At 57.1% G+C, this 68,509-nt stretch overlaps 8 protein-coding genes across 8 annotated transcripts; 4 read left to right on the top strand and 4 right to left on the bottom strand.

Moving 5' to 3' along the window:
• Positions 1-24,872: 24,872 nt before the first annotated feature.
• Positions 24,873-29,504, top strand: VOLCADRAFT_97053 (uncharacterized protein; the record flags this gene model as incomplete). Its single annotated transcript, XM_002956088.1, has 6 exons — positions 24,873-24,875; positions 25,320-25,463; positions 25,749-26,054; positions 26,399-28,126; positions 28,595-29,399; positions 29,488-29,504. 6 exons carry the CDS (start codon positions 24,873-24,875, stop codon positions 29,502-29,504), a joined length of 3,003 nt encoding a protein of 1,000 aa, XP_002956134.1.
• A 994-nt stretch (positions 29,505-30,498) lies between these two features.
• On the bottom strand, positions 30,499-38,614 carry VOLCADRAFT_107065 (uncharacterized protein; the record flags this gene model as incomplete). Its single annotated transcript, XM_002956032.1, has 14 exons — positions 30,499-31,032; positions 31,240-31,419; positions 31,773-31,934; positions 32,190-32,307; positions 32,715-32,893; positions 33,055-33,159; positions 33,621-34,316; positions 34,862-35,056; positions 35,592-35,645; positions 36,218-36,392; positions 37,097-37,266; positions 37,764-37,932; positions 38,397-38,500; positions 38,582-38,614. The coding sequence occupies 14 exons, from the start codon at positions 38,612-38,614 to the stop codon at positions 30,874-30,876; spliced, it is 2,499 nt and encodes an 832-aa protein (XP_002956078.1). The 3' UTR covers positions 30,499-30,873.
• A 573-nt stretch (positions 38,615-39,187) lies between these two features.
• On the top strand, positions 39,188-46,627 carry VOLCADRAFT_107064 (uncharacterized protein; the record flags this gene model as incomplete). Its single annotated transcript, XM_002956087.1, has 12 exons — positions 39,188-39,306; positions 39,463-39,733; positions 40,246-40,410; positions 40,968-41,123; positions 41,433-41,768; positions 42,075-42,381; positions 42,661-42,835; positions 43,370-43,569; positions 43,619-43,645; positions 43,758-43,879; positions 44,984-45,097; positions 45,357-46,627. The coding sequence occupies 12 exons, from the start codon at positions 39,188-39,190 to the stop codon at positions 46,167-46,169; spliced, it is 2,805 nt and encodes a 934-aa protein (XP_002956133.1). The 3' UTR covers positions 46,170-46,627.
• A 1,346-nt stretch (positions 46,628-47,973) lies between these two features.
• Positions 47,974-50,533, bottom strand: VOLCADRAFT_109338 (uncharacterized protein; the record flags this gene model as incomplete). The annotated part of the gene is made up of 6 exons (XM_002956031.1): positions 47,974-49,110; positions 49,454-49,512; positions 49,992-50,084; positions 50,163-50,235; positions 50,295-50,344; positions 50,435-50,533. The coding sequence occupies 6 exons, from the start codon at positions 50,531-50,533 to the stop codon at positions 49,053-49,055; spliced, it is 432 nt and encodes a 143-aa protein (XP_002956077.1). The 3' UTR covers positions 47,974-49,052.
• Positions 50,534-51,842: 1,309 nt separating this feature from the next.
• Positions 51,843-52,366, top strand: myb7 (transcription factor Myb7; the record flags this gene model as incomplete). The annotated part of the gene is made up of 3 exons (XM_002956086.1): positions 51,843-51,886; positions 52,012-52,156; positions 52,247-52,366. Coding segments are annotated over 3 exons (309 nt in total), but the record flags the coding sequence as incomplete, so codon positions are not given.
• Positions 52,367-57,647: 5,281 nt separating this feature from the next.
• On the bottom strand, positions 57,648-60,947 carry VOLCADRAFT_107061 (uncharacterized protein). Its single transcript, XM_002956030.1, has 6 exons — positions 60,763-60,947; positions 60,380-60,472; positions 60,042-60,305; positions 59,821-59,959; positions 59,360-59,550; positions 57,648-59,115 (listed from the first exon to the last, which is right to left on the bottom strand). Exons 1-6 carry the CDS (start codon positions 60,865-60,867, stop codon positions 58,909-58,911), a joined length of 999 nt encoding a protein of 332 aa, XP_002956076.1. The 5' UTR covers positions 60,868-60,947; the 3' UTR covers positions 57,648-58,908.
• Positions 60,948-61,377: 430 nt separating this feature from the next.
• VOLCADRAFT_97046 (uncharacterized protein) lies at positions 61,378-65,281 on the top strand (the record flags this gene model as incomplete). The annotated part of the gene is made up of 8 exons (XM_002956085.1): positions 61,378-61,489; positions 61,826-61,941; positions 62,606-62,830; positions 63,029-63,394; positions 63,701-64,000; positions 64,328-64,442; positions 64,886-65,049; positions 65,141-65,281. 8 exons carry the CDS (start codon positions 61,378-61,380, stop codon positions 65,279-65,281), a joined length of 1,539 nt encoding a protein of 512 aa, XP_002956131.1.
• A 1,970-nt stretch (positions 65,282-67,251) lies between these two features.
• On the bottom strand, positions 67,252-68,414 carry VOLCADRAFT_107060 (uncharacterized protein; the record flags this gene model as incomplete). The annotated part of the gene is made up of 2 exons (XM_002956029.1): positions 68,035-68,414; positions 67,252-67,812 (listed from the first exon to the last, which is right to left on the bottom strand). The coding sequence occupies exons 1-2, from the start codon at positions 68,245-68,247 to the stop codon at positions 67,252-67,254; spliced, it is 774 nt and encodes a 257-aa protein (XP_002956075.1). The 5' UTR covers positions 68,248-68,414.
• Positions 68,415-68,509: the final 95 nt, after the last annotated feature.

The following is a 68,509-nucleotide window of genomic DNA, read 5'->3' as shown; positions in this document are numbered from 1 at the left end:
GTGCCCGCACCGCGCCGTACAACCACCACAACCGCAACCACCACGGCTGCTACTGCTACTGCCGGTTCCCCCGCCGCGGCCTCCGCCACCAAGCCCTCCCTGGCGAAGATTCGGTTGCGACTGCAGAAGGAAGCTTCTGAGCGGCGGGTGAGGTTGTGCGTCTGTCTGTCTGTCTGTCTGTGTGGTGGGGGTGGGGTTGGGGGAAAGGGTATTGGGGGACCACCCACAACCTAGGGTAGGACGTAACACAACCAATGTACGATATTATGGTGTCACGTCCTCCCCTAGTTGGGTGGTGTGTGGTGGTGAGTGAGTGATTCCCGTTCCCACTGCCCCCTGTCGTGTGGAGATGGGGCGTGTGGCGGTGGGGGGGACAGGGGAGGGGGGCTTTCCGCTTCATGGTCCACCACCGCCTGCTGGAAGTGACGTCGTCCTGGCGAGTGCATCAGGGTGTACGACCCGGGTAACCCAACCACCGGCAAAGCGATGAGAACACCGCCACAACCACCACCACCACCGCCACCGCCACCGCCACCTGCCGCCCCCCTTTGCCCAACCTCCCCACCACTGACGCGGTCTTGCCGGCTCTGTGATGTTTGTGCCCCCGGGTGTACCGGCAGGGGGCCCAGCCGGGGCAGATGGCGGCCGGGGCCCCCAGCGCGGGTGCGGGCGAGGAGGAGGAGGAGGGTGGCAGCGGCGACGAGGGTGATGGTGGGGACGAGGAGCAGCAGTGGTCCTTAGCCTGGCCGGCAATGTTGGGGGCCTTCGCGGCGGCCGGACATCTACCGGAGCGGAGGTAGGGGGGGCGGAGGGGGGCCATGAGGCGAGGGCGTTGTAAGGCCCTTTAGGGCCGACAGGATATGTCATGAAGAGAAACAGCCAACCAACTAAACAGCCAACCAACTATTTAGCCAACCTAGCCAACAAATTATTTAGCCAACCAGTTATTTAACCGACCAACTAATTAGCCAACCAGGTAACTAGCCAACCAAATAATTAGCTAACCAACCAACTAGTCAACCAACTAGTCAACCAACTGACCAACCAACCAAATAATCAGCCAACCAAAATTAGCCAACCAAAAAATTAGTCAACCAACTGACCAACCAACCAAATAATCAGCCACCACCAACTAATCAACCAAAATTAGCCAACCAAAAAATTAGTCAACCAATTAGCCAACTGACTAATCACCAAGTAACTTGTCAGCCAACCACTGAGTTGCGTCACGCATAGAAACACACACACACACACACACACACACACACACACACGGAGATCAGTTATGTGGGGGCTGTGAAGGGGGAGGTGGGTCCCCAGGGAGCCCCCCCTGGACCTACCCCAGGTGGCCTAAGTCCCCTGCGGCCGCACGACCTCCCACAACTGCCACCACAACTGCCAACGCATCTGCCGCCACAACTGCCGCCACAACTGCCACCACAACTGCCAACGCATCTGCCGCCACAACTGCCGCCACAACTGCCAACGCATCTGCCAACGCAACTATCTCGGCTTCCATTCAGGTGGTGGGATCGCTTCGCAGCCGCCACCCTGCCTGCCCTGGAGTCTTACGAGGGCCCTCGGCTGGCGTCAACGGCGGTGGCGGCACTGGGGCTCAGCAGCCAGGCGGCGGCGGCGGCGGCGGCGGCTGAGGAGAGCGAGAGCGAGAGCGAGGAGCAGCAGCCGCAGGAGGAGGACGAAGAGTCGAAGTTGCTACCTAGCTTGGACTGGCACCAACAGGTGGGGGAACCCGGGGGGAGGGGGGCGCGGGGAAAGAGGGGAGGCACGGGAGGTGTGTGTGTTTATGTGTGTGTGTGTGTGTGTGTTTGGTGGGAGGGAAAGGGACCAATGTCCCCCCGGGGCGTCTCTGTTGTGGGGAGGACGAGGGAGGACGTGAGGGTGCGGGGTAAGTGTGCTGGTGAGCCCGCCACTCTTTTCGGTTTCCTAGCCCCAACACCTTGTTGATGATGATCGGTATCCCCTACCACCGCCGCTGACGAGTCCCCCCCTTTCGTCCCCCTCCCCTTTCCCCCCTCCCTCCCCCTCTCCCCCCCCGCCTCCCGCAACACCCGCAGGCCTTGAGCCGGGTAGCCGAGGCGATACGAGCCTGTCCCGTCAGCATGGATGAGGTACGCCATGTCGTACTTACTGTACATGACAAATACGGCACACCATTCAACGGGCGCCGTGCCGTAACACACACCACCCCGTTACACGTCACACACCTCAATTCACATCCCGTACGTTGTACGTCATACGGCATGTACAACAGGCCGCCGGTACGGCACAAAAACCCTCACACCTCCCAACCCTCCTGCCCCCCGAACCCCCGGTGATAGATTCGAGATCAGGCGGTAATGCTGCTGTCAGAGCAACGCCAGCGCCGCCGTCAACGCCGTACTGCCGCCCCAGGCGCCGCGGCCGACGACAGCGACGAAGATGACGAGTACGACAATGTCGAGCTCGACGACGACGGTGCTAATGACGACGACCCGCTGGCCTCGGGGGCCCCCCTGGAGTTCTCCGCTGATGAGTTTACCGACGCCGTCCTGACTCTTTCCTCCCAGCTGCCCATGTTGCTTGAGCCCCTCGCTCAGCCTCGTGTGCCGCTGCCGCCTCAGCTGCTGGAGCTGCTGAAGGACGTGGCGGAGGAGGCGGTGGAGGGGGCGGCGGAGGCGGTGGCGGCAGCGAGGGAGGGGGCGATGTCGACGGCGGTGGCGAAGGCGGGTGGCCCTGGCGGCAGGGGGAGCAGCGAGGGCGTGAGCGAGGCCCAGGGGGGTATGGACCTGGATGCCCTGTCGTACGGGCAGCAAGTGGTGACGCTGGTTATGCAGGTACGTGGGGCTCGGGTGCCGTGTGGGGGGGAGCGGCGGGGGGAGAAGGGGGAAGGACGGGGGGAGAGGATGGGGAAGAAGGGGGAGAAGGGGGAAGAAGGGGGAAGAAGGGGAAAAGAGGGATGGGGAAGGAAAATGAAATGAATTTTGATATACGGAATTTTGAACGCGGATGGGGTCGTACAGGGGATTGCATTTAGCTGTTGTTGCTGCTGCTGCTGCCGTTGCTGCTGGCGCTGCTGGTCTATACACCAACACCTGCTCGTGCTGCAGTAAACCACGAGCCCCACCCCACCCCACCCTTCCTGCCCCCCTCCTGGCTGTTCAGATCCTGATCTCCTCGGACTACCCCCCTGGGGAGGAGTGGATGCGGCGGGTGGGGGAGTTGATGCTGGTTAGCCGACCTGAGTGGGGGCCAGGTGGGGAGGGGAGGAGGGGGAAAGACGAACCACACACAAGTGAAGCTGCTGCCAGGGGAGGAGGGGGGAGGAGAGAAGGGGGGAGGGGCGGGGTTATTGAGGAGAAGAGTCGATAGGGAGGGTGAGGGGGTGGGGGAGAGGAGAGGAGGGAGGAGGGAAAGGAGGAGGTGGAGAAGCAAGGTCAAGGAGGTGTCGGAGATGAGACCTTGTTCTCGTTCTCGTCCCCCCCAAAAAACCTTTCAATCCCATCTTCCTCTTCTATGTACACAATCGTTTCGTCTCCCAACTTTACCTAAAGCATTTTTCGTCCCCGTCAGGCTCCGAAACCGGAGAGCTGCAGCAGCAACAGCACCTGCTGCTGAACGCGGACCAGCTGACGTCATTGTCGTACTTGGCGGGGCGCTTCGAGACGCCGATGAAGCCGGAGCAGGTGGGCGGCTTTATGTGTACGGCGCGAGTGTACGGCAAGCCTGGCCTGGCAGCAGTGGGCGGGTAATTTCCCCATAAGCTCTCTCTCCCTCTCTCTCAGCACATAGGGGACGTACTTGAGTACATAAGCATGTATGTATGTATGTATGCTTGCTGCCCCTGCCCCTGCCCTGCTGCTGGTCAGGTTCGTCTGTTGTTGCAGCACGCCGCTCGTCTGGCCGGCTCCGGGGAGCTTGGGGGTGGTGAGCTGGCGGCCACCCTCGTGGGACTGTCCGGAGTGACTGGGGTGGAGGTGGTGGAGGAGGGCCCGGAGGAGGTGGCGGTGGTGCTGGAGGTGAGCGAGCGGGGCCACCGGGACAGGGTACTCGGTGTGCGTTATGTACGGCGCACTGTGTATGTATGTATGTATGTATGTATGTATGTATGTATGTATGTATGTATGTATGTATGTATGTATGTATGTATGTATGTATGTATGTATGTATGTATGTATGTATGTATGTATGTATGTATGTATGTGGAAATCGGGAGGATTGCAGGTTGTAACTTCCCTGTGTTGGTTGTCTAACCGCCGCATAACTATCAACAACCAACCCCGTACTCGATTTGTTCCTGGTGGGGCCGAAACATCGGCGAAAGGAGTATTTCTGGTTTCGGAACTATTTTTGTCCATTTCTGTCTTGCCCGTCCGAATTGACCGCGTCATTGGCTGCCGGCTCCGCCCGTCGGAGGGGCCCCCTTCGGGCTGCAGAGGGGAGCTTTCGTATGATGGTCCAATCTCTGCAGAAGCGGGTCTGCTTCGGGAACTCTATACATCTGTTTTCGGCAGGAGTTTCGTTACTAAGTACGACCCGAAGCGCGCCCTCACGCGTCTGGTGGGGTCACGTGGTGGTGTGGTGGTGCTGACAAACGTGTCTGGTGGGTTTGCCTCGCTGAACTCCTTCCTCCCCTATTTCTCCCCCTCCCCCCCCTTCAGGCCCTTGCCTCCCAGTCGGGCCGTCTGTCCGCCCAGGGTCTCTCGGAGGCCGCTACTGCGCTGCTGCAGCTGGGGCTGGGGCTGCAGTCCGATATGGCAGTGCGGTTCAGGGCGGCTACAGCCAGGTGCCTGCCTGAGCTGACACCGCCACAAGTGAGGAGGAGGAGGAGGAGGGGAAAGGGGGAGATATCGGTTTGGTTGGGAGCGGGGGAGGGCGGGTGTCGGGGGGTTTCCAGGGGCCCCGGATGGTGGTGGGGCCGCCCTTAGAGGCCTCGTCTTTAGTGAAGGAACAACACCTCCTTCATGCGGCTACTGCTGCTGTTGTTGCTGCTGCTTTCGTTGTTGTTGTTCACCCGCAGAGGTAGCTTGGGGAGATCCCCTCCCGCAACGACCTACACATACTCATACACACACACCGGCGCCGGCGGCGGGGGTGTCCCAATCGCCTGGGTGTTGCCGCTGGGGATTAGCCGCCCTTTGATTCATTGGGTCCGTCCTTACTTGGAGCCCTTCCCAGGCCTCCCCCCCTCTTGCTCCCACCACCCCAACTCGCCTCCTCCTCCCCCCCCCTTCCAGATGCTCACAGTGCTCACTGTGGGTGGCAGTTTGGGTTTGGAACCGCCCTCCCGCGAGCTGCTGGGGACACTTTCGTTGCAGGTAACGTTGGGGGGCAAGAAGAGGGGGGAGAAGGAAACGGAGAGGGGAGGGGAGCTTGACCTGATGTGGCTTCCGCCTTTTCCTTCCTTCCGCCTTTTCCTTCGCTACTGCTGCTGCTGCTTCTCTTACTGTTATCACTACTGCCGCCGTATTATACTGCTGCTGCTGCTGCCGTAGGTGGGGCGGTTGGCGGCCCACTCGGATCCCTTGGCCCCCGCTGCGGCCACCGAGGCAGCGTACCAGGTAGGGGGGGGAAAAGAGCGGGGGACTTCCCATACCATGTCCAGCACTGACCGCCACCGCCAATATCACCCTCCGTACATAATGCAATGTACGACACACCGAAGGGGATGTGCACGCTTCTCTTATCGTCTGTCCCCTTTTCGCAGCCCTTTCTAGACGTCTCTCTGGACGTCTCTTCAACATCGTCCTCGGGACCTCTCCTAACACCTCACCGGTTGGTTTTGCTCCTCCCCCCCCTCCCCACCTTCAAAAGCAATCCGACTTCACCCCCCTAGCTACATCCCCCCCCTCCCTCCCCCTTCACTCCCTTCACCCTCTTCAACCCTCCCCCCGGCCCCCAACAGGTGCTCAAGTGGTTTCCGGAGGTGGCTCCCAACGACTCCGACACCTACATCGCCCGACTGAAATCCGGTCTCCAGGTTAATTGGGGCGGTGGGGTGGTTGGGGAGGGGGAGGGGAGGGCCTGCATGCAACAACAGGTTGCGGTGCAGTGCATTAGCCCGCACTTGCCGGTTTTATCCCTTCCTCGCCGCCTCCCCCTCGGCCCAAATCCACCCCTACCCTTCACTCCTTCCCGCACCTCACACCTTCCCTCACCTTCCCACGGTCGCCACCACACCCTCGCTGCGGTGTCTCGGCATGGGGGCTCTGGTGTCGAAATAAGCGCCTCCCCTGTCCGTTCTAAAACCCGAAAACCCTGTACCCTGCTGTCCCTCCCACGAACTACTACCCCCCTATTGCCCCGTACCGCCGTACAACCCCATCGCTCCGTCATCCCTCTCACAGCCACTACTGGGCAGGCTGGGTGAGGTGGTTCCCGCCTCCGCAGCCAAACTGGCGCTTTTGATGGCCAGCACGGGACTGGTTCCGGAGCCCAGTGACATCCGTGGCAGCAGTAGCAGACCCGGCAGGGCTGGACCGGAGGAGGGGCAACAGGAGGAGGAGCCGCGGCGGCTGTTGCAGCAGCAGCAGCAGCTGTACGAGGCAAGGGCTGTAGCTCTGGCTCCCCTAGTGGATGCTACTGCGGAAGGTCTTCCGGACTACGACAACGAACAACTGTCGAATGCGGTTATGGGGCTGAGTCTGTTGGGGCTACAACTCTCTAGCAGCTGGTTGGAGAGCTTTATGGAGGTGGGTGCGGGGTCGGGGGGTGGAGGGGGGGAAAGACGAACCACGAGCGAGTGAAGCTGCTGCCAAGGAAAGAGTGCTGCGGCAGATGTAAAGAAAGGGTGGAGGGGGCCCAGAGCGGGAGACGAGGGGGGGTTGGAGGGTAAGTGTGTTTTTAGCGAGTGTGTGTGTGTGTATTATGGTAGTTGGTACGGGGTGAACTCTGCCAAGAAAGGGCCACCTTTACCGGACTGCAAAAATCAGGTAGTTTAATAACTTGATGCCGTACACCGCTACACGCCGTGATTACAATAAAAATCAAAATTCAAAACCCTCCGAAACCCTAAGTTCAAAGATACCCGTTGCACCTCGTCATAAAACCTTGCTTGCGAAATAATATGCCACACGCCCACATTATGCCGCTCTAATCTCTCCGCTACGAAACTAATAACCCCACCCAAACCCAACCCAAACCCAAACCCACCCATCCCACCCCATCCACACGGGGCCAAACCAACAGTCTTCCCGCAGGCAGCTCGATGATGCGGACGGTCGCAGTCTGGCATACCTGCTGTCGGGGTTGGCGGACCAGCGGGCGCTGCCAGATGGGCCCTATACGGCGGCCTTCTGGTCGGCTGTACGGCGGCGGGCGGCCCCCCCGGATCGCGACCTGGATCTGCTGTCAGGTCGTACACTTCTTGAGGCGGCGGGGCAGCTGGGGATGAGACCCGACAGAGAGCTCATGCAGGTGTGTGTGTCTGTATGTGTGTGTGTCTGTGTATGTTGTGCATGTGCGCGCGCTGTGGCGGAACGTCGCAAAGGCATCTGTGTGTGTATGTGAGCTTCTCGCTGCGCTGTTGTTGTCGTTGTTGTTTCTGATTGAACGCAATTTATACCCCGTACAATAGCGACTAGAGGGTTCGAAATTGCTTCCCCCGAGACTTCAAATCCTGGGGGCGTGTTTCTCCCTGGGTGACTGTGTTGCTGCTGCTGTCGCTGCCGTCACCGCGGCTACCGCTGCTGCCACTGCCCCTACCTCTCTGTATCCGTCTTTCTTTGCTATTTTCTTTTTGTCAATCGTCTGTGCTTCGTCGTACTTCACCTCTCCCCGCCACTCTTTTCCCGGCGACCGCAGTCGGTTTTGGACTGTGCGCTGTTGCGGTACCGGGAGTCCCCGGACCCGGAGGGCCTTACGGAGCTTGTGCAGGCGAGCGAGGGGGCGGGGGTGTGGGCGGGGGGGTGGGTTAGGACGTTTATGGGCGGAAGGGGGGTTGGGGAGTTGTCCTGTCAGTGCTCCGGAGGAAGTGCTTCGGAAAAGGTGTGAGAGGTGTGAAGAGGAAGCAGCCTCGCCGAGGTCAAGGTAGTGAAGGTGCAGTTGAAGGTGAAGAGGGTTCCCCCTCCTGGTGTGTGTGTGTGTGTCCCCCTCCTGGCTTTCTTGACCGGATTCGCAGTTGGCCCTTTGCTTCTTGGACCCATGGTTCCTGAAATCCCCTCCTCCCCCAACGTCACATCCCCTCCGACTCCGCGACAGGTGATGGCGTCCTTCAGCTTCGTGCCCTCCCCCGCCTGGGCGACGGAGGTGCGGAGCGCCCTGGCCGGCCCCCTTGCCTCTATGAGCCCGGAGCAACGGGCTGTGGTGCTGGGCTTCCTGCAGGCCGCCATGCCGCAGCCACGATAGCCGGGGGAGATATGGGGGATATAGGGGGCCGGGAGGAGAGAGGGGGAGAGGGGGTAAGACGAACCGCGGACGAGTGAAACTGATACCAGAGATGGACGGACTGGTAGTCCAGGGGGAGAGGGCGGGAGGGGGGAAGGGGAGGCCGCTTACCTCGCGGCAGCTTGTCCCCTCATCGCGATTCCTCTGCGCTCCCAGCCTCCGCCCGCAGGGCTCTGCTTGTGTGCGCCTGAGCAGCGTCTAGGGGTGGCCCGCGGCATGGGGTATGGAGTATGGGGTGGCAGAGAAGCAGTGGGGTAGGCGACAGCCGCATTTGTGGTAGTGGCGATGGAACTTGTTGGGCGTTGCTGGTCCAAATGTTTTTTGTGTGGGCGCAGGGAGGGCTGCAATTTGTGTAGGTTTCTGGGGGCGGCAGTTGGGTGGTTGTTTGTTGGTGTTTGGTTAAACGGATAGGCGAATGTGGCGGCGTTGGACACAGGGTGTGTGTGTAGATTCGCGATGGCGCGGAGGTGGAGTAGGTTGGTGGAGGTTCATTTGCTGCGCTGCTGGGCTGCACGAATACAGAGATGGGTTGGTGGGTGCAGCGCTCGGGTAGATGAATGGATGGACGAGACACGTGTAGGGCTGCTATAACTCCGAAGGAGCCGGAATACCTGGAGCCATGGACTGGGAGAAAATGCGCATCGTATAGGCAGGTTTCGTGTGTGTAAGGCAAGGCTTGGTGGCTTCACGCTTGGCGAATGCACAATGGTTTCGTCAAGATGCGTCAATTCCGAATGGGATTTGCTAACAGGAGGCCCTCACCCTTGCTCTGATTGACTTCAGGGATGGCTTGTAAAAGCCTTGCACGTCAATCAACAGCAAAGGAGCATATGCACGCAAGTACGGTAACGCTATTAGTAAGCCGGTTTCTCTTTCGTGCGGGTAGCTTCAACTGCAGTATCAGAATTATGATAATCTCATCACTACATTGGTCATGTTTTAGGTTTATCGGCGAACTCTTATTATGTAAGCAGAAGAATGCACAATGAGCTCACTATACCTCACAGCTTGCCAAAACTGGAAATTTGATTCTGTTGATGCTGTGGTGGGAAAACTACAAAGAGTATGCGCCTTACTGGATGCTATTTTACAGGTTGGTCAAATACCGGAAAATAAATTGCAATTAAGTGCAAGCTGGCTAACTGCTTTGGAAATTTTTATTTGTGACTTTATGGGGTCTTTGTTTTGCTTGCGTCTTCCGAGACTTTGAGGCCGGGTTGAGCGCAGCACTAGATGTGCCATCTTCCACGTGCTGAAGGGCGCCACGCTCACAGGCTTCGATACTATCCTTCGACGAAGCTAAGGCTAGCGTTTGCCAAATTTGTCTGTTTGTCTTTCCCCACTCCTATGCGCACACATCCCCCCACCCAACTCCTCCTTCGGCCGCCCCACACTGTAACAACCACACACACCCGCCCCATCCTAGTCCGAGCGCTCCCGGTACCTGGAAGCCCGGACTTGGCTCCTAAACAGCATCACTTCACAGGTGCGTTGCTAGGGTCCGAACAGCAGGCACCAGCTTGCAGTCCTTTGTGGGAGCTATCATGGCAGGCCATGCAGACCCAGTTACCCGCGCACACATGCCACTTGGTGCATCGCGGCATTAGTACAGTGGATTGCCTCGGGACATTCGAAATACGTCTGATGCTGCAGCCCAGTACTGTTGTCACCTCAGAAACGAGTCATTAAAAGCCATGCAAGATCCTACCTTCGCCCAGCGCAAGGCGCAGCTTGTTTCTAAGGGCACATAACCCGCTGGGTTCTTACCCCTACGGGAGTAAGCACTAGTCCCTCTAGCTCTTAACAACACATTACTCCAGCTCATAAACCAAATCATGGTAACGGAAGTTCATTCCTTAACCCCGCAGTCCCCGCCCTCGAACGTCCGCCTGGCATGCTGGGAGCCATTGCTGGCCGAGGCGCTGGCGGCGCCGCAGCGGTCGCCTGACCCACGGGTCACTGACCCACATCGCGGCGGCGGCGGCCCTGGAGGCACCGCGGCAGTGGGCTCAGTTCCTGGTTTGATGGAGCTGCTGACGCAGCTGTTGATGTTGGTTTCGGAGGTGTGGCCGGAGAAGGTGCGCGCTACGAGAGGGCTGCGAGGCAGCATCGTGATCTGCTCTCAGTCGGAGTTATCGACGGTTTGCCGTTGCACGGCCCCTGGTGCTACCTCTGCGTATGTTATAATGTTAATATCCAAAGCACGTATCACAGCGCTGTATCACAGCGCTGTATCACAGCATGACACCATCTAGGTCAAGGATGGGTTACTTGGCCAGCCCCGGGGCCCCTGGTGCCGCGTAGCATGCTAAGTCAGCCGTCTTGAACCTGAGCTGCGGTCGGCCTTGGGTATCTTGTGTCCGGTGTGCACATGCAGGTGGCGGCGCTGCTACTGGACCGGCCCCAGTTGTTTGTGGATTTCTTCCAAGGTGGGGGGGGTGGTTGGGCCGCAAAATGCATCGCTTAACGAGTTCGTGGGCTGTGTGTGTGTGTGTGTGTGTGTGCGCATATGTGTGTGTCTGTTACATATCGATCCGGGCCTGACGCCGGCCAGGGACACCTAACCGTACCCCAACGGGAAGGACCGCCGAAGCGCTCTCCATCATTGGAGGTGTGTTATATCGGTCAGAGTCCTAACCGACATCCCCCGCATCAACGCAAGGCGTCGTCACCTGTTCGAGTCTTCTAGCCAGCTACATACGCCAGCTCATGCCAAGCAGAGTGTGTGTGTGTGCATATGCCACCAGGGGCCGATGACCCCCGTCGCAACTTCCAATGAACCGGTGTGTCTTCGCGAAATGGGCCCCCGTAGCCTTCGCCCCCTATCTTTCATCGGGGTATGCGTGAAAACCCCTATCAACGAAAGCTACTTTGGCCGTCTGGTCGCAATGCCCCCAATGCTCAACATGCTATATACCTTGCACCCCCGTCGTCGTCCTCTGCTCCTCTCCCCTGCTCCCGCCAAGGCCCTGGCTCCTCCCGGCGCATCCTGCTGTGGTTCAGCCACTTCTCCATGGACGGCATGAGGTCCTTCAAGTACGGCTCCTACGCACTAGCGCACTACGCGCTGGCGCACCGGGAGGAGGTGAGGCGCACAGCAACCCCTATTACAGATTGATGCTCCTTCCTAACCCCAGGTCAAAACTAGGCGACATCGAGAAGAATGTAGTATGCTAAGTACGCGACACGTCGTCTCACGGCACCTCCACTTCCCTTTCTTCCGCTGCTGTGGCCACCGCGGCCGGGGGCGGCCCCCGGCAGGTGTGGGATCTTCTCCACTGGGAGGGAAAGCACCCTCAGGCGCCCGTGGCGGTGGCCGCCAAGACGCACTACTTTTGCGAGCTGGCGTTGCTGCCCTCCGTGAGGTCGCTACTGAGGTCGCATCCGCAGTTCTGGTCCAGTGAGCAGTGGAAGGAGTGCTGCCGGGACGGGGCGGTGCTGGAACTGGACCGCCGGTACTTCTGCGAGGTCTGTGAGTTGAAACGGGTGGGGGTGGAGAGGCTGGATTGCGTGTGTGTGTGTGCGTGTGAGTATCGCACATGGTGGCCCTGATCTGGGGGGCGTTGTCGCTGCGGCACCAACTAGATTGCGTCTCTCCGTGTAGTAGGGCGGCTCCGTGGCGGTATGATAGTATTCATGTGTACGTCGCAAGAGGAGGTTGGGGGTTTATGTGTGAGTTCGGTAAAAGTTGTCGTAACAACGACGGTAACTGCCGCCAGTCGCGCGGATCGCTGGCACCTACTCAACGACCCCCCCACCGCATTGCGGGCGGGCATCTTGCACGTGTACCACCTCTCCCCCTTCCGCCTCTCCAAACCTTAAAACCCCAAGACCCAACACCTCACCCCACCAATATGCATCACGAAACAGCTCACATACATCACGGCTGTATCGTGCACGTGTTAGCTGCCGGCTTTTGTGGCCATAAGACTTGCCTCCGTGCCACCGTACCTCCAGAATGATGCGGATGGAAACACCGGCCCTCGCAGGTCCTCCTCAACGACTTCCGCAAGGGGGGAGTCCACGGGGAGCCCACCCGCGGCACCCACGCCCTGCACGGCGGGAATCGCCTCGCCGCCCTGCTGCGCGACTTCCTATCCGCGCCTGCGCCCTTAGGCCCCCAGGTCCCCTCGCAACCTCATCCCCACTGGCAACTTCTCTGCAAGCGCCTGCTGCACCAGCTGAACGATCGGCAGCTTCTGCAGCTGGTGAATACCCTGGCCGCGGGTCGGAGCCTGCCGGCGGCGGCACCGCCGTCGATTATTGGCGGCGTGTGTGGCGATGGGGCCGGATGGCAGGATCTGAGCTTTCTAGTGCTGCGCGGTGGCGTGGAGTGGGGCTCGGTGGCGGAGGCAGTCCTTGCACATGCGCTGGCTGCGGGGCGCGGTCCGCTGCAGCGGCTGCTTGCCGAGGAGCGCGAGGAGTTGGCCGGGCGGCTTGAAGAGATTGAGCAGCTGGCGGTAGAGCTGCACGGCGCGCCTGGTTGCGGAGAGCAGGAAGTGGCGGCGGCTCCGGGGCCCGGTGGAGTCTGCTCAGCGGCGGTAGGTAGGACTGCTAGATGGGGGAAGGGTTTCTTTTTTCCCCCATGCTGTTCACCAGCTGCACCGGACACTTAGCGGCAAGTGTACGGTGGACGGTGGCGGGTTCGTTGCCGCGCCATTACCCTGTTAGCCACGCTAGCTATTCTAGTGGTTGCTTACGCTGTTGCTGTTGTACCGGTTCCTCATTGTGCAATACGGAGCTTATTAAGGAGCCCTGTGGGCCTCTTACATGAGCGGCTTGGTGTCTGCTGCTGTTGCCGGGGGTGTGGTGGGTTGCAGGCGCACGCCGCCCTGCTGTTGGGTGGCCGGCTGGATGTGTGCGGGGGGTCTTGTGCGCAGGACCGGCTGCTCCTACTGGCGGAGCTGTGGACGCTGCGGGAGGCGCTCCGGCGGGCGCAGCGAGCGGCAGAAAGCGGAGGAGCGGCGAGAGAAGGGAGAGGAGCAGGGTGCGCGGTTCCCACACCACCACCGCCGCCATCACCACCTGCCGCTCCTGTTATCCCAGCTCCTCCGCGGGCAGGAACGACGTCATCATCCGCCACCACCATCGCCACCACGACGGCAGCAGCACCAGCAGCAGCACCAGCACCAGCAGCGGGCCGCACGGCCGACGGCGGCAGCTGTCCCGTATCCGATCGCATCGCTAAGCTGCGCAGTTGCGGTGGTGGAGCGGCCATGCTTCCGTTGGAGCGAGTCATGGCGGAGGTGGACGGCCTCGTGTTTGAGCGTCTGCAGGGAGGTGCAGGGTCGGGTGAAGGTGGCAGTGGCGGCCGGCGAGCACCTGCGGGGGGGCGGCGATCAGGGAACGACACGGTGGCCGGTGGAAAGCATCCAGATGATAATGATGATCATCATCATGATGGTGCAGAGCTGGGAATGGGGTTGGCGCCGCAGCAGGGTGGTTTGCCGGTGATGCCAAGACGGTACGAGCTGTTGCCGTCTGAGGACGAGCATGAGGGAGCGGACCCCCCTAGCAGGACTAGGAGGCCACGGCGGCGGCTGCGGCCCCGAGCCACCCGGGTCGGGGATCGGTCCCATCAGGATAGGTCTCGGAGGAAGGAGCTGCGGGAGGCGGAGGGGAGGCGGGAGAGCCACCACGGAAGCAAGCACAAGCGCAAGCACAAGCGTCGACGGAGGCGTAGCTCAAGTCGGTCGGAGAGCCGCAGTCGGAGTCGGAGTCAGAGGCGAAGCGACAGTGATGAGGCTGGGAGCAGCCGCAGCCGAAGCAAGGCCAGAAGCAGCAGCCGCAGCAGCAGCCGCAGTAGCAGCCGCAGTAGAAGCAGCTCGGAAGGCGGCCGGCCTGCGGGAAGCAGACGCAGGTACTTGCGCGGTGTCCCCGGAGGGCTATGCAGGTCCATGTTAGTGTGTGTCCTGGGGTTTTGGTTGGTCTCAGCAGGTCGAAATATGATATCGTAGTACATTCCTATGTGGCGTGTACAGAAGCCCCTAGAGTTTTCGGATGTGCGATGTAGGTGTTCGGATTACGGCTTTAATAGGATTTTCGACTTGGGGCCTTTAAGGCGGGGTTTTTGGATGTTCGACATCCCTGGATTTGGATCTTGGACTGTGGAATAGCTTCGCCGTTGCCTGGATTCCCTCACGACAGGCTCAAACGGAAGCACCGAAAGCGCCGTTACGAAACAACTAGCTCCAGCAGCAGTAGCAGTACTAGCAGCAGTAGCGATAGCGAGGGCCCGGGCGACCGAAAGCAACGCCGGGAGCGGTGCGGCAGCAGCGGCCTTGATGGTGGCGGCGGCGGTGCTCGCCGGCGAGGCTCCCATAGGAGCCGCCGGTCCGGCAGCGGCCTGTACGGCAGTTGCAAGTCATCTAACTTGGCAGTCGCCGGCCACGGCGAACTGTACGGTGGCCGTCGTGCGGAAGATTCAGGCGAGGTAGGCGAGCTGGATCCACTGGCATTGTTCCGCGGAGATGGGGGCGAGGCCTGGGGCAGCAGCCGCCGTGAGGGCGGCTTGGTATGGAGGGTCAGACTCCTGGGGGGAGGCGGCGCTGGCCGGGCCGATGAGAAGACAGCAGTTGTCGAACAGCAGCCAACTACCTCGGGTGTGGAGATGGTTGGCGGTTGCGATGACCTGGCGGACTTCCTGGCGGCGCTGGCATGTCAGCACTGGCTGGCGGCCATGTTGGGTGTACGACGACATAGATAGGGTGTACGACGATCCGGCGAAAGCCCTCATCCGGGCGTCGCCTCTCCGCCTTCTTAACGCTTAGGCTCTTCAGTTGGCCGGGTGAGAAAACGAGCTAAGCCCCGCTGGGATGACTCACGGGCGAAGAAGGCTGCATGCATAATTTTGACACATCTGGCACGCATCCGTGCACCGCGGCAGGTGACCGGCAGGTGACCTTGCTACCGGGCACACCGCTTCGCCGTGCCTAACGGCGTAGTAGTAAGGAGCTCTGGGCTGTTGTTGGTGTTGGCTTGTGGCAAGCTGTGGTGTGGTATATATGCGTGGATGGACCGCAACAGTAGTCGAGTAAGGACGATGAGCGAAATTGCTAAGCTCTTGGATACCGACTTTCCAGGCTTACTAATTGGGATGTATCCGGTCAGGTCGTATCGCGTAGGGCAGTGCGCGATACTGCAATTCGCCACTCCTAGCAGCTTGTAACTAAAAGCTGATAACATGAAAACCTGGCTACGCGCTCCATGCTGCATCAGCAAGGCTGGAAAGGCGCAGCGGTTAACGGTTTTGACGTATACGATTATTTGTTTCGCTTCGGGGGCAAGTTAAGTGCGCGGAACAATTAAACGCTTCCGGCTCGAGTTCAGATAACGTACATCCCCTTATTGTGCAAAGATAATGTACATAGAAAAGCTGTCATAATGCATAAACCTAGGAAGCGCCCACTGCAAACGTCTGTTTACCTTCCATGGAGCTCAATGTCAAAATTATTTATTTAGTAGGTAGTTCACTTCACGAAATGACACATTGAGGATATTGGTTCAGCTTGTGTGGACGATGGCCTCCATGGGAATTACCGAGGCTACCTGTCCTTCCGCTCTTTGGAAGGTTCGCAAAATACATCATGTCGTTATGCTACAGAAGAGATGCGATTCAGGGTTTCTGGTGTTGCTCTTTCCTCGGAGACGCTACGTCCCTTTCACTCGACAATAAGCAGCTAGTTCACTGTTGTGCCATCGGTTTCGTAACTTCATTGTTTGCAGAAGCTGGCCTTTATGCAGAGGCGCCCAACGCCAGGCTTTAATCTAACAGTATGGTCGAGCGGCTCCTATGCAAGTGCTACGCTTTTGCCAGCAACAGCTGCAAACATAGCATTTGCTGCGATCGTCGCGACGTTTTTTCTCTTGTTCTTTTTATGGCGAGTCTTGATCACAAGTACCTGGGAATCTGGGGATCTGGGAATCTGTCGCCAAGTTTTAAATTATACAAGCCTATAAGTCGGACTGTGTACCGCCCTTTGAATCGAAGTTTCCAATCTTTGTCGAGTAGTTTCCAACCTGAAGCCTCTTGCTTGCACGTGCAGGCGCTTGCAAAGTGGGATACGGCTGTGTCGCTGGGTGTTCTTCGGTATTAATCCGCGTGATCAATGCCCCTGGCTCCCCTTCGGTGTCAGTCCGCCTCTTGAAGGGCCCAAGAATCTGATATCTTGGGCGCTAATGCATCATCCCTGGCTTACTGGCCATAAGGTGCCGTACGGTTCCATGCCTGAGTCAGCATCATTGCGCTCCAGTAGTGCGCTGAGGAAACACCTATTTCTCCGATGCAGGTTAGCTTCGCGTTCTTTGCACTGGGGTGTATAATCCTCGCCATAAGCGGTCTAACTACATTTCCGCGACCAATTAAACAAGTCGACGATTTGACGGTGCGAGTAGAGGCAGCATTTGACCACGCGCTTTCCCTGCTCTCCATCTCCGACGCTTTGCTGGCTTCCACTCCCAGCCTAAAACCCGCGCTGGCTAAGGTGCAGGCAGCAATGCAGATTAAGACAAATCGGACACTGGCTGAGGATATCCAGGTACGCAGCGCAGGGGGCAGTCAATACATCGCTTTCCCTCCCTTCGGCAGTAATGCCGAAGAGGTTCACCAGCCAGTGGGCGGATGTCTCTCACTAGGTGATGAGGGGTTGGAATGACAGAAGTGCAACATGGAAAGGGGATTAGAACCAGCTTTTCGGATAACGGTAGAGGCCATAATGCGCTTAGCAGCTACGGTAGTACCGAATGGACTCCCACACCTTTCTGTCAACAAATTTGCACCGTTGTCCGCAGTGCTTTTCAGACGCTATGTACTGGGCGCAAAGTAATTACGAGCTGGGTCGCAAATTGGGGGTCATCTCTGCGATCAATAGCAGGGTGGTCCCGAGAGCCAAGGAAGTGACGCAGCTGTACAATGCCACCACAGCCCCGGCACCCTACGGAGCCACGCCTTCAGCGAAGGTCATCGTGGGCCTCCAAGATCTAGTGACTGAAATCAGCAGCAAGGTGAAAACGTACGAGAATGCGCTGCTAGGGCTGCCGGAGAACCGACTGCCTATTAGTATCAGCGACCTCTGGATACGAGAACTGCAGGTGGGGTGAGGGAGGGCACAGCGCATCACCCCGTTTGGCGCTTGCGTCGTCATGACCTTGCGCTCCATGCCCGAGCTAGGGATCCGCAAGTCTTTATGTTACTTGGATACTGCACCTAGATTGCCTAAACCCGCTTTAAACCTCGGGAAGAGCAGTTTGGGGTGCGCGTCCGGGCCATGGTTGCAAGGTTTAACCTGCTTGCTCTTCATAGCCTTATGTATTGTGCAGAGGATTGTGCTGTCACAGGAAGTGTGTACATGCCCAAACAGATTCTTGTAAGCATACAAGCCGCCATCAGGTCTGTCCCCTGAGCATAGCTGCAGCTATGTTTCCTGTGCCGTACATCTCTGTCGCCGTACCTCCTCTGCCTTGTCGCCTTCAGGCAGCCCAGTCCGCCATGAACCTGTCCCGCTGGATCTCCGCCCTGGATGTGATGTCCGCGAGCGTGCAGACCCTGGACGCCGCGGCGAATAGCCTCCTGTACAATCGTCTTGGTGCCGCGATGCAGGCGTTTGTCGAAGCCGCGCAGGCTGTAAGCGCCCCGTTGAGAGGTCTTGACGATGTCCTTTTAATCATGGAAATTGAATACGGGCGGCCCTATAGGCCTGGTAGGTCATGCATGCTGTCGCTGTTGCAGCAGTTGTCCGACTACGAAGCCTCCATCCTCCGTTTCAACACCACCTTGGAGCGGAATTCCATCGATACGTTCACTGATATGGCAAACAGCTTTATCAGCGGCCTGATGTACCGTATCAATCTCACAGACCCATGGAAGTTGACTTACTATCCGTTGGGACTCGCTACTAAACTTGAGCTGCCCTGGAGTGCGCGTATCACGCCGAAATGGGCGTCTCTGCTCATGGACTATTTTTACCCAGTAAACGGCACAAGGTTTAAGGAGCAATGCGATTATGCACAGACGATGCTGACTTTAAAGGATACGAAGGATAGGAGCGTAAGCAGGCTGCGGGACGTTAAGCCAGTCGTGGCGCAGCTGTCCGCTTTACGCGGAACTCTGGCGACGCTGCAACAGCTCGCCGACGGTGTACAGGCCGCGCTTTCCGCCTATGCTGGCTTGTCGTCAGACGCTATGTATGGCTCCCTGCGCACCGCCGTCAATGCTGCCAAGCCCGCCGCTACCAACGCTACCGCAGTGGCAAATTCTAGTGTGACGGGGGAGCCCGCCTGGCTGAGAACCATTGCTAACAACACCGCTTTTGCAGCTGACTTCGCCGCAGACGGCAGTCGTACCGGCATGCAGATTCTTAAAGACAGAATGGCTGAACTCACGTACTGGCTGGTAGACAAAGTACTTGGCATTGGCGTGCTAAACGAAGTTACGACAGAGCTAGGAAGGATTCTCGACAGGCTCAGCGCTGCGAACTGGGTTCTGTTATCGTCTGGATGGGGCAACTACAGCGCTGCACAGCTCCAGCCGAATAGTACCGTACCGCCGTACGCCTTCCTGCAGCCGCTTCCGCAATCCATGCAGCTCATATACAGCGCCTTGACTGATTGCATCGCCGCCATCAATGATCTGCTGGATCAATCCCTTAGCAAGGCCCCATCACTGACAGGACGCGCTCGTCAGCTGGGCCAGTCGTCATCACCCACTGCCAAGCCCAGCGGCACTGCGGCCTTACGACGGGAACTGGAACGGTATCGGAATGACACACTTGCGGCGCTGCACAGTGATGCTGTTCGCCGTTACTCCAACCTTTTTTACTCTACCGCTGTCACAGTGTACAGCCTTCTGATTGCAACATGGCTGCTGCTGGGCCTGGCGCTTTATTTCAATTTTCCAGCGGGAATTGCGGTTGGCCTGATGATGCTCCTGATGCTGGCGACGTGTCTGCTAGCGGGCGCTTGGGCGGCAGCAGCAGGCATGGTGACAGCACAGGACGTCTGTGCCAACATCGATGCTATTGTGCTGGACGCAGTGCCACCCTCATCGCCGCTGTTCCCGCTGGTTCATTACTATCTCCAGGTATGGTATGGCGGCGGTTGCGGAACAGCCAGTGGTGAAGTGTGGAGAAGGGTAGGAGGACGGAGAGGGCACCGGCTCCTAGGAGAAAAGCTTAAGGCGAGGACATAAACGCGAGCATGGATGAGAAAAGGGATGACCTCTCTAAAGCGATGGGGCTGAGGAAGGATAGACACAACATACACTCACAACTGGGACAGACGGACATACAGACACAAGTATGCGACAAGCTTAGGCTTCGTGGACCACTAACAACGGCGCTGGGGTCAAGGCTCGATGGATGGGCGTCAATGGATGGGCGTGGCATGTTAAGGTCAAGCACTTGTACATCGCGGCCATGTCGTCTGTGCATTATGCATACCGCTCCCGCCCCCGTTCAGCCATCCGCTTTCCCCGGGTGTCGTGTTGTTGCACGTCTGACTTAGCTCAGGCCCTTCAGCATTAAACTCTATATGCAGGATTGCCTGGGAGTAAGATCTCTGTGTTCACCCGCTCCTGAACACTCTTTCTAAATCTCGCATCCTGACGACATCCATGTTTTGCCGCAGGACATTGGCAGCCTGACATCCATCCTGCGAACCACCGGCCTCGGTGACGTGAGCCCCCTGACCACCGCCATAAACATCATTAACGCTGACATCCTGGAACGGTTCTTGCTACCGCCTCCCGCCGATGCCATCTCCGGTGTCAACTTCACTAAGCCCTGGCCCAGCATGTACGGCACCGTACAATACCCACTGGCCGACACGCTTCTCCGCCTGAGCGCTGTGGCGGCCAATATCTCCGCACAGCTGAGTGACTTGCAGACGATGAGTAGCCGTACTGCCGTACTGGCGCAGTACCGCGCTATCACGTCATGGGTGTGCTGTGGCATGGGCACTCAGCTGCTGGCGGTGTGGGTTTGCGCAGTGCCTTGCGGCTTCTTGGCATGTCTGGCAGGTATTAGCGCCCTATTGGTGCTGAAGAATTTGGAGAACATGCCGGATCCCAAACCTTGCGGCTGGATCTGCTATAATCGGAAGGACTTTCCTCCGCCAGGGGGTTGGGCCCCCGAGGGCGGTGTTGGCCCCTCAAGTAATACGGATGCCGCCCGAAAGCGATCCCCGCGTTTCCCAAGTGTATTGCTTTGGAGGCAGGGTTTGGGCTCGGCATTTGGCGGCTTCAGCAACATTGGTTCAGCATTTTTCGGTGACCGGACAGCAATTCCCGACCAGAACATGATGAAAAACCCGCTCGGGTATGGTGATGCCAGCGAGCCGCGCGGGACAGAATTGACAGGTTCGCCATTCCAGGGCGCGTTACCGCTGTCTCCCACCGGCGGCAGCCCATTTGGGTCTCCTCTGAGCCCACGTGGCATTAACCTGGGCCCCTCAGCGCCCGGCCCTTACAACCAGCCCCCTATGGAGTACTCTCCGACCCGCCTGCCGTTGTCCATGGGAGCGCTGCCGCCCACAATGATGATGCCGCAACCCTACTATTGAGGTCATAAATACTGTAGGCCGAACTCTCAGGTCAATCTTGACAGCCTCCTTCGTTGGTGTGTTCTACTCAGTTGGGTTTGGGTTACTTTTATTGCTATCGTGTGCCTTCTTCTGATGCCGGTCTTCGCGGGGTCCCCCTCGGCGGCCCCGCAACGGCGGCCAGCCGGCGAACCCCAACAGCGAGCCATGAAGCAATTCAGCCGCCGTTGCGGCTGCAGCTGCTGCCAAAACCCGAGTGCAAGCCGCAGCCGAAGTTGGAGTCGAAGCAAGAGTGAAGGGAGTGGGAGTGGGAACAGCGGCAGCGGCAGACCAGGGGCGGCAGCCACAGCAGGAGCAACAGCAGGCGGCCTGTGCTGCGGGCGGTGCTGCGGGCATGCACGGATCCTCAGATAGTCTGGATGCAGGAGTGGAGCCATGACACCAGGGTGAGCGGAGGAGGTTTATTTTGTGTGTCTCAGGTGCCAAGGTGCATGAGTGTGGGCTTGGTACAGAATGTGCTTACAAAAGGCGCAAGGCGTGGTGCCATTCTTATTGAGCTACAGGTTCCAATGCGAGAATAGTCAGGAAAGCAAGCTCAGTGCGTTAGAAAGATCGTACACAGCAATAAACATTCGACAACTAATGTAATGCTCCTGCTAATTCAAGCTCTTCCAGAAATGTGGCGGGATCGAAAAACCCCGAATGATGGGTTGTGACGGAAGTACGACAAAGCGCAACGGATTAAGCGAGGCGAATTCCGAGGCGGACTCCAAGGCGGATAGGAAAGCGAAACAGTGTAACGGTGCATGCTCGTTACAACTAAAGTGCGCAGCGAGAAATAAGCAAGGGACGTGAGTAATACACAAAACGCAAAACGAGGAAAGAGGAGGAAAGCAAACGAACAAAGGGACCCACAATTAGACACCAGCTAATATACCGCATAAGCAGCAGACGTGATTAGTTAAAATGGCTGGGGTTTGCCTGGCCTTCAGCGAGTCAAAATGCTAGCCTAACACGCAAGGCATCCAATGTCCGTTCTCTTTGGTGATTTATACCCTGCGGCGTAATTTAAAAGTCTCTGGTCGCAGGACATAGCTATATCGAGTTTTGATTTAATCGCTCTGAAGCTTGACCCGGGGTTTCAGATTTGGGTCTTCAGACCTGGCAGGATCTGGAGGTCCACGTGTTTAGATCTTGGAATTTGAAGTAGTTGGCGCTTCAGCATTGCCTGAATTGAGCTGAATGAAATTCGTGTTTCTATTTATTTCGGTTGGCCCGGCGGGCAAACTGAACGTCAAGGCTTCCCGTCGCCTGGAATTACCGTCTCCTTGCGCCTGTTCCCCCTCGTGCTCTGCGGCATCTCTCTAAAAGCATCCGCAGATCCAGTTCCGCCTTCCCGCTCAAGAACACCAAGAGGAAGGTTTACAACCAGGACGCATCTCGCGCGCCCATCCCCGTTGGCGTCTTGCTATGGCTACATTCCCTACCGCTAGCCGTATACGCGCCGTTACCCGGGTTCCCTTGCCTCAGGTTTTGGAGAACATCGTGCACCTGCGTTTTTTGGGGTACAGAAATCCCCTACCTGGCTACCGCAAGAGGGGCGTTTTACATTTTGAAGGCCATAGTGCCTGTTAATGTGCATTTTGCGGTTTCGGGGCAGGTGCGCATATAAGCACGGATGGTGAAGCCTTTCGAGGCTAATGACGGGTACATTGTGTAGGGGGGGTAGGGCCCGCGGACCTAGACCAGTGTCCGGGTTGTGCAAGTCTAATCCAGTAACGTCTGTAAACTTTAACTTTGTCGTCTATAGGTTCACCCCGGAATAATATGATGGACGGTCGCTGTCAATTATACCAGGGCACAATCTATAGACGATCAAAACATTCACAGGCCTAACTTCTAAAACACCTCTTCGTACTCTTTCCTCTGGAAGATGTTAGTGATGCCCGCTGCTACTGCTGCTGCTGCTGCTGCTACGGCCGGTCATGGACAAGCATAAGAAGAATGGCGTCACAATCGCCAGACGGATCAGGCAATTTCCGCCTGCGATCCTAATTATTAGGAGGCTTTACACTTTACATCGGCTAGGCCTGGCATTTGCTCTGGTGACGGTTCACAGGCCGATGCTAGATTCCCCCAGAGATTGCACCAAAATGATATCTTGTGTGCAGGGCCGCTTGCAGGGCCTAACTGAGAAATGAACAACTCGTTTGAGTCGTATTAGGGTGTGAAGCAGTGCTGTCCCTTCTGCCGTACTGTACTGTTTGGTTTTCTCGAAGGTGTTTCAAATACTGTAGAGGGATAAGAGCACGGCAGGCGCCATCTGCTTCAATCGGCGCTCGTCCAATGGTTGACGGTTGCGCATAGAGTAAATGCTTCGAGATTCTCACCTTAGGACAGTGAGTCACTGTCCATCACTGATCATCAGAGGTCAGCAAATCGGTTTCCACGGCTGCGAGAGGGCATAATTTGGGTCAGAAAACCTAAAACAAATTCTTGGGGGGGATTCTGGCGTTGAAAAAGGGCAGCATTCTAAAAGGGCCGCAATAGAGGCTGCAAGCCACATCTTTTGGTCAAATTTTGGTCATTAGGGATCCGCAGCCGGGGGCTTAAGCCGAATTTTGGCTGTGGTACGGACCCACAGTACCCGCAGGATTTGCCGACCTCTGACAGTGACATTGTGGGGATGATACAGCTATTTCGGTGTGCTTGCTAATCCGAGGCACGCTTACTTCCACCCTAATCATTGGGTATGCATGTTGGTGAGCAGGTTTTGCGTAGGTTGACACGTGGCATGCGGCCTGGCCAAATGTTGCAGTTTGCGGAATGTTATGGTCAACATGGCTAGATAGCATGGTTTGCAAGATGTGGGCAGGCCGCGGCGCTCGATCCGGAAATGACGAAACGGCTAGATGCAGGGCCACAGGGCGTATGCCTGCTAGTAGTTAGCAAGTTGGGCAAAATGATGCCATAATGTCTTTCAATCATGGCTAGTATCTTTACTGCGCGTTGCAGGTCTGGTTTTGCTTTATTGCGCACCTTCCACGGCTAATAGTAACCAACATGGCAAACCTAAAAGAAGACATTTTTGGGTTCAAATATTAGCAGCAACACTTGTAAGCCCCAGCGATCTGGAAAAAAGCTTGTTAACTGTCAGGCCAGCACCTATCGGAGGTGACCGATGCTGTTGAGCGGTATCAAGGGGTTGGGGAGGATGGCTGATACAAGTAGGCGAGAATGGTGATCAGGGAGTACTGGATGCAGCATGGACATGATTGTCAGCAAAGGCTGCAGATCTTGGAAATGGGTGCAGTTTGTAATGTATCGCAGTGACCAAATGTTCTGGACTCTTTCAGTATGATGCATACAAAATTTGTAAGGGCGTAGGGTGCTTTCATCATGAGTTTTGCTGTCATTAAAAGTGTGGTGCCTGTACTTGTAAAGGACTTGTACGGTACTTCATAAACCGGGCATATTGCATACGCCTTTTCACATTCCACAATTCTCAGTGATAGGACCGCTCCTACACTGCAGTCTCCATGTAATATACATGACAAACCGAGAGCAATGATCTGGTTTGGGGGGTTGTGACAAAGACCGCCATGGGGCTTTCCGAGGAGAGTTGCCCTTCTGCTCTATGGAAGGTTCGATATCTACGTCATGTAGCGCAATACGTTGTGAATGGAAACTTTGGGATTGCCACTGCTCTTCGTTCAAAATTCTTTTGCAAAATTGCACTCCACTGTAAGCAGCCGCTCCCTTACGCAAGCGCCGTATGTGTTCTGGCGTTCGCAGAAGCTACCCTTTCTTCCGCGGCCCGCAACTCCTGGCTTCGATCCAGTGGGGTGGTCCAGTGCTCAGTACAAATCCTATACAAAGGCGACCCTCTTGTCAGCAACAGCTATCAACATAGCGTTTATTGGAATTGTGGTCTTGCTATTTCTTTTTTTCGCTCTATGGTGAGTCCGAGTCAGAAGTTTCAAAGCGTCTGTCACAGCATTTAAAATTTGCCCTTGTTGTATGCTTCCTTTGGAAAACGCGAGCTCCGCAACAACCGATTCAAAGCCTCTCTGATGCATATGCAGGCGCCTGCGAAGTGGGATACGTTTATGCCGTTCGATGCTTTGCAATCCCAACACGCGCTCTCGTCGACGCACGAGTGTAATATCGTGGGCAATAATGCATGATCCTTGGCTTTTTGGTCACAAGGTAATAGTACAAAATGATGCGCGCAGTGGCACTTCCGCGCTTTGGAGAGAGGGTGGGGAATCGAAACACCCGTCCGTCCGGTGCAGATTTGTTTCACGTTCTTTGCTGTTGGCTGTGTAATCCTTGCCATAAGCGGCCTCGTTACTTTACCGCGACCTTCTTTACAAGCTGACGACTTGGCGGCGCGCGTGGAGGCAGCGTCCTCCTACGGGTTATCTCTGTTGAAGGTCTCAGACGGTTTGCTGGGTTCTGCGCAAAGTCTGCGGTCAGCCTTGGCCGATGTGCTGATGGCGATACAGCTGGAGACGACGAACAGCTCCTTGGTCCAGGATTTTCAGGTGCGGTCCTTTTGGTTTTACCTCTTCTGTGGGCCCGGGCACCACAGACCGCCTAACAATGCATTGAATAGGCGCGCTCTTCACGCTACAGCTTGTGGATACGGGCAACCAGCTGTGATTATTGCTTTATGCACAGCCGCACAGCTCCAAGTCCCAAGCACAATGGCCCATCCATTCATAGGGGTTGAGGCGGTTTCTCGCACACGCCCGCACCATTGAGTGTGTTCAGCATATGGGGCAGCCCAACTCCCAAAACTCGCTCACAACCTGCATCTTTGTCCACAGTGCACGTCAACACTGTTGGACTCTGGACTGGAGTTGTCAGACGTTAAGCTTGATCAGATAGGAAGAGTCGCATCTGTGCTCAATACCAGTATGGTTCCAACACTTGTAGCAGCAGCAGAGCTGGTCAACGCCACAATGGCTCCAGCACCCTGCGGAGCCACGCCGTCAGCAAAGGTTGTGATGGGTATCCAAGATTTGCTGGCAGAAATTAACAGTACAGTGACAGCGTGCGAGAATGCCGTGATGGCGTTACCAGCGACCCGACTGGCTCTGGGCGTCAGCGATCTCCGGGTCAGAGAGTTGCAGGTAAGACATTTGGTTGAGGGCACAATGCGGCGTCCCATCTTCCTCTTGCCCTCTGCATCGTTGCACGCTGCGCCTTGTGCGGTCCACAATTTATATTCCTCATGCAAATTCTTTAGAAATTGAAGCCTGAGGGAAATTTAAGTAAGGGCGTCCGGACCCTGGTTGCAGTTTTGTGTGGCCGACTTGGGCAATGACCCTCTTCACGTGACGTTTTCAGCATAACTCAAACTCGCCAACCAAGGCTGTGCTTTGTTCCTTTCAACATGAACCCCGCAAATTGGTGCAACCATGCTTTATTGCCGTACATCTCTGTCGCCGTACCTCCTCTGCCTTGTCACCTTCAGGCAGCCCAGTCCGCCATGAACCTGTCCCGCTGGATCTCCGCCCTCGATATGATGTCCGCGAGCGTGCAGACCCTGGACGCCGCGGCGAATAGCCTCCTGTACAATCGTCTTGGTGCCGCGATGCAGGCGTTTGTCGAAGCCGCGCAGGCTACAGTAGACTCAGTCAACGTTCTTGAACTTTCCTTGGATGCACTTGATAACGTATACCTGACCGGCCAGGCACTGCCCCAGGATCAGCAGCTAACCGCAACGGGTCGGTCATGCACACTGTCGTTATTGCAGCAGCTAACCAGCTATGATTCTTCCATTTTTCGTTTCAACACTACCTTGGAGCGTAGCGCTATTGACACATTCACCACCATGGCAAACGCTATAGAGCTACTGTATCGTGTCGACCCCGCAACCACAGCGGCGACAACAGCTGCGATGGCGGGGCGGGGGACTAGCGCTGGCAATGGTACGATTGGACTACCGTCACGTCTGGCCGCCGTACCGCGGTGGGCGACGCACCTGCTCAGTCCTTTTGAGACCATGAACGGCACTGAATGGAAGGCGCTGTGCGGCTATGTACAGACGATGTTGACATATGAGGACAGAAACGTCAGCAAGCTGCCTGACATTCAGCCGATCCTGGTGCACCTGTCGAATCTGCGCGGAGCTCTGGCGGCGCTACAGCAGCCCGCCGACGGCGTGCAGGCCACGCTGTCGGCCTACGTCAGCTTGCCATCGGATATCTTGTACGGCTCCCTGCGCACAGCCGTCAATGTTGCCAAGCCCGCCTTCAGTAACGCTAGCGCCATGGCTGGATTAAGCTTGTCGGGTGACTCCGTCTGGTTGAGAGGCATTGCTAACAATACGGCTTTTGCAGCTGATTTCACTCCGGACGGCACTGACGCCACCCTTGGGATGTCTATGAATGACCGTCTGTTATCCATAATGGGCAACATGTCTGATCTCACACAGTGGCTTACCGACAAAGGTGTTGGTCTGGGAGCCCTGAACGATGTTATGGCAGGCCTGGAGTTTGTCCTAACAACCCTCAACAAGGCGGAGACGATCCTGTTGTCGTCCGGATATAGTAATGGCAGCACAATGCCGCAGCCGTCGCTGTCACCGCCCAGTAGTATCCTTTACTCGTCCCCAATGCCAGGGCCGCAGCCGTCAGCCTTCCTGCAGCCACTCCAGCAGTCTATGCAGCTGGTTGCCGACATTGTGTCAAATGGCGTCGCTGGCGTCAATGACCTGCTTGATAATGCACTGGGCAAGTCGATGCCCGATATGCCGCCGCTGCCTCTGCAGCCGCCGTCAGCCCCACCGTTAACAGGACGCCGTCGTCGGCTACACCAAGTGTCCACTGCTGGTCCCAACGCAACAGAACTCCTTAGACAGGAACTCGTACGGCGTCTGGACGGCGCTTTTGCGGCGCTGCACAGTGATACCGTTCTGCGTTACTCCAACCTTTTTTACTCTACCGCCGTCACAGTGTACAGCCTTCTCATCGCAACATGCCTGCTGCTGGGCCTGGCGCTTTATTTCAACTTTCCAGCGGGAATTGCGGTTGGCCTGGGGATACATGTAGTGCTGTTGGGGTCAGTGCTAGCAGGCGCCTGGGCGGCAGCAGCTGGCATGGTAATATCGCATGATGCGTGTGCCAACATCGACTCGCTCGTATTGGACGCGGTCTCGCCCTCATCATCGCTGTTTCCGCTGGCCCGTTATTACCTTCAGGTATGACGGACTGAGGGACAGGATGTGGCAACTGGCTGTGTGCAAGTTGACAAGGGGACTAGAAAACATACCGTCTATTAGAGAATTCTAAAACCAGGGCCCAAGGTGCTTTGACTAAGATGATGAATAGGAATATGGGCCGTAAGGATAAAATAAGACTCCGGCTGTCGGTCTCTATTTCTTTTCCTACTTGATTTGTCTAGACCTTGTATGGACTGGCTTTCCTGCATCTACACGCACAGTGCAGCTCGGTTTAAAGAAGGCTTCAAAGACTGTTACCAAGAAATTGGAAACTACGCGATATCGCCACCTGTGCGTACAGCTCTCTCTCTGTTTATTATGGCGCTGCTGCATACATAGATTTGCCTGACTCCATCTAAATATCCTACATGTGCAGCATCCCATTATGATACGATTGTGTTGCCCTACAACAATCTTCCATCCTGTTATTAATCCCCATGGCCGCAGGGTGTTAGCACTTTGACATCGGTGCTCCGGACCACTGGCCTGGGTGATACGGTGCGCCTGGCCGCAGCTGCCAACCTCCTTCACACGGAAATCCTCGAGCCGTTGCTACTGGGCCCCACTGACATCGGCTCAGCTGTGAACTCCTCCACACCCTGGCCCACCAGGTTTGGCACTGTGCAGTACGCGCTAGGTAGTATGCTGGTTGGTCTCAGCGGCGTGGCGGCCAACATCCATGCGCAGCTTGCTGAGTTGGTGGCAATGAGCAGCCCGTCTGTCGCAATTGCGCATTACCGTGCTGTCACGTCGTGGGTATGCTGTGGCGTGGGCACCAAGCTGCTGGCGGTATGGATTTGTGCTACGGGCTGTGGCCTTCTGGCATGGCTGGCGGGGCTTAGCACGCTACTGATTCTTAAGAACTTGGAGGACATGCCAGTTGGCAACTCCTGCGGCTGCACGTGCTACAACCCGAAGGACTTTCCAGAGCCAGGGCGCTGGCGCCGTAAGAGTGGAGGTGATGTTTTAAGCATGTTAGGCCTTGAGGGTGGTACCCGAAACCCTGCTCCACCCTTCCTACCCTTCCCTCCTCCATTACGTTGGTTCTCGGACGAAAAAGCTCTGGTCCAGAAACAAGAAGTCCTCTCGTCCGATGGCGGCGCCAGTGCCACTGGCACAGCTTGTGTTGGTTCGACTGCACGATGTGACTTGTCTGATGGCCCGCACGGCTCCGGCAAGGCCAGACAACCGCCAGAGACAGAATCGGCGGGTCCGGTGCACCAAGGCCCCTTGCAGTCGGCTCCCGCCTCCGGTGGGAGCAACGAGTCGGGGCGCCCGTGCAGTGCACGTGGTAAGGTGGCAAGCCCGTTGGACGTTGTTCCTGCAATTTTCTGGCACAGGCCCGGCTCCAAAGTAAGCATGGGCACAGAAAGCGGACCTGTTAATGGCCCCGCCAGCCGCAATAGCAATGGCAGCGAGTCAGTATCGCCGGAGCTCCCGAGCGATGAATCTCTCCCAATCCAGCCGCCATTAGCTCTTCCTTCGACCTGCTCATCACGGACGACAGAAAGCACGTTACCACCAATTTAGTGGCATATAGCCACGTAAGGGTCGGCAACCTAGGTCATTTGTTAGTGCGTTGTCTTGGGCATGGCGTTCTGTTCGCGTGGACAGGGTGTTGCCGTTCGCCATCGCATTTTTTCATTGTTGCATGGACTTTTGGGGCAGGCTGGCCGAGCTCTAGATGCATGTGATCGCAGGTGCAGAAGGGCGCAGGCTCTTTATCCGGCGCCCTCCGTACAGCTTTCCTAGATGCGTTATTTTTTATTAATAGTGTTTGATTTTTACGCTCGAAAGGCGAGCATTATGCAGCGTTGGTCTACCGCTGCAGAGAGTCGATTGCTTTTACGCAAGCGATGTGCGCAGGTGTGCGTGCCATTGCCGGAAAGCATGACGGCCCTGCCCGTGCAGTGTGCGTGGTGATGCGATTGCCACTCGTCTTTCCTTTGCTTTTCTATTATATATGGTTCATACATTTATGGTGTTCTCATAATTGTATAGAGACTTCGTCTGCGAAACCCCTCGCAGCGATGTACAGAGGCCATTGCACAGTGGACCATACAGTACAGTAATAAAAGCTCACAACGCGGCTTTGCTATTAAGGCGTAATTCCTGGTTCTGTGCCAGTGGTGTATAGTGTAGAAATGAAATGGAAGACTGCTTAACTTGAGCGTATAGCGGGATGTTTTTGAGTGTATTATGTGGGGACGAATGGGTCATGCAGGCATACCCGCGGGGGAGAGTTATCCAAACTTTGGGAATCTGACCCACTGTAAGCTCTACAGTGTCCTTGGCATAAACATCTTTCGGCATAGGCGTACTGCAACACATACCGGCACATTTGCACTCTGCATATCCGAAAGATTACAGACAAACAGCCTCATCGATGGAATTAGGTTAGCCAACAGATTGATCGCCGAGCGCATCAGTATTTTTAGGCACCGCTCTCGCAAATACTGCAGCACCGCCTACGCCACCCTTGAGTGCCTGCCCTCAATCCGCATTAGGAGGGCAGTTCCACACAAACAGCCAGCCAGGAAAACGCTAACCTCGAATCCGCGTAGACTCACCTGAACTATATGGTGATTGCGCTGTTCCTGGCTCGGCCCCGTGCAATGCACAAAACCAAATCCATCGCAGCCACCCTCCTTGCCAACACTCACCCCCTCTGCGCTACCTGCTCATCATGACTCAGCTATGGCCCCGTCTCCCACCCTGTTCCGCATTCAAGTCCTGGCAAGTGCCTCTGTCAGGTCCTCCATCCGGCGGGTGAGGGCCTTATAGCGCTCCTGCAGTTCCACCTCCCGCCGCTGAGCTGCTGACAATAGTTCCCCAAGGGCCTCCAGGCGCTCGGGGGCAGCGTGCAGCTCCCTCTCATGTAGGGCCTGACGCGAATGGCGGGGTGGGGGTATCGTGGCGGGGACCCGGGGACAGGGTTTAATGACGAAAAGTGCCACGGAAAAGTAGCAAAAACAAAGTACCGTGAAATGCGGCGATACGATAGCCAGAAACTAAAAAGTAGCAATGGGCCTCGATATCATCGCATTGCCGTACCTCAATCATTAACACCCCCGTCCTCCTGCCTCACGAACCTTAAAACACGCCAGCTCCTGTGCTGCATCTCGGACCTGACCCCACAGCTCCCCAATCCGACCGGACAACTCTCCATGCCGCCGCTGCAGTCCTGTCAGCAGCAAACCCAGTTTGGCTTCCAACTTGGCGGCCTTGCGCGCCTCGCGCTCCATGTCCCCTCGTACAAACTCGAACTCGCACTAGGTATGAAAAAGCGGGGGCAGGAATCAGAGACGCAACGCGGATGAGGAATGGGGTGCAGCAGGCAGGCCGAAAGCTGTGAATCAAGAATCAAACATGAACTGCAGGTCAACATCCTTGCCGCGATATGCCGGGCAGGGCCATGAGTAGGAGTAGGGGACGCAAGCTACTTGGAGAACCTCACTCCGCTTCACTTGACTTGCCAAGGGACGGTTGGTTGTGTAAGTGTTCGGCCAGTAGGTCCAGACAGTCCTTCCTTGTGTGCTATCTCATGCCTGAGGACGCTGAGGACGTTGCGATACACCTTATAAGAAAAAATGTATTGCAGAGATGGAACGCCCTAAAAATGCACCTTGATGGACTCGATTCGATCCACATTCGTTGCAGAGGCAGCTCGCTCATAGCGCTGGCGGGAGGGCAGGTAGATGAGGTCCCGGTGCACTGCCAGCCAGACGTCCAGGTAGTCCGAGGGGGGCAGGGCTGTGTGGTCCCAGGCCTTGCGCAGGAAGGCAACCTGGGCCCCCGGTGCACAAGTAAAATGAGGTGGACATTGTGCGGACGGTTAGGTCGGCTATATGTGAACATATTAAGTTACTCATCCATTAATGACGACAAGGGACCCCCATCAACGGCAGAGGTTAACTCGATTCCATGTTGACTATGTTAAACCTTAAAAGCTCTTCCACTGGATAATGCAGACATCGTAATGGAGGCACAGGCGTACACACAGGTGCAAGTGCGGCGGCTGCCACATGCCCCCAAAGCGTACCTCCCGCTGCACCAGTTCGTCAGCTGCCTTGAGCTCCTGCAGGTCAAACTCCTCCAGGGGCCCCGAGGGCCCGGCGGGGCGGGAGGCTGGACCGGTGGACTTCTTCTTGGTGTCGGCCCTGGAATGCAGTACGGTGCGGTGAGACGCCCTTCAGTGGATCACAATCAAGATCCTTTCAGTAACAAGGTCCTTTGCAGGTCGGTCAAAACGAAAGCTTTGGAAGCTCTTTGTCAACACTCTACACACGGCCCCTTCGCTGTCCCTCTCTTTCCAGGTTTGCTCCCCTCCCCAACCGCCAGCCACAAACACACCCCCGCGCCCCCATCTGCTTATCCCAATCTCTACCAACGAAAATCCTCGAGCAAATGTACTTGGACCTCTTGGAGCTCCAAGCCCCAAACCTGTCCACGTGTGCACATGCCTGACATCCTACCCAAACATGTTCCTTGCAAGGAGACCGCCGTCCATCCGTCCGTCTGCCCGCCGGGCGGCCACCCACCCCCAACCATCCGCCCCAAACCCCACCTGCTGTCCTTCACCGGGTACTTGTTAGCGTCGTGTGTGAGCAGCGCCGCCATTTCCGCCGCGACCAGCTCCTCCGCCCGCTCCCGCAGACCACCCGCCGCAACCCCGGCACTCGCAGCCACCTTGGGACCCGGCAGGGAGTCCACGGACAGTGGTCGCGGCAGCTGCCGCTGAACCGCCTGCAAGCAAGGGTGCAAGAATCCGTCAACGCAAGAGAAGAGAGCGGGAACAGGGAATTGAACCGCCAACGCTTCTGAAAACAGAAGACACTAATTCACAGCCACCGGATACCAACCCAGGAGGATTGGGCAAGATGGTGGATCAACTGCTGCAGACGTACCTTAGACTTCTTGAGCTCCTCCAGTCGGCGCCGCTCCTCTTCCTCGCGGGCTTTACGTGCCCGCGCATCCGCCAGGTCCTCCTCCATCTCCTCCGCGGGTGCTTCCTGAGATTAGGAATGACGGGGAGCGGGGTCTGAGAAAATCGAGGAACGGAGAGGCTGGGGCGTGAGGAGCAAAAGAATACATGGCAGAACGAACAAGTGCATGCAGGGATGGGTCCCAAATGATGCAAGGCCGCCCGTATTTCTTTTCCTTCACCGCTTCCACACCAAGACATGCGCGGGACTGGAGAATCTTCCTTCCCCACTCAGCCGTGTCATAATGCTAGCAGGATCCACCTGTCCAACCCTACGTCCCAAGACGACGCCGCTAAACGGCCCGCCATCGTACCTACAAATTCCTCGCGTCCCCCAACCCGTCCTCCTCCAGGCTTTCGTATGGCTCGTCATCCTCACTTTGCACTCCCTTCTTTCCTACGACCTTGCGACCTTCCGGCCGGGCGCTCTCCTCCCAGCTCATGTAATCCATCCTACGGCCTCGCATGTCGCCACGCCCCTCTCCCTACCTGCTCCACCTCCGGCACCTCAAACGCGTACTCATTCTGTGGCGCCGGAAGTCCCGCCAGCCGGTCCCGCAGCTCCCCGCGCACCGCCGCCTGCCGCGCCGCCGCCGCACGCTTATTACCTCCAGACATCTCCATCGCCGCCGCCATCACATCCGCCTCGTTCAGACCCAGCTCATCACGGATGACAGGCAGCAGCGGCGTGGCGCCAGGGACGGCGGAGCTGCCGCCGCCGCGCAGCGGTGTTCCCGCCACGGATGGCGTGGCGGCAGCGCCCGCTATCGCCGGTACGATACGCGCACCGGTGGCGCCGCCGCCTCCGGCAGCAGCGCCGCCACGCACCGACGGCGTCGCCATCGCTGCAAGAGGGTTCGGCGTCGCCGCCACTACATGGCGCGGCGTCACGCCAGCAAAATCCATTGACGCCACGTCCACGCCGGTATCGCCTCCCTCCAGAACCGTGCCCATGCCCTGTAACCGAGCCAGTGCTGCGGCCTCTGCCATAATGCGATCGCCACCACCGGCGGCGCCAGTGCGCGGCGTGCGCATTGGCGTGGCGCCGGGCCCCAGCCGCGGCGTCTGGCCGTACTGCCCCAGCAATGTACGAGTGGCGTCGCCGCCGGCTCCCTCCTGCACAGAAGCCTCGAGGGCGCCGTCTACTCCAAGCCTTGCGATTTGCTCCAGCTCGGCCTCACTGACCTGCATTTGACCAGGCCCACGGGAAGCGGCGTTCCTATACTGATGGTAGTGGCGGCGAGGTTAACAGTACATGGCGTGTAATCCGACACATGTGTTGAGGCACCGCCAAAGTGTCCATTCTGTATGTTCACACAACGAGAAGGACGACCAGCGAACTCATGTTGCGCGGTGTTTCCTTGGCAAGCGAAAGACATGGTGCATTACGTCCTTCCGTGCGTATATCTGTTTTGCACGTCGTGCATTTCTTACGTTGTTGGCATCATGTTAGTGTGCATGTCTGTATAGGGAGTCCCGACCTAGGCCATGAAGGTCCCTTCAAATCTCCCACCCAGCCAATCCGATAATGCCCCTCTTTATCCCAGCCGGCCACATTTCCAGCAATTCTGCACCTATTACCAGCCACCTAACCCGACCAGCTGACCCAATCCAGCTAGCACCTAACAGCTCCCTGCAGCTTACCTCCCGCCCTCCACCGCATTTCCCTCCACTCCTTTTTCCCTTTTCCCACCATCATCGCGTGCCCGCCCGCCCTAGGGCACCCCCACCTGTGGCGCCGGCAGCATGAGCTTGCCCCTCCTCCGTGCGCCTTGCTGGTCCAGCCCCATGGCCTGCGCCACCGCCCCTGGCGCGTCGTGCATCTCATTAAGCTTCTGACGCTTGATGTCCTTTTTGATGAGCGCCTCCTCGATGTCCTTGCGGCGACGGCCCTCCAGCTCCTCCACAGTCACTGGACGGAACTCCTGGAGTGCCGGGCGTCCGTCGGAGTAATGAAATGAGCGTCATGGTAGAGACATGGTAGGGACTGATAGCGACTTCCAAAAAGCAAGGAAATAAGCGACATGGAAAGGACGTAAGGATTTCAGCTGCGTAAAGCAACAGACGTGCAAAGCACCCAGCGATCCCGGGGCGGGTGGGCGTGTGCGCGTGTGCGCATGGGGATGGGTAACAGGGGTATGATGTTATTGATGGGTTGCATGCGTTGCATTCGGGGTAAGGTTAAGGGAAACTAAGGGGGTTGGAGGTTGTGGCGGTGGGGTTCAGGTTTCACGGAGAGGCGATCAGAGTTGGCAAAGTGGGCAAGGACAGCGCGGAGGACGAACGAGGAGAAGCGGAAAAGGGACCGCCCGTCGAACACCCCAAATCCGCGAACCCTCTGTACCTCACCAGCTCACCAGCCCGACCACCATAACAAGCACAGCACATTCAAATGACACGCAGCGGCTGCTGCGCCGCCGCACCCCCTACCCACATCCAGCCGCCGCCCCCCTGCCCCACCTGCTGCATGCTGCGGGTGACTTGCTCCTCCTCCTCAGTGCTGTAAAAGCCAGCCTGGGAGCGCAGCAATGGAAGAGGCGCAGCGTCAGGAGTGGGAAGACGAGTCCGGGCGTCAAGGAGGAAAGAATACATGGCGCATAGACCGCCAGAGAATTGACGTACGGCACGCAGCGCTGTGAAACGGGCTAATGGTACAGGGAGGACATGCAGGTGACCATCACGCGCTGGCCAGAGACAAGCCGCACAGCACAGCATAGCCCGTGGTCATGTAGTGTGGTGTGGTGTGTATGGCACAAGAAAGGCGTGAGATACGTTGCTGGCACAACCGCAGGAACGCGCGGGTATTCTCAGCTGCTGTATGCTGTGAACACCACCGACCGGAGCCCCTTACAAAGTGCACCATTGTGCAAGGCCCTCCCCGGCCCTTTTCCCCATCCCTATTTCCAACCTCCTCCTGCCCTCACCTTTACCTTGCTTCGGACTGCTATCATCTACTATCATCATTCTACTTCGAAACGCCCGCTTCCCTTTCTCATCCCTCCAATTCCCCGTCCCCTGCGCAGTCCGCAATTCTGGAAGGGAAGGAAGCCCTTCCACAGGCGCCTTCTGAGTCCACCACCACCCACCTGCGGCTTGAGCTCGAACGGTACCTCGGCATTGTAGTCGACGGCACGCGCGTTTTTGAAGCGTCCACGGACCTCAATACCCGCCGCCTTCAGCTCGCGTTTCTTCTGCAACTGCGCCAGGCGGCGGGCCTCCTCCAGCTGCTTCTCACGGGCCTTACGCTTGGCCTTCTTACCACTGCGCAAGGGGGGAAGGACACAGGGTTGCACCGGAGCAGTGCGGGTAGCGGGTGGGTGACAGGTCACGGAGAGGGAAGTGAAATACATACATGCGGCAGGCGGGCGGCTGGCAGAGGTTAAGGCCTGACTTCTACTCCCGGAGTGTCCGGGTTCAAATTCGGCTGCCGACCCCTCGGGTGTTTGAGGGGTGTTGAATTAAGAGGTGGCCCCCCATCTTGTGGACGGTGTAGGACGTGATTATATCAACTTGCGAGCTGACCAGGAACTAAGTCAAGGCGCCGTTGATCCGCTAGATTTGGTTGGATGCTGGTGGTGAGTTGCTTAACCCAACGAATACACTCTGAAGTCGGATGAGGTGAATGGATTAGGGTGCCCCTCTCGCAGGGGAGAGCAGGGAACTGCCTCGGGAAAGGGGCCGCTGGTGAAGCTATACCACCCTGTAACAACATACATGCACTACGGATCAGCTGGCTGCCTACGGGCTAGATACGGGAGAGACCTGAGAGCGGGAAGCCGATACGCGATAGGCAGGGGAGAAGGGGTGGGTTGGGGCGGGGCGGGAAAGCAGGCCAGGTAAGGAAGGAACAACGGACCTGGGTCCTTCCGTCTCTTGAGGTACGACCCCGACGGCGGGCACCAACCACTCAGGCCTCTGCTCTGCATGCGACGATGTGGGTCTCTGCCGATCCGTCATGCACTCACCGTGTGTTGGCCAGACGAGCCCTGGCCTCGCTGAGCATCTCCTTCTCGTCCTCATCCATGTCCACCGCGTCCGGCCGGGCGGGCTTGGACTCCGGATTGGGGTCGATCTCACCGGGCCGCAGCCGCCGGGGGTCATCGCGGGGGTCATAGTTGACGTCCTTCGCGACGGCCTGTTACCACACACGAAAAGGCGTAACCAGTGGCTATGCGTGTCGGCTGTACATGCTCAGCCACTTCAAAGCGGCAAAAAAACTGCTTACCCTGCCGAGGGGCAGCTCTGCAGCATCGGGTTTCCCGATAAAGGCGACTGTGGACCATCTGCTGCTACATCAGCTAGAAAGCCAAACCTGTCTTTCCCCTGACCATCTGCGTTAGCAATACTCCTCCCCCGAACCACTGAAACCCGTACATATTGCCCAAATAGTTTCGATTACAACTGCTATAGCAGCCTCAGCCCAACCTGTCCTCCACCGGCCCCACACAAGCCAACCCATGCCCACATACGTCTCATACCCTCCTTCCCTACCTCCCGTGTCGCAAATCCCAACCCTGCCCTGCAAATCCCAAATCTGCCCAACCCAACCCCATCGTGTGCATGCTCGGTTAACGCCTGCATTCGCTTGTGCCTTTTCCCTCATCCCTGCCCAACCCTGTTCCTCGCTCGCACCTGGTCCAGCAGCCTCTCGTACCGATCAAGGCATTGTGCCGGGGTGCGGCCCACGATTGGCGCAATGGTGCGCCACTGGCAGGGCATCAGCTTGGCCAGATGCAGCAGCTTCTCGTCCTCTTCGCGAGTCCATTCCGTCTTCTTGATGGAAGGATCCAGCCACTCGTACCTGTTTGGAAGCGGGATGCAAAGAAAAAATGGTGGATGGAAGCTCAGGTACAAAGGCCTTAAACCCAATAAGCCAATAAGCCCTGCAAATCCGGGGAATGCAGCCCCCGATAAAAAGAGGTGCTGTTGCCCGGAGGCCCGGGAGGCGAATGAAGGATCCCGTGGCGGGAGGCCGAGATGGTGGCGCCAAGAGGGATCCAGAAGAGGTACAAGGGAAACGCCACGGTGCAAAGGCAGGGCCCAAAAGAGGGGGAAGGAAAGAGAGCTGCCTATTAGGGCCAAGGTGCGCAGCCAAATCAACCCCTCTGCCAAGCCCAGGTTCGCCGGTGGGACTTGCCAGTGACCGCACCCTCAAACCAGACCCCCACAACCCCGTCTAGGGGGGAGCTCGGCCCTCGTAGAGCATATGACGCCAACAGGAACTTAAGTTGCTCGTGTAACTCAGCATGGCGTCCATGAACTCACCATCGGGCTTTGCATTGCTTAGCTGACTTCCGGACCAGCAGCGACGATATACGCGCCCATTGATTGAGTCCATACTTCATAACCGCCGCTTTAAGAATCTCATCCTGGTGTCGCGGGCAACATTGCGTCAAATTGCAGGTCTCGCCAAGCCGCCTACAACCTTTTGCCAGCGAGCGAATGCTCACCTCCGTATTCTTCCAAACACCACCCTTTATCATAATCCTCATGGTGCCTGCTCTCTATGCTAAAATGGCCGGAGGCAACAAAGTGTGGAATTGCTCTATTGGGAAGAAGGAAAACCAAACCTCACTAATAGGGAGGGCAGATCTAGCCTTGGGGCAAGCTTGCAGGAACGATGACAGCGCTACACGAGCGAAGACAGATGATTGCGTCTAACACGCATGGACTTACACCTAATGCTAGTCATAAAACAATGTTAGAAGCGATGCATCTGAGTTTGTCACGCGGACCACGGGAGCTTGTCACTTGGGCCGGCATCTAAAAGCACGACACCGTCGGTAAGACAGTGACAGTTTCTTGCAGGCCTGCACCGATGCGGGAAGTAGCTTTAAAAGTTTGAGAGATTAGAGCATCGGTAATATAGGACCATATGTAGACAGGCTCGCCTGTTATCGTTTCCTTGTCGTGTTCACAATTTGGCGGTTGCCGGGTGCTGGACCAGAAGGACTATTGTAGCACTGAACACGGTGTATACGTGAGCTGGGTGGCTAAACTCACAGGCGTTATGCAGCTGCTGGAGCACTAGATAGTCCGTTGGGCTGTGTATTAAAATGGCCAATCAAAGGCACCGGACGATGCAGCAGCGGTATTTCTATTCCATTGCTGCGTTTGCGGTGCTCGCCGTTGCTCCTACACGCTTACTGGCAGCCGAGGAACCTTCCCCATTAAGGTCACCACGGGAGCCAGCAGACGAGCTCTACGAACGTGCTGATGAGATCAGGCAAGGCCAGCTCCGGAGGAGACTAATCGCACCCGTAACGCCATAGATTTTGTGTCTAACCTGTTCTCGAGGGACACATCACCCCTTACCCTGTCTTCTCCACAGGTCCAAACGGGCGCCTTCTTGGTCAGAACAGCAAACAGCAGTAGAGCTGCTGGTAGGCGCCACTGGCTTTCGCAGCGCGCGGCATGGCAGAGCCTTCCCGTTCAATGGCACGCTGCCGTGCCGGGGCAAGGCTGAGTGCGGCAAGCAGCGGCAGCAGCAGGAGCAGCAAGACACGTCGGGGGAGGTGGTCCTAGAAGGCCTGGATCCCCCCGTCAGTGTCTCAGCAAGCGCCCATCGAGGGGCCCTGCGGGAGCTCGCTAAGGCGTTCCAGGTAAGCGAGTCTCTTGCTAGGGCTCAAGCCCCGTGGGCTGCCCAGCCCCTAAGGGGCCTTTGCGAGGGTGCCCCGCTGAAGCTGCAACGGGGCAATAATGGTGTAGCGGGGAACTGCAAACAGCAGGCGTCTGAGGGATCTAGCGGGCGTCCCTCGCCCACATCCGCTCTTTTATTCCGGGTTTATTCCCTATGGCAATGACACGCTCACGCAATCTCTAACAGCGGGTGGGAGGAAACGCAAAGGACATGATCCCTCAAAAAATAATCTCTCTCGCCCCAGCCTTCCCTTCTGCTTTCCCTTTACCTTGGGACTCCCAGGTATTCATGTTTGTGCCCGAGTTACAGGCCCCGATCCTCTTATCGGTTTTCTCCACATCCTTTCCCTCTACATCCCCCTTTCCCGTGTGCTTGGGGCCCTCGAAAGCCCGGAGTGACTCGCGGTGGTTTACCCTTCACCCCTGGCTGCTGCTGCTGCTGCTGCAATTGCTGCTGCCCCCTCCCTACCCCAAGGACGGCTGGGGAGTGGCTCAGGACATGCGGCTGGCGCTGCAGCTGTTCCGTGCAGCCTCCGATCGGGGGGACCCGGAGGCGCAGGGCCACATGGGGCTGAGGTACTCCATGGGGCTGGACCAGTTGGAGAGCTGGGCGGCTGAGGGGATTATGGGATTCGGACAGGTAAGTGAGGATGGATGGATTGGTGGCGCGAGAGGGGTGGGAAGTGGAGGAAAAAAAGGCGGCCGATTGCCGGCGGAGTGGTGGGTGGCAGGAAATGCTGCCGGGACCTAGGCTGGAGAAGGGATAGGAAGGCAGGCAGGTACGGAGGATTGGAACTGGCACAGGGAATGAATTCCGGAAAAGCGCATTTTGCAAAGGGTTGTGCTGTTGTGATGCTGAAGGGTCGTGGTAAGCGGGTTGCACTGTTGGTGGTGGGTTTGGGGGCACAGACACGGCACGGGGGTGGTGTATAGGGCAAAGGTACTCACTGACCGGCCTTTAGAACTTCCCAACAAACCGCCGTTATTAATGCCTGCCACCCCGAATCACCACACGCACCGCCACCAATCCATTGAACCTCTACCATTGCCACCGCTGCCGCGTTGCATTCCACTACCCCAGCTGCCCGGTCGACCGTCCCTCAGGGCCCCCTCCTGGACCGCATCAGTTGTTGACCCTTTGCTTCGTGCGTACGATCTCCCCTCAACCCATTTTACCCGCCCCCCTTCCCCCGGCAGCCTAAGGGCCCCGAGGCGCTGCTCCACTATTACTTTGGCGCCCTGGGTGGCGACATGGCCTCCCGCATGGCCCTGGGGTACCGCCACCTAATGGGTTTGGGGGTGCCGCAGTCCTGCTGGACAGCAGCCTCCTACTACCAGCCGGTGGGCGCGCAGGTGAGGGGGAAAGGTGGGTTTGAGGGGGTGGGCGGGTGGACATCACGGAAGGCTCCCATCAGGAGTGCCGACAGGGGTGGTGCAGCGGACGAGGTTAAGGAGCACATGGGGACAAGGAATGGGCTGCTGGGCGTGAGAAGCGTGTGAGAGTGAGAAGGCGCGTGTGTGCTGGGCCCCCGGGTGCTGGGGCACCCAGGTGGTCCATGTCCTCTTTAAAGTGCACATACATACATACATACATACATACATACATACATACATACGCATACAGCTGTCGTCATCTCCTTTCCAACTGTTGACTACCTTCAGGTCAGCGATCTTGCAGCGGGACTGGATCCCCTGATGTTCCCGCCAGTCGCGGCCGCTGCCGCCGGAGCCGGTGGCGCCGCCCAGGGCGCCGGTGGCGGCGGCGGTGGCAGGGGCTCCTCCCCCTCTTCCCCCTCCGCCGCTGCCGCCGCCGCCGCTCCCTCTCCCGGCGGGCGGCCTCAGTCCCGCAGTGGCTCCCTGCCTCACGTGGAGCGCATCCGGCTGCACCTGCAGGCGGCGCAAGGGGGCATGCGCAGTGAGCGGCACCGGGACATGGTGCAGTACTACCAGCACTCGGCCGACAGGGGCAACACGGAGGCGCAGACGGCAGTGGGGCAGGTGGGCGGAGGAAAGGGAAGTGAGCGGTTTAGACCGAACAAACAAGACGAGGGCCAGGGGTATGGGTGAGGGTGCGGAGGTGAGGTGAGGGGTAAGGGAGGGAGGGCTCGGCTGACGCTGCGGTGTGCAGGTCTGTCACAATATATATAGTAACCATGGCAATCTTGCTGCGCGGGACGAGAAGCCAGGGGCCCTTCTGCTGTATGAAACTCCCCAAACTCCAGGGGCGCGTATCCTGTCCGCTTGATCGTCATGTGTACGATATACCGTACAACGGCATGGGCGAAACCCTGTCACCACCGCCAGGTGCTCAACTACGGCACTCTAGGGATGGACCGTGATCACGCCGCCGCGATGTCGTACTTCAAGCTGGCTGCGGAGGCTGGCGACGCGGACGCCATGGCGCACATTGGTGCCATGTACGCCAACGGGTACGGCACCGCGCAGTCGTACGAAACGGCACAGGAGTGGTGGGCCAAGGCGGCGAAGCGGCACAGCGGCACGGCACTGTTCGGTCTGGGCTACCTGCACCTTACGGGTCGCGGCGGCGTGGAGCAGGACTACGAGGAGGCGTTCAAGTACTTCACAAAGGCGGCCGAGCCACCGCAATCAGGTGTGGACAAATTGAGCTTGCATGTAGGAGGAAAGAGAGTGTCTGAAGCAGCCGGTACGCGAGAGCGAGACCTAGACTAGACAAGAACTCACCCTCCCGCTCAAACACATACGCACGCACGCATGCCCACATTGAGACACATCTACCCAAACACACTCTCTCTCACACACACACACACTCATAACCGTGCGAAAGTTGCTTTTGTGCTCTCCTCGCCAGCTCCCTGTTCCCTGCTCAGATTATGATAGCCATTGTGGTTGTCGGCCCCACTGCGCGCAGAGGCCCGGCCTGACGCCTGGTTTTACCTGGGCGTGATGCACCTCAAGGGGTATGGCGTACGGCGCAAGAGTGTACAGCGGGCGCTGACGTACTTCTCCCTGGCGGCCCAGGCGAGTCATCCTCTGGCGCAGTACAACGCGGCCGTGATGCATCTGGCGGGCAAGGGAACGGCACGGTGAGTTCTTCGTCTCATAAATTAAAATATCGAATAAATAAAAGCCGCAAGAGCCACAGCAGGCAAAAGGCTTTCGCAACAAGACGGGGCGATCGCATATCCCACTGGCAGCTTTGGCCATAGGTTAGCAGGTGATGTCAATGTCGAGCGAAGCCTGAGAGCGAGGGGTTGCGGAAGTTGTTGCTCGTAGACTCCGGCGGCAGTAGTAGCTAGGTACGTGACAGCGAGAGGAGCGGCCCACGGTAGGGGTAGAGGTAGCCCCCCTAGATGGAATGTAAACCCCAGCAGCGGGGTAGGGGGTAGGGGGCCGTCGACCGGGCTTTCGTCACCGCGCTTGCCCCCACTCACGACCCGGCCCGCTGCTGTCGGCCTGTAGTCGTGTACGTCATATGCTCCCCAGAACCTCCTTTAACGCCGTACGGCTGCCTCAGTACTGCAAGGCTGGGTGACCTAGCAGGTCCCGTGTCCACCCGCCTTGAATCCCGTGCTGTCGTGTTTCGCTTCCTCCCCCATTGCCAAAACCCTAATCTGCAGCAACTGCAAAACCGCCGTAACGCTGCTCAAGACCCTGTCCGAAAAAGGCCCCGCGGCAGCTTCCGTACAGCTGGGCCACGAGCACTTCTTTCGGGGCCGGTACGGCCTGGCGCTGCTGTCGTACTTGCGTGCGGCGGACCTGGGGTTTGAGGTGGCGCAATCCAACGCCGCTTGGATGCTGGACCGTGGTTATGTACCCGGTGAGAGTTCACACACACACACACATACACACACACCCGCTGCACACAGGTGCGTCTCGGTCCATGTACCCTCTCCGTGTGTGTCCTCACCGCGGGTCCCAACGGGGCCCGCATTTCAACCCGCTCCTTCTCTATTTCCAAACCCCAAACTCCTTATTCATGCATTTTGCATTTCTTTTTCGCCTCAGGTGCCAACAGCAGCGAGCTGGCCTTTACCCTGTTCAAGCAATCCGCAGCTCAGTCTAACGTGCACAGCATGCTGTGCATGGGTGATGCCTACTTCTACGGCAAGGGCGTCAAGCAGGACTGGGTGCGCTCCGCCGCGATTTACTACGAAGCATACCAGGTGCCAGGGGGAAGGGAAATGTGCAAAAGGGTGAAGGGGTATAAGGAAACGAAGGCCTTGGAGACGCGGGAACGAGGGCTCGCGGAGGATACCGAGGGCTGACGTGGTGCACCGGATTTCCCAGAACAAAGGAAAGATCGTTTGCTTTGAAAGGCTGCATTGCATGGGTCCCTTCATGACTCCGTCCCATGTGTGGGAATGCGTCGGGATCGACCGTATAGCCCATCCGCTCATCCGTCCGCTGCTCCTTCGCTTACTTGGTCCGGGTGACTCCTCCGCACATCCTGTGTCTGGTTCCAGCGTCCCACTACTACAGCCGTTTGGGTTGGTTGAACCCGACCGCTCCTTGGCCAGCTCTCCGCAGCCCCCGCCGCTCCCCCACCTCTGCATCGCCATCTCCGCCGCCTCCGGCTGCACGGGCGGGCAGGAGAGGTGGCGCTGGAGGGCGTCCAGGCGGGCTCATGGGCGCCCATGAGGGTTAGAACTTAAATAGAGACCTTCTCCTTTTCCTCCTGTGTTTCCTCCTTGGTGTAGCATGGATGCATACGTGCGCGCCTGCCTGTACATAACTGCCATAATGGTCCAGTAATACATCTCACATGCACTTCGCTATGTGTACTTGGCATTCGAACAGGCTCCCACAAGTAGAGGTGCAGTACTCGGGGTCAAGTCTCCGGGTGCAGTCCGTGACCGTGCGACCCCTTGACCTCGTCCAACTCACCTGTACGCCTTTAGTGCCCCATACCCGTTTCGCGCTTATGGTGTTGATCCACAACTTTGCTCTAGCTCCCTTCTGCTTCAGTTCCTATATGATGGTGATGGTGATGGTAATAGTGACGGCGGTGTTTTTTTTCTCCGTCCATGTCTTCGGGTTGTCCTACGCGGTATCCAGTTTCTCCATGCCGTTTCTCTCACCGCTTTCCACGTACACTGACCACATTACCGCGTGACCCTGTGGCGCTGACAAGCTCACAGTGCCATGCAGCTCACACTCCCACACTCCCGATAGGCCCCACGGCACGCGCCACCCACACATTCAACTCAACCATTCCAACTTTGTATCTTCAGGAGCGTTCCGCGGAGGCAATGTTCAATTTGGGATTCATGCACGAGTTCGGTGTGGGTGTGCCGAAGGACCTGCACCTGGCCAAGAAGTTCTACGACATGGCTGTTCACACGCAGGTGATGCAGAGGGAGAGGAAAGGGAAGCGGGGAGTGGAAGCTGTGAAAGTGCCCGGGAGGCATTGGAAAGCGCGAAAATCGTCACCGTTCCGAACTGGTGACCCCGAATCCGCAGCATTTGCCACTGTATCCTTTCGTACACCCGTGCTTACCTCTTATCCCTTGGGGTCAGTTCGCGGCCTCGTTTCCCCTACATACACACGCCCCCCACACACACGCCCTTACCACCCGCCTACTCACTTTGACCCTACCTACGCAGCCTGACGCCTTCTTGCCGGTAGCCGTGGCGAATGCGTGGTTGCGAGTTCACCGTTGCTGGGACGCGCTGCGGCCCTACCTACCCATCTGGCTATGGAGCAGCCTCTTTGCGCTTCATCCACCGCACACCAGCCTTTTCGGCCCATGGGTCGCTCGGCTGCAGGCGGCGTTGCCTAATTTAGCTCTCTTCCACGCGGAGGTTGTATTCTGGCGCTGGGTGGACCTCACGGGACTGGGCTCCCTGGGGGCAATGGTACGGCAGGGGGATGCCGGGGAGGGCGCGACGCTGCTGGCGCTGCTGGGGGGCTTGGCGCTGGTGGTGAGGCTGCGGCGGCGGCGTGCCGCCGTGCGGCTGCAGCAGCAAGAGGCGGCGGCGCGGCTGCTGCAACAGCAGCAGGAGCAGCTGCTGGTGCAGTTGGAACGGTTGGGGGTTGAGGTAGAGGAGAATCGGGATAGGGAGCGGGAAAGGGCGGCGTCGCACGGGCTGGCGGCTGCCACAGTTACGGCTGTGGCGGCGGCGGCAGCGGCGGCGGGAGATGCAGCCATTGGGTTGAATGGCAGTAGCGAAGCTGTTATTGATTCAGGGGCAGCGGATGGCGGGGTTGGTTTGGCGGATGGGGCAGGGCGAGGGGAAGTGGCGGGGGAAGCGTCAAGGAGCGGAAGCGGCGCAACGGAAGAGGTGGTGACAGCGGCAGCCACCAGTGGCGGCAGCCTCGAGGAGCTTTCAGCATCAGAAGCCGGTGCGCCAGCAGCGGAAGGCGATGCGGCAGCGGCGGGAGAGATTGCAGCAAAAGGGTCGATTGTGTCGGAGTGAGTAAGGTTGCATGGAGGGCGTGATCCGATGAGGCAGCAGAGCGGCACAGCATGGGGTAGCGCAGGGCACGGTGCGGTTGCGGTTCGGGGGAACGTTGCTGCTCCCTTTCTTTGCGTCCGCGCGCCTACCCGTCGCTCACCCACCGGTTCCCCTTACGTGGTTGGCCTCGCATGTTCTCACGCCATGATAGGTTTTACTCCCCCTGAATTGAAAGGGGAAGGCGCCTCTTCGGTGGGAGGCCCCCCGCCGCCGGAGTGGTGGTGGTGCAATAAAGTTCCGCAGAGCTGCGCCTAGAGCGCGGAAAGGGCAAGTGGTGTTGTCGCACCCAACGGGTGCGAGCTCAGACGACGGCATAACGGCCATAGCGGCCATAACGGGGTACTTCCTCAATCGAGGCGTCACTTTTGGGGGGGAAAGCCAGGGGTTGTGGTGAGTGCTATTAATAACTGCTGCCGTGGCATCCATCGACGGCGAGTATTCCTGAAAACAGGAGGCGTTACGGTGCACGGCCCTGGGCAAAACTCGCTACTGATATAAGAGAGAGGACCTTTCATGGATGTACCGCGTCTAGGCCCGTAGAGTCACGCGCGTCACCCAACTCAAATCCTGAAGTCGACCCGGCTCGCCAGTACTTACTAATAAGTGACCCCTTGTTATTAGGGGGATGCACCTAACTGAGAAAAGAAACAATACCGCAAGAGCCCAGGGTAACGGTCAACATGGGGACAAGGCCCGTACAAAACCCCCCAATTAGCCGGTCACCACCATCCCTCGTGGCAGTCACTGTCGGCCTGAGGCGAAGATGCGCACAAGGGACAGAGAGACATGATTCGCAGGCATGTTCAGGGGTGGCAGCATGTCCATCTAGGGCAGCTAAGTCCCCCTATCCCATCTCGCTCCCCATCTCAGCCCACCTTGGGGTGGATTCGCCTCGTATTCGGCAATGCTGCGACCTGTGGCCCAGCAACACGAGCATCTTAGTTCACCTTCATTCCCATCCCAACATGCCAGCCGGTATAAGTTACGTGGCTGGGAAAGTCCCTGAAACCATCCGTACACCCGCTGCGCTCTGGAGCAGCTGATCCGTAGGACGGCTGGCTCATGGGTCGATGGGGAGCCAGCAGTGCACACCCACCAGAACCAACTTGAAAGCTCCTGCAGCGCCTCCAGTGCACCTGCACTCTAGCGCCAGTCCTGAGGCTGACTGGGTAGGATCGGAGGGGGGGGCCGGCCAACAGGCTCAATATACCATGCTGAAAGAGATACACACGTCTTAATCAATTTCCTACTGTTGCTGATCAGTATGAGGTATATGTACTGTGTCTACTGAGTGCCGGACGCGGGGAATGCGCTAAAATGGCATAAAATAAGAGCGTGCGCGCGCTGAATGCGGGCTTGCTTCTTAGATAACACTTGGCCACTCCCACGGGTTGCAAACTACAAACGGCAGAAGCACTCCCCTTTTGTCGCACACCAACGCCACCTTGCGGAAACGGTGTCTGGGCTTGACGGGTGCTGCACGTGGAACCGGTCTTTTCTTTGCGAAAGGGTGCTCGACTTTCCTGGAGCCGTCGGGCTCCTTAACCTTTAACCTTTTGGCCTGGTCGCAGCGAGAACCACCTTTCCTCCAACTCCATATTGATCGCGACGCTTGTGTAATGTCGATAGTTTTCGGACCCATGCCTCGGCTTTCGTGGATCTCTGGTTCCCCGAGCCGAAAAAAGAAACGTAAAAGCATTGTCTGATCAGCACGACATGCACTTGGCCCGCTGGCGAGGCACTGCTGTGGAATTCTCAAGCAGCTGAGAAGGCTTGAAGACTGACATGCGTTAAGGCCGTTGAGTGAGCCCACCTTTCCCACCGTCCAGTTCATGTGCGCCATCCACGCAAGACCCATCTTCTATTGAGCACGCCGCACTGCCGTTATCAGAGTTCCTATCCTCGCATTCCAGCCCCGGCGGCTGTTTGTTTTTGCATAAACTGACACCAAAGCTACGTATCGTACAACGCGACCCATCGCGGCTGGATGAAACTAAGCCAAAAAAGAACATTCGCTAAGACGCTAATTCCTTTTTTGTTGGACGCCGCACCAAAGAGCACACGGTTAGTCATCGTCGAATGAATTAACAACCGCAAAACCACCGGACACCTTCCCTTCAGACGCAAATGCGTCCTAGTTTCACCCATCGTCGCTCAATCCAAGAGTGCCTTGGAGTCTCCGCTATGCGATCCGCTACCTTGCAACACGCACTCTTTGGCATCATGACATGTAAACAACACCGCCCTTGAAAGCGGCCAAGCAAACTCAATTTCATCGTGCGGTAGAAAGGATGCACAGGAGCTACGTCTTCGACAATGCAAGATGTCCTTCCTTCGATAGCTCTACGTCGTGGGTCGATACATACAGCTGTCGATTCTGCCCAGTGCCGAATCCTCTTCAGTACAACGGGCTAAACCCAAGTGAGCCCTGACAAAGTTTCAGGGGCCATAGGTCCGTATCACAGATGAACTAAAATTCGTGACTGCAGGACACATCCAGCATCTGCGCGATGTTCACAGGGTCCCACCACTGAAATGCTCCGCAACACACACAAGCAGGATACATTATCTATCCTGAAATTACGACGCCCCGGCATCCCTTGCAGCGCACAACTTACCTTCCAGCCAAGCGCTGCAAGTGCTCCCCACCAGGCAACCTTTTATCCTAACATGCAGAAACAGCGCCGTACCGCGCCACTGTCACCGCCGTACCGCGCCACATGTGTAGTGCGAAACAGTGACAATGCTTGAAGGTGTTTGCTGCTGCAGCACGAGGACATGGGAAGGTTCTCTGATCTAAATCAGGGCACTCTGAAACCACGGGGCGCTCATGTATGGACCGCGCTATTCAGAAGCCCCTTCCTCGCGGCGCATCCGCAATGCGAGCTGGAAGTCCTTGGGCCTGTGGAGCACGGGCAGTGCGGCAAGGACAAGAACGGCATGAGATGACTAAACGGTGGTTTTGGAGGACAGGGCGGCCAGGTCGGCAGGCACATCAGTGCTGCCCGAAAAGCCTAAACTCGCAGACAGGTCAGCACCTCCTAAATTGATCCGGTGGTTCCGCTGATTCACATCATGGTACATGGTATTATGAAACAATTGCCATTGAGCCCTGCCCTAACCCATACTGACACAAGCCAGACCTCCTCACTACCCAACGGCGTGAACAGAGGACATTCCAACTTGGCAGCCACGGGACACGGGCAAGCAGCACAAGTTTTTAAAGCAATCCCCAGATTACGCACATAATGGTGACCCGCTTGGCGTGGATGGCGCACAGGTTGGCATCCTCCATCATGCTGATCTGTGGATTCCGGACGAGCCGGTGCAAAGAAGCACGGATGGAGGGACGAGGACGGGGGGGAAGCAGGGTAGCGGTGAAAACCAGGAAGGAGAGTCATGGCCAAACCCTGCAAGAGGCACGTTCAAGACTCAGTGCCGCTGACTGACGGCAGGGGCCTAGGGGCCTAGGGTGTAACGCTCAGGGGCCTAGGGGCCTAGGGTGTAACGCTCAGGGGCCTAGGGGCCTAGGGTGTAACGCTCAGCTGTGCCAGGGTAAAAAGAGCCAACGTTGTGACATTGCAGTCTTCGCGGCAAGGTTAAGACACGCATACACCATTAACGATGACCCCCACGGCATTCACGTAGGCATCTACGTGGACGCCAAGGGAGAACAATCCTCCACGCATTTGGACATTGCCTCGGGTCAATCGAGCACTCTACAGAACGTAACCCTAGCACGTCTGACAATAGTCCCGCAACCTCTTCTTTCAATGCGCTTACCATGTACGCCTCAGCCGCCTCTTGGAGCGCCTCCAATGCATCGTGCTGCCAGCGGAAATCTGTCTGGCCGCCAGGCGCACCCTTGTTCGCAATCTTCGGTGCAGGTTGGCCAGGAAGCGTAGGGGTCAGGGACCACCGCTGCTCAGCTAGTTGCTGCAAACAAATACGTACCTCACGAACCAGCCTCTGGAAGGGGAGCCGCCTAATTAACAATTCGGTCGACTTCTGGTACTTGCGGATTTCCCTGGAAGGCGATGCGGTTTATGTGAATTGCAAGGAGGTCAGGAAGTTCGATGTACGTACCTGAGGGCCACAGTTCCTTTGCGAAATCGCCGCTTCGGCTTGGCTGGTTCCTGCGTCACGGGCTTCTTCTTTGACTTTTTGCCCTGGGCGCCCTTCCGCTTCACGTTGGTGGTCTCCACCGGCTCTTCCTTAATCTTAACCAGTTTAGGTGCTTTTGCAGCCTTCTTAAGCATAGCCTCTCTCTTCTTCGGACCGGTGTGGCCCACGTACTTTCTAGCGGTTTGCTTTGTGCGCGCCATAGTCTTATCGTAAAGACTCTTATGCAATTTGGAAATGTAATCGTCGCTTTACAGAAGATACAACCAGTGATGAATGAGCATCCTACGCTCGGAACGCGCACTTATAGCTACGACGAAAAGCGAAAAGCAACCAGCGTTGCTTCTCAAAAGTGGTGAAAGACCATATTGCAAATCATTCCCTACAGTTGATGATGCTGGTCACGCACAGGACGCGCAGCATGTGGTCGCACTGTACGGGCAGTACTTGTGACCGTTTCCGACGCGGACCCCAGAAAATTATTGGGCGCCAACCAGCTGCATGTGCAAAGTTCTTTGTTTGACAGTCAAAACGTGCACACAGGTTGCATGCATTAAGTAGGTCAGGTTATCCTAGGCTGTTGCAGGGACCATTAGTGTCAAACGTTCATAGCTCTGCTTCTTGACCAGGCGTCGGCCCTCGTTATCTGAATATAGCTCATTTAATTGATATCTCAGTAAGAATACGTTTTTACTTGGCAGTTTTCCCTTTTGCGTGTTCCGAGCTGTTTGGCTCAACGTCGTCAGTAGTGAGTCAGGGCGGCGGCCAAGAAGCCCTGCGTGGCCAAAGGGAGCGCTGGTAGTTACAAGGTGAATAGGCAGCAGGTGCGACCGTGGACTTAGGGACCGGGGGAAGGTGTCGAGACGGCGGCCGCGTAACGTCTTCTTGTGTTGCAGCTCTGTCGGCAGCGCGGTGCGTGAACGGCATAACAGCAATGCTTCATACACACGAGCATTTTCCTCGCCCGAGAGACATAGCTGGTTGGCATCCAACTCAATAGCGTCGATGGAGAGTTTCGGGCCCACAGTCGCACGTCACTTCTATATGACCTGAACCCCTAGCTGCAACCTCCTTCGTGCAGACATGGGACCTTAGGTTTTTGTTTGTGGTAATTCATATCTGCGCGGTCATCTGCCTTTCCGCCCACCTACTACCGTGGCGGAAGAAGGACCTAGTTGTTTAAATGGGCTGACACGGGATAACCACGTAGGGCTGTAGTGGATGATTGCAGTATCTGTCCTACTAGCGCTTCACTTCATCCGGTATGTTGCGCGCGTCGTTGGGGCATCGAAACTCGATGATTCACACTGTGTACCGGGAAGCAGCCTGAAGGAACTGGGATAAACAACTTGCACAGTAGGACATATATGCATGTTTTTTGCTGCGCATGCAAGCACAGCTTATCTCACGTGTGCCTCGGGGTGATTCGCGCAGCTGAACGGGCGTCCGCGCATCATGTCCGTGGAGACCGAACTGCTGAATGAAAAGCGGCGACGGTATCCCCTGGCAAAAGTTAAGGGCGGCTGGACAAATGTTGAGGACCAGATATTAAAAAGGTAGGGCGTTACAGTGTGAATCGACATGTCGGAGGGACTCGGCACCTGCCAGTGGCACGAAATCGCTTTTGTATATAGTGTTTCATTCCCGTTCCCTTACCACTGGCCGATCAACCTGATTCTAGGTTGGTCGATGAGTTTGGCGAAGGAAACTGGAGCGTCATAGCTCGGCACCTGAACTCGGCGCTCGGCAAGCCAGCTGAGTCTGGTCGCATCGGCAAGCAATGCCGAGAGCGGTACAACCACCATCTCCGGCCCGACATCAAGAAGGTGAGGTCGAAGGCTCGGACGCTGTGGCCACAAAAGATCTGTCCCTCCGTGCCCTCCAGAGCTTTACCCTTGACTCCCGCGCCCACGTAGGACGCCTGGACAGAGGAGGAGGAGGCCCTCCTGGTTTCGGCGCACCTCAAGTTCGGCAACCGCTGGTCTGATATTGCTAAGGTCATCAAGGGCCGTACAGAGAATGCCGTGAAAAACCATTGTAAGTGCCTTCATGCAGCGCTGGCTGAGCAGTGGAGATGCTTTGTTGGAGCGACTCGCTCCTGGACTGCACCCAGAAACTACGGCCCAATTAGATGGGACGTGCAGCCTGCCGGGGCTGTCCGTTATTCCCAGCCTCTTCTGTCTCTCTCGCGTGCACACGTGCTGCCAGAGTCCCTCCCGTGTAACATCCTCTTCCCGGTTACGTACAATTCTCTACGTTCGCGATCCGTCTGTTCACGATCCGTCCGGTTTGTGCCCTTCGCACATACGCTAATCCTGTGCTGAAAGACAATCAAAGTGGCGTTTTCAATATCCCCTGACTTCCATCGCTCCTACTGCATTCGCTGCCCTTATCCAACCCTACCAGGGAACGCCACACTGCGCCGCAAGGACACGGACAAATGCGGCAGTCGCAGCAACGGGCCGCCCCAGTCCTGCGTCCTCAAGGATTACATGATTCGTATTGCGCTGCTGCCTGGGCCTCCTAGCGGCTCTGGGCCGCCTGGCAATGCAGGTGGCGGCGCCAACAACGGAAAGCCCTCGTTCAGCTGCTCCCCGACCCCTTACACGGGCTTGGCGCCGGGCCTCTCTTCCTGTGTAGCAATGGAGGACGCCGTGGTGACGGTCGGTGGCGGTGGCGCGACCCGAGTTATGAAGGCGTGCGAGCTGGATGCCCCTTCGGCAGTACGGTGTGCTGATGACGTTCTCACCAAGCCAACTGCGCCAGGGCACGTAATGCAACGGGAGCAGCAACAACCGCCGGTTGCCAAACGCGCTGTACGGGCTGGCTTGGACAAGCGGTCAGCTGCAGATGACGCGGCCACTGTCGGCGGCATCACTACGGCGCTGCCGTCGGTGATGATGGGTGGGGTTGGGCAGGTCGCAGGCTCCTCGCCGTGCTCGTCGAGTAGCTCACACGAGGGGCTGGTAGCGGCCCATCCTCGCCGTTCCTTTGATGCCAATGCACCGTCGTTGCCGGCGACCAGCAATGCCATTGCTGCCGCCGCTGCTTTCGAGGCCCCAGCTCCGGTACGTAAGCGCCCTCGCATCATCACCTTTGCCGCTATCGGGCCTCCTGTCGCCGTCGCCGCAACGGACGTGCTGGCTGCTCCCGCCACCGCTGCCGCCCCTGCAATGCCCATGAGAGTCCCGGGTCCTCAGCTGCGCAGCAGTAACGCAACTCATTGGCCCACGGACAGTACACCCGCTGTCATGGCTACCGCTGTGCGCAGCGTTGGCGCCGAGGCCACAGCCCATTACCAGCCACACCTGCTGGCGCATGTATCGCGTCCGGAGGACTTAGGCCCCGATTCCCACCCGCTGGCTTCCGGCAGCGCGGCCCTCCACCTCCATGCTCCTTCTAGGCCCCGCCAGATCTGCCGGCGGGGACCCGAGCGGCAGCCGGGGTGGGCTACGGATAGCGCAGAGGAGAGCGCCCATGGCAGCCCTGTGTCGGAACGTTTTGAGCGCTTTGAGGAGGTTGAGGAGGAGGAGGAGGAAGAGGAGGGTTGCGATGGCGGGGAAGGGCGGAGGACGGATCGTCGGGAGGAGGTGGAAGATTGCGGTGGCGGTGGTGGTGCTGTTTCTGACGGCGCGGCGGTGTGCAGTGAGATCCAAGCGGCACAGATCATGCTGGCATTGAAGCGCCTTGCGGGGTCTCTGTGACGAGGAAACAAAGCAAGGAGTTGGAGAATACGGCAGCACTGCGGGGCTGTTTCCTGATGGCAGAGACGCCTAACAGCGCAGTGCATTGCCTCTCCTTTTACTTGCTGCGGTTCTACTGTGTTAAGCAGCAGGTGCGTGAGGTTGGATTGATTTTGACAGCAGCTATGCTAGCCAGCTGCACCTTTCCTATGCCGTTTTAAAATTTGCTGCCAGCAGCCTATGTGAAACGGCCGATGTTTGGATTGTTTGGATGCTATGGGTTATGGTATGGACGTATGGGTACTCATACGGCCATATGGGTACTCTCGAGGATACGCCGGCTTGGATACGCAACACTGCTCTACGACCTGCTGGTTTTTGGGGGCGGACAAACAGACAGAACCGGACGTGTGCTGCAACTGTGTTGGAGCCGAGGCATCGTTTTTGCATGTCGCAGCTTTTCGCCTGGCGTTGCTAATGCGGTCGGTCGGGACGGAAGCCTTCTTCCAGTGAGGAGGAAGATGTGAGCGAACGCTGCATGAAGGCAGGTTTGATTTTCGTCGGCGCCGATGGGAATTCAGCAGCCTCGGCGTTTCGAGCTGCCGAACCCCAATGTGCCTTCGGCTGCACTGATATATCTCAACGATGGGGCACGGCCCGAGGGTCCTAATGCCAGCAGGTGCAGGGGCTGTGGTGGCGGCTAGGAGATGTCCCCACACGTACCCAGGAAACTTTCCTAAACTTCCTTTTTCGAGGGCCATGTCCATGGCTCCTTCCTCAGCGCGCGGCACCTTGTGTGGGGACTGCTTTTCGCTTTTCGTTTGATGTCCACAAGGGAAGACGATAAAAGCAATCATTCTGTTGATACGATCTGGATCTGGATCCGGATCTTAGAGACTGTGAAATTGGCTTTGTTTTCGAGTGCTGGACCCGGACGGGATTGGAGCAGCGCGGCCAAGGTAACGTATCAACGTATTCACCGAGGAGCTTTGCTATGCTGTTCGCTCCGTTAACTCTTAAGAAGCATGTATTCAAATTATCATGGCTTGCTGCTTGCTTATGGATTGGGAGGAGGGGGGGTGGGTGTTTGTCGTACCTGCAATTGTGACGATGTGGTGTTTTCGAATGTTATTTTCATTCTCGTCCTCGTAGTTGCTGTCGCTTTTAGGGCACAGCATCTCATTCTCTGTACGTTGCATTTCAACATAGGCTTAATTAGCCGCTTGATAGATTGCAATAATTGGTATATGTGCTATTGTTTTGTGTATTTGCGGTGTTTGGCTTGAGGTGAATTTGGGGGTTGCTTTACAGTGCTCTTGCTTTCTCTGGGCGAGTGTTGCCAATATTAAAGGGCCCGGGCATTCGGCTCGTGGCGCGGAGCCGGAAGGCTGGGAAAAGGCCGCTGCACCTGGGATGGGAGGAGGAAGGAGGGCCATGTGGGTGTCCACACAGCCCACCTTGGGCAGCCATCCGCGTGGGGCTGTGCTGAAGAAGGCCAATCTAGTTTTGCGGGTTTCTGTCTAAAGTCATGAGTGGTACAGAGCGTCAGGAAGGAGTTGCCGCGTGGTGCGGCGCGTCACAAACGCGGGCACGAGTATAGCGATTTGCATACGAGTGAGTGAATGCGTTACAAGCAGAACATCGCTGATGCGTGAAAGTAATCATTGTTCTATGTGCGTATGTGACAGTGATGGTTTGTAGTTCTGTGCGTTTTTGTGCCGTGTCTGCGCATGGTTGGTTGGTTGGTGGTCCCTAGTGTGAATGTCGAGAGGTGGCATCATGTCGTCTTTGCGACTCATTGACTGCTGGCTGGCTGTCTTGCCGTAGGCATTCCCCTTAGAACCAACAACAACGAGAACTAGAAACAGCAGTAGCATCACAACCACGAACAACCACGACCCGCCGTGGAGTCCGAGCACGGGTATGAGAGTTGGACGATGCTGGTTTATGACGACGCGTGGTTTATTTTTACGTGCAGCAGGTGGAGGGATGGATGGATGGATGAATGGACAGTGCAAAGGAGTGACACAGATAAGGCATGAAGGCGTTTGATGGTGATTAGGGCAGCAGCAGCGGCGGCGGCGGCGGTACCAACAGAGCAGTAGCAGAATGCAGTCGGCAGTGCCAAAGCGTGCTGACAATCGCGGGCGGATGTGTGTAGTAAATTCCCCCTTATTTGTATTTGCGTGCCATGATGGCACGACGGCTGAGACAAAAGGTTTTAATGGGGGCTACGTGCCGATGCGTGGCGGAGGCGTGCCGCGTGTGGTGACGTTACTGGTGACTATGTCAGCTGATGATGGCATGCGATAGTCGATCCAGTTGGCACTTTCTAGAAAGGCGGGTCCTTCACAGTTCAGGGTGGTATTCTGAGTGGGGTGGCATGGCATGTTCTGGTGGCTACAGCGTATTGCGCGGACGGCCCCAATTGGACGGTTATATTTTTTGGGGCCTCACCCTTTCCCCAAACAGGGGTGGCAAGCCGAGGGGAACGGCTCGACGCGGCGTGATGGAGCGACTCTCCCATTGTGTCGTCTCTTCGCATTTCTCTGTTTCACTCAACCAACCTGTCGCTTTTCTTTGCCCTTTACTTCCTCATTTTTTTTGCATAGAGATTATATCTGCTTTGCGTGCATTTGCCTTGAAGACGGCAGCTGTGTAGTCTTTTGATTGGCAGAGAGTCGGCATACTCAAACCGGGTGTGCATTAGCCTCCCAGCCGCATGTATTCTTAGAGGTCTTCGTCAGTGGAGATTTGGACAAGACAGGTGTGGACACTACTGCCGGGGCTGAGGCCGCCGCGTGGACTGTTGCAGTCGTGTGATGGTGGCATGGTCACGGTCGTGGGTGCGCATTCGTCGTCACAGCATCTTGAGCATTGCGTGGTGAGGGTGCCGTCTGCCTATGTGCATGTGCTGCCTGCGCGGCTGTAATTTGCCGCGGCAGAAACGCCTCAATTGGCGAGTCGTCGTCTGACAGTGTGCTTTGTGCGCTTGGGTTTAGTTCCGCAATGCTCCTTTGGAGTGCTCCGTTGTACATGCGTATTCTCACGTGTTTTTTGATGCAGCTTCCGAATTGAAAGAAGTAGAATGGTAGCAAAAGAGATATCTTTTATTCTTTTGAGTCGTCTTTGGTAGGGGCGGATATAATCTTCGTATGCGTTTCTTTGTATAGATTTGGCATTGGTTGGGCAGAGGGCCCGTGCGGTTGGAGCGGGTAAGCGGTCGCCCGAGGCGGACATTACCGCGAAAGGCGCTGCATTGAGTTGTGTGTGCGTAGATGTGTGTGTGGCTCGCATCTAGCGACGGCTGTGACGCAATCGGAGATTGGTACGCGTGCGTAAAGTGCTCCTTCCGGTGGCCTGGGGCCGATCCATAAATGGTGGTGTAGCGGAGTGCGACAGTTGCTGTGACGCACATATCGCCAACATATTTGCCAACCAAAGGGTCTTTAACCGGTGTATTCTCAACAGCGCTGTTGCTGTCCGCTTTTCGATATTGCAATAATTGCTTTAGCAAGCAACGGGGACCTTTGCAGGAACTCGCTGCAATATGGCAGGCAGAGCAACTGAGGGAAATAAGTGTCATTTAAAAACAGAAGTAGTGTTGCACCGCACCGGCAGATTTGATTGCTATAACAGTTTGTAAATTTTACATCAATTTACAGTTCTAAGCCATACGCCCCGGAGGAGGCAACCTATCTACTGCTTATCCCTTCCAATGCTGAAAGCACCCTGATTGCGGCCATCCAGCCATCTCTCGTCATTCAAATGACGACTTAAACGTCCCTGTACACCGGACTAGGACACCAGCTAGGGAAAGGCCTGTCGGCGTATATGTACACCCTCGCCAACCTTGATGTCTGATCGCCAGCACTGTGCTGAGCCCGGTCATAGCCGACATAGCATAAACCGACAGAACCCTGCCCAGCGCATCATTAAAATCCACTTGCAATTCTTTGCAGGCTGCCAACACGTCATACCAGCATCATGTCCACAGTACTACATGTTGTCGGGTCCCCATGTGGGTTCGCTGCACCAGCGCCAGCGAGGGGCGCAGTGGCGGGTAAAACGGCGATCAGTGTATAGAAAACAATTATTCCCACACGATGAGCACAAACGCACTGGCTGTCATCGTCCTTGCCGTCGTCATTATTGTTGTCTGTCGCGGTCCCCCCTAATCTTTTACCCTGAGAAGCGATGGTTAGCACCAGCGGCCTCAATCGGCCTGTGCTTCAGCACGTTGCAACTTGCAACCACTCATCGAAGCACGCGGCCCTGCTTCCCATCCAACCCGTGTCCCAGTTCCCTACTCGAAGGCTAGCATATTCCCGCAAATTCGGATTTGGGTTTCTTCCGGTCCTGTTTCTCCGGAACGCGACAATTACCACCAAGCAACGTCTCATTCCCACGCTCTGGCTGTATCTACTCCATAAACCCCCTCTACACCCAAGGTGACCTTTCCTCCTCCTTGCCCCCCAAAAAGAGACCTTGCGATGATGTCCTTCCGGTCTTTCCGGTCCTTCTGGTTCCCATTCTGGTTTCCCCCCGGCATATCCGCGCACACGCTCAACGTACGCACACCAAACGCACGTCGTCGCTGCTCTACTTCCCAGGGGCGCCCAATCAGCGCAGAACACAGGACAAAAAAATCTTGGGTCATATGTCTCAACAAAAAACCGTCCTATCCACCTACCTCACTACCCTCCCGTGAAAGGTCAGGGTCCGTCTGTACGGCAACCCCTTGCAAGAGAAACGAAACATTCGAGGATCATGTCCAGGTCGCACCTTCTCGGCCAGATATCCTACAGGTCGAGCACTAGCTGACCTCTCCAACTAAGATTGATCTCCATGGAGAACTAGCCACCACAGCGAACATCGTTGGACAGGTTCCTTCGTCACTCGGCGTCACCGCCACCGTCCGCCACAGCGGCGGCCTTTGCTGCCTTTGGCCTCTTCCTGGCCTCTGCCGCTTCCCGGGCACCCTCCCGACGCTCCCGCTTCGTTCCCTTGTACTTGGACAGCCCCAGCGTGTCCATGTTCTGCTTGGGCATGTAGATGCGACCCACCTTGCCGTCCAGAGCGTCCGAGGACACGTTCTTCTCCTGCAGGACAGGGATAAGAAGCGGCAGCGGCGACGACGTTTTACGACACGGGTTTAAGAAGGAAGCAGCGCTGCGGCCACAGCGCCGAAGACCTGCGAAGGTAGACGGGCGGAAAAGGTACCCCTTCCGGGCCCTGAGCTGCCGCTCTGCCCCTTGCTCCAGCTGCCACCTCATCCTGTCTGGTGCCTCTAGACACACCCACCCACCTTTCCCTTTCCCGGCCCTGCCCGCTTTCCCTTTGTACCTTCTTCTTCCCTAACTTGGGCTGCTTCATGGCGTCCTGCTGGAGGTCGCTGGGTGGCAAGCGGTAGCGACGCACGCTAAAGGCGACGCGCGGACCCATCTCTGTCAACGCGACCTTAGGGATTCGGGTGCCGCTCTTCTTGAAGCGGATAGAGTACTGTCGGAGCTGTAGCCGCGTGTCGCCCTCAGCAACTGCAAAGGCGGGAGGAGGAGAGGCGGGACGTAGGGCGGAGCGGCGGCCGTTGAACAGGACCAAGACAGGCAACATGCACAGGAGTGGAAAAGGTGTTGCGGGTTGCAGAAGGATGAGGTGGGAAGTGAGCGGCATCTGAGGAGGGCCCGGGGATCCGGAGCGCCGAGCATAGGGATGTGAACTGTTTTCCCCCTTTGCAAGATCTTATCTCATCTTGCCATCCTGCAGATCCGCAAAACCGCTGTACTGGTGTGGTGCGGTCGACCTACCCGCCATGAGCACCCGATCAATGCCCGCCAAGTTGATCTTGTCCACAGGCTCCCCGCGGAACATATCCAGCAGCAGCGACTTGGCCAGGGCCAGGGCAGGGACGCTCTCGAACTTCTCGCCCACGAAAATGACGCAGGGCTGGGGGTGGAGGCGAGATCGGGGTCCGTAATCGGGGCCGGAACGGCGTTGCGGAGTCCTGGCGGCGTGCGGATCGGCGTACCTTGTTTCCTAGCTGGGCGCCGGTGCCGGCGGCGCCGAAATCTCGAATGGCTTTGAACTCCTCCACACCAAGCTCTAGTGCATCATAAAGATGAAAGTCAAACAGCCGTCCGATTACGACGTTATGTGGCCGCTTCTTCGAATGGCTTCCCAAGACGAACAGCGGGCAGTTATTGCGACTGCAATAAAACTCCAGACTGGTTTCGCCGCCAGGCTCGAACGGCCGAATATTTTCATTCTTTCGCGTAAACTTTTGTGCTTCTAGCTGCAAGGCGCGGAAGTGGAAAGCTCCGTTAGACTCCGCTGTCGGCCATGCGAACTAAGGAACTTGTGACCTACCCGCTTTAATTGGTAAAGATCCGTAAGCACATCCTTGACGATTTGGCTGGTTTGATTTCCATAAAGGAAAAGTGCTCGCTTCGCGTCTTCAATCTGCAAGGCGTCAATGTGGCGGCGGGCTGTGATTATCTAATTCCCCGATATTAGTTCCAAACGTCCATCTACGGTGATGATAGGCAACGTGCAAAAAGGAACAGCCAAAGGCTCCATGTATGGAAGTGCAGCATGCTTAGGCGCTCAGATATGTCAGCATATTGCGTTCAGCGGGCTTAGGCCCTCGCACAAGAGGTGTCAGAAAGTTTGGCTGCGTTCATCATAGCGCCGAAGTGATGCAAGTGATGCAAAGGTGCAAGCTGTTCAACGACACCCAAAACCGCGCTCACCGCCTTCGGTGCCCGGCTTTCTAAGAACCGCTTTCCCCTCCGCGTCTTTGCCTTCACAAGCTTTGTTTGCCCAGGTACAAGTGGTGTTGCATCTTCCGTCTGCATTTCTCCTTCTGTTCAACCTGGGCCGTAGCCCACTTTCTTTTAAAATACAAACCTGCACCACCAGATAGAGTAGATAAAAGATGTCTCTACGTTTGGAGTGAGAAGATTATGCCAGGGCGGCGCATATGTATTCGCAAGATGGGAGGCCCGCATGTTCAGAGGGCCGTACAGGTAGTTTGGCCTGTTTCACATCGCTGGAATAACCCGACAAAACGTGTGCCTAGATGCGAGCATAACATCTGTCCATATGCATTTTTGCAAATCGTTTGAGCCACCTTACCCATTATGTCGGTCCCGATGAGACGGGTCACCTCGCTGCGAAAATCTACTATCAACTTAACCGCGTATCCATCACCTGTAGTACCTCTCGTTCCAGCCTTCTACACTTCATTTACAGCGCCAGGCTCGGCCGGTGCTATCCCAATCGGCACCACCCGCTCGCGCTGCTTGCAGACAGCACCGCTCTCCGCAGCACCCCAGGAGACCCAAACCGTTTCCCCCGAAACTACAATGGCCGATACAGCCTTAGAGCTGGAGGCGCAACGCGTTAGGAAGCTGGAGGCGGAGGCCATAGCCATGCATGAGCTGGCACAGCGGCTTAATAAAGAGGGCCGCTTCGAAGGTAAGCACCCTGTGAAAGGATGCGGGTGGAATACGCCGAGAGAGCCCGGCGAGCGCATGCCCGGCAGCCGAGGCGCGACCAGGGGCAAGGCGTAATCGGTGGGATGTAGAGATCCGACCGATTAATGGAATTGGGGATCAGCCACACTTCTTTCTTGCGTACCTTCGTTCTCGCGTCTGAGTTTCGGCAGAACCCGGTCGTCCGGTTAAAGATTTTCACATAGTAATGCTGTAATGTGCTCCCCAAAACCCTTCACGTACTCCCGTCCTGTCCCTGGCACCTATGGAACATACCCACCATCACGCGACCGTCCTCCTATCTTGTTCGCTCCTACAGAGGCCCAGGCTGCCTACGCGTCCATGCACCGTTTGGAGGACGAAGCTTCCGAGCTAGCGGCCCGAGTGGGCTGCGTGGCGTGCGTACTTGGGGAACCCAGCCAGGACCAGGACCAGGTGAGGACCAGGACCTGGTGCAGTGTGAGGCTGGTTGGGGTCTGTAAGGGGTCAGTGACTCCTGCGACAACCTCTCCCTGCGGCCGCCGCACGCATATTTGTGCTGCGCATCACTCAGCCACCTAAGTCCTCCGAGGAAAGAGGTCAAGGAGAGAGGACGTGTAGCTCATGCAAAAGTGCATTACCTGGTCGTCGACGCAAAAAACGCGGCGCGCTTTGGCAACTGGCTTTGGGGTTGCCGGGTCAGTAGTAACTAGAAAGGGAAAACACATGCAAACGGCATGTGGGGTTATATGATGTTCTAGTCACCTTCAACACGGAAGCATTTGCTCTTTCGTCTACAAGGTTCTTTGCTGCCGGCCCAAGACGAACAACAGTTTTTCGGTTTCAGCTCCAGTTCCAAATGCAGTTCTCGTTCATGTTCGTTCATTCCTGTCGGAGCAGGGATCTGGGTCCTTCAACATCGTCCAGGCTTTAACTGGCCGGGCACAATTTGCTACCCCGCTGACCAGCGGCCTAAGGGTCTGGACCCTGGATCGCTTGCCATAAGGCCCCAACAGAAGCCCGTCAAATAGCCCCCATCCTGCTTTTGTTAATTTCGAGAGCCTTCCTCATCCATTTCCTATGTTCTTCGCCTTCCTGCATCTCCCTTGCCCTTCTTCAGCCGTCCTTGTGCACTCTGGATCCTGCAGTACTGGTGCCGTATGAGCAGTTGATTGCAGTCCCGCCCTGGCGTTCGCTCTCATCCCCTGGCTCCGAAGCCCTGGAGGCGCGCGCTCTCGGCTGTGTGGTGGGATCAGCCCTGGCGGACGCGGCAGCCATGGGAGTGCACTGGGTGTACGACATGACGGTATTGGACGATCTTGAGCAGGATCGGCGGCAACAGCAGGTAAGTCGTACGATGCGAGTGGCCAAGGACTGGGATGCGCGGAGCGGGGCTACGATGGCCTGTGGATCTCGGGAAAATGCGGGTAACTGTTGCTGACCCGCGCTAAACCGCGGCCACGACACACCCACACCAACACCTCTGCTCTTGCGCCCACTCTTTACACCGGGCTGGCACCCTTTCCATACCCCCGTGCCGCAGCTAACGGCCACGGCCATCACCTTGGATGTCTCTCAGTCCGTCTCGCCCCCGTCATCATCCTCCGCCATTTCAGCCTCCTGCCTTCCGAGCCACCCCTTCACGTTTGGACTGGAATTTATGGATCCGCCCAGAAGCCCCTTTTATTCGTACACCTCCGGCCGTAACTCGCCGTACGGAGAGCAGACGCTAGTGCTGCTGCGCAGCCTGGCGGAGTCAGCCGGCGGAGGCGGCAGTGAAGACGGCAGCCCTCGCGGCAGTGCCGTCGCTGGCCCCGTGGGTTTGCACTGCGGCCAGTACGCGGCGCTGTTCGCTCAGACCTTTGGTCCAGGGAGTGGTTTTGATGGTTACCGGGACGTATCGACCAAGGTACATAGCGGCCTTGGGGGCCGGGCGCACGAGCACGTGTTGGGGTCTCGTGCGGTGTTTCTTTGCAAACGTGTCTTTGAGTGCATTTTCTGCAGCTGTTATAACTGCTGGGCCATGCGTACACTGCAGGCGAGTACCCTCGTTGTGGCATCCTCGTCAGGAGCACGTTCTGCCGGTCCTGCCCTCGCATCGTGTATGCCATCCGCCTGCTGCTACTGTTGGTTCGGCTGCTCTGGCCTCTGAGCTTCCATTCCCTTGGCAGCTATGACTCGTAATCTGATGAATCTGTTGGGCAATCCGATGCAGGGCTTTTTGCGCAATTACAGCCGCGGCCTCCCACCTCCGTTGTCGGGCGCTAACGATGCCCAAGCGAATTGCGTGGCCAGGCTCGCCCCGCTGGTAGCGGCATTTGCGGCCGGCCCCACCGCCGCCTCTTCCTCTCCTTCCTCCTACCCATGCGATGACGCCACCGAGGGCAATGCTGCGGCCGGTAACACTGAATACGGCACTGCCGGCTCCGGAGCTGCTGTCGCTGACGTGGACGGCGGTACGGCCGACCCGCTCCTCCGATGCGTGGAGTTGGCCACCCGTGTAACTCAAAACACGGTGAGGGCGCAGGTCCGGTCTGCAGGGCAGTGCTAGCTTGTGCGGATGGATGCCAGAAATTGGAGGTGACGGGTGTTGGGATAGATCCGTATCCCAACACGGATGGCGGCGGAGCCGTAACCCGGGGAATTTGGAGGGCTTGTGGTAAGCAGCAGCGCTATTTGGATAGCATGTAGATGCCCCCTATGTAATATGTACTTACATACAAGATACAAGTTGTGTGGATGTACATGCGATGCCTCTATCTCTTGAAAGTTGGGTGACAAAATAGCAGTTAACACAAGTGCTGCAAAGATGCATCATTTACGACGAAATGTACCGGAACAGGACGCGGCAGTGGCGTGGGCAACTGCGGGTGCGGCGGTGCTAGAGCAGTTGTTGCTGGGCTCGACAGCGGAGGCAGCTGTGCGGCATGTCATTCATGACTTAAGATCTCCCCAAGGTACGGCATTGGGCGAGGAACGTGGAGGGGCCCCGGGGATTTTTGCATTTATGTTTGCACAGCAGCAGCTGTGCGTCGGCGTTGGGCACACTCCCACTCGTCCCTGGCAGCTAGCATACCGATTGGTCTTGCAACATTCGGATGCGAGGGAAGCACTCAGGAGGCTGTGCGGTCTGCAGTGTTGTATTGCATCATACGGTATTGGTGGTGTGCCCACTGCCGCGAAGTCTGCATGTGGCTTAGCCGCGGCGTGGCTTGTGGCCGTGGCTTGTATGATATCCAGTCGGAGTTGGTTCGTCAACAGATGATTCGGTCGGCGGGTGTTCTGAGCAGAACCAATGAGGATCCGCTGCATGCTTTGCCGACGCTGTCCCCTGGCAGCCGCAGAACCCCTCCGTACGGCCTCCCCCCTACTCTCCCGACCAAACTCCTCTACTCCACAGGCCGCCTGGCGCCGTTCGTGTGGGGAATGGGTTCGGAGATTGCGGGGCACCTCGCTCGCGCCCTGGAGCTGCGGACAGAGCCCGTACCTGTGGCAGTGGCGGCGTTAGGACGCAACTGCCATATGCCGAACGCGCTTCAGACACCGCTGCACGTGGTCCTGCACGTGGAGGAATTGTTCCGGAGGCGGAGCACTGCCGCAGTCGCAGCCACCAGCAGCAACGTTGATGCAACCGCCGCTGTGGTTGGTTTTACAGATGATCGCGGCGTCATTACGAGACCATGTCCTGCTGATGCAACTCGCCTTTCCAGTGGTAGAAGGGATTCCGGGAGAGGGGGCGTCGACGCACGTGTTGCGGCCCTACCGGCGGAGGCGTACATGTGGGGTGTGCGGCTAGCTGTGCGTGAGGGAGGCTGCTGCGCGAGCAGGGCTGCATACGCGGGGGCGTGTTTAGGGGCGATGGTGGCAGGTTTGGGTCCGGAGGGAGCAGTGTCACTGGGCCTGCCGGAGGATTGGCTGGGGCTTTACATAGCATCGCAGCAAGTGCGGACATGGGGGGAGACCTTGGTTAAGGCACGGAGCCAGGTGGGGAAGTGAATAATGGTACACAAACAGGGAGGTAAGGCAGGCACGTATCCATTTGTAGCTGATTGAACACGTCACCAGCCGTTCGAGGGTGTGGTTCAGGCTCTACATGAGCGGCAAATGTTGCATCAGTATCAATGACGGCATGAGAGGTTAACAAGCTGAGTTCTTACAAAATAGGAATAAGTAAAGAAGCACTCATTTATTCTATGTCACGTGTCAGGTTCGGTGCACGAACGTACGAGTCTTTATGGCACCTTATCGGCCGTCCATTCCAACGAAACTGCTAGCATGCATACGTTCTTACTAACCCAAACACACAGCATAGAGAAACCAGTTTCTTGAGCTGATGTGTTACTGAACACATCGCAAACACTGCGCCCACCGACTACGGGCACAACCCTATACGGAAATCATCTGGTCTTCCACAAATCCAGGCAGCATTTCACCCTTGCCTGACCTGAAGACGCGGAAAACAGACGCCCAGTGCTGCAACCTTAGCCGTTGCCCCAAGACAAAACACAGCCAGTGAAAACCACGACGGCGAAAGGCACATACAACCCGAACGCTCTCCTGTATTATCTAGCTGCCAAGATGGAAACGCGGTAAATGAAAAGCAGGAAAGACGTCCTGTGACAGTCATGGTTCGTCTCGTGGAACTGTCCAGAGCCGCGCATGCCACAGACCACAGTCCTTGACGACTTCTATGATGCACTTTGGCGACACGGATGTGACCGCAGCAGCCCTGCGTTGCACTGAGTTCAATCCGACCCTCCCAATTGTGTTATCTACCTTCCCTCGTACGTTGGTCGTGCTGGCAGGGTTACATACCATCTCTGGACAACGAACATGCAGCACAGGAGCCACATGGATGGACCTAGCCAGACCACTCTAAGAGGCAAAACAAGTTGCCTTAAGCCGCCGCCGACCACGTCATCTAGCTTACGATGACGAAATGGCGCAGGACCCCAAACCTGTCAACAATTTGTATGGCGACCGCCATGAGGTTACGCCGCGTGCCTCCCATGCCAATCTGTCTGACCCAATCGCAGCCTTATTTATTTAAACCCGCCATGACTCAGAATAAGCGAGAGACACGCACACCTTCACAGACACAGATAGACGCGCACACCTTCTTAAGTACCAGTACTTCAGGGGCTCACCAGTGCCCATACGCCGGGCTGACGACTTGCTGCCACGCTATGTCCCCACTGCTTGATAGACTGCTCGGTCCGACTAGTGCTCCTTGCAGTTCCCGTTCCGGTCTTCGCCTCAGGGCAATCAGCGACCACCGCAGAACCTGGCATGCCATCTTCCTGCTCAATCTTAAGCTAAGGCTTTCAAAACATTTCCCTCGCCATCAAGGCTGACTAATAACGTGCCCGCTGCCAATTGGGAACCCCGCTTTGTGGCCACGTCACTTCCCCGCTGCGTAACCAATTGGCGCTCAAGAAATGTCCCTGCATCGGCCATGACAGCTGACAGGGGACAGTGCATATGCCCACATAAGCAAACATAGAACCATACATTGCGCTAAAATGAGCAGCCGCACAGCAGCTCACGCACAGCCTTATCGACCCGGGGTTCTCGCAAGAGCCATGCCGAAATTAAGCAGAAATTCCCGTCACTGCTATGCCATAACCATTGGCCCGTTCGCTACACCCTGCTCCGTTATAACGTAAAGACAGTGTTTTAGCAACTGCACTGCCGCTGCTCAGTCGGTGCCACCATCCCGCCGGAGCCTAACCCGGCATCAGGTCCTCAGGTTTGAGTCCGCCGAATTTAGAAGCGCATGTAATGCCCGAGTAGAAAAGCGATGATGGCCGCAAGCAAGATGATTGCAAGTGGCACCTGCGGCTTGGGTGCCGCGGCCGCCTGTTGTGGGGCTGCAGCGCCAGTCTTCAGCGCAGCGCCTTGCAGTTGGAAGCTGTCAAGCTGTCGCCGAAGCTCATCGCGTTCACGCTGCAGCCTTTCAACCTGTCCTTTGAGCTGCTGATTCTCTACTGTTGCAGCATGCAGGTTGTCCAGGGCGTTGCGAACCCGTGGGTCAACGGCGGGCTCAGCTGCAGCGGTTGGGGCCAGCGGCAATACTGGTGCGGCAGGGGGTACAGCTGCACTGCGCACGGCGGTAGCTTCGTCGTCGGCCTCATTCGCCTCCGGGACGGGTGACGGTGGGGCTGCCGGTCCCTCGATGGTGACCCGCAGCCGATACTCCTTGAGGTCTTTGCGTACATCCTTGTTAAACGTGTCTTTTTCAATCTGCTCCGATTCTCCCAGCACGGTGGTTTGAACCATGAACTTATCTTTGCAATTGGCGAACTCGGCCGCGTACTCTTTCTGGGCCTGCGGTCAGCACGCCTCCTCTTTTATCCTTTGCATAAGCTCGTTCCATGTATCTACCTCATGCCATGAACCAAGGCAAATCCGACGCCCCCGAACCGCCATACAGGAACCCCCGTCTACAGTCCTCGTGCCACGAGGCAAGACAGTCAAGAAGGGGCAGGCGCCGGAACGGCCGCTTAATACATCCTTGTGAAATAACAGGACGAAAGGTTGAGTGCATACCTGCATAATGACTTGGATGCTCACGTTGGAGCCAGATTCCACCACTCCCGAGCTGGGCCGCACGACATACTTCTTTGGCGCGGTAGTCTTGATCTTAAATGCAACCCGCTGGCTACTTGGATTGTTAATATTGATGGTTGCTAGAAGCTGCTTGTTGAGTTGAAAGCGGAAGCGCAAGTCGCTGGGACTAACCTCCACATCTGGGCCCGCCATGCTGGAATATAGCTTTTGCTTTGTAACTCTAGCTGCTAATGGAGAGCTGCTAAAATTCGATATGAGGCGACGCTGCTGACACGAAGATCAGTCAAAGCTAACCCAACGCTTTTAAGACGTATCGGTATAAAGTACTAGACCATACTGGTAATGCGAGCTGTGCAGGCCTATGAAGCAAAGCATGCGCTTGGTGCAAGTACAGCATTCTGGGCATATTTGACAGCGGCATTCTTGTACGTCATATCACCATGGGAGTATGGGC

This window comes from Volvox carteri, assembly GCF_000143455.1.
Source record: "Volvox carteri f. nagariensis unplaced genomic scaffold VOLCAscaffold_57, whole genome shotgun sequence".
NCBI classification, from domain to species: domain Eukaryota; kingdom Viridiplantae; phylum Chlorophyta; class Chlorophyceae; order Chlamydomonadales; family Volvocaceae; genus Volvox; species Volvox carteri.
The sequence above is the reverse complement of the archived record's forward strand: the minus strand, read 5'-3'. Positions and strand labels throughout refer to the sequence as shown.

What these genes read in the sequence shown, in the direction of transcription:
- VOLCADRAFT_107061 (XM_002956030.1), bottom strand. Translation starts at nt 60,867, where the DNA reads ATGCAGACGGAAGATGCAACACCACTTGTACCTGGGCAAACAAAGCTT. An exon ending in ATCTTTACCAATTAAAGCGG is followed by an intron (nt 60,306 to 60,379) that starts GTAGGTCACAAG and finishes CGCGCCTTGCAG; the next exon opens with CTAGAAGCACAAAAGTTTAC. An exon ending in GCGCCCAGCTAGGAAACAAG is followed by an intron (nt 59,960 to 60,041) that starts GTACGCCGATCC and finishes CTCCACCCCCAG; the next exon opens with CCCTGCGTCATTTTCGTGGG.